The sequence below is a fragment of the Panthera leo genome, chromosome D3 (genome assembly GCF_018350215.1).
Source record: "Panthera leo isolate Ple1 chromosome D3, P.leo_Ple1_pat1.1, whole genome shotgun sequence".
Lineage (NCBI taxonomy): Eukaryota > Metazoa > Chordata > Mammalia > Carnivora > Felidae > Panthera > Panthera leo.
Genome location: NC_056690.1, coordinates 81,423,341 through 81,494,734, shown reverse-complemented (window position 1 = coordinate 81,494,734; position 71,394 = coordinate 81,423,341). Strand labels below are relative to the sequence as shown.

Below are 71,394 nucleotides of genomic sequence, written 5' to 3'. Positions count from 1 at the left end.
CCAGAGCGGAAGTTGGATCCTTAACCGACTGAGCCACCCAGGCATCCTGGTCCAAATGCTTTTAAATAACTGGATCAATGTTCTTTTTAGTTAATCTTTTCTGGTTGTGTTTATCTCTGACTGATGGATGGAAGCTCAATTAAGGCCAAAACAGGTTGAGTAGGATACAGACACTTGATGATCTTCCAAGCTTCATATTATAAAAACTTTTCTCTGGTTCATCCCTATGGTTTCCCAGGGAGGCAGGATGTCGGTACATCCTAGCCCCTTTGGCCTTGTTGTTCGTTCTAGGGTAAGTAAGTTACAAAATGGCCAATCCAAGACGATGGTTGATGGTTAGAGGGGTGGATATCCACCTCGAGTTCCGTGGGGAAAGAAAAGGAAGCTGACACTTAAGAGAAACAACAAAGCCAGAGATGGGGAGTGAGCCTAAGCCAATGGAGTCCACGGTCCTAGTTATTCCTCAGGTACTTTTCTAAGCTTGATATGGGATAATAAATTACTTTTTTCTTAAGTTAGACAGAAATGTGTTTCTGTCATTTGCAAAAGAAAAGCAACAGTATTGAATACTTTATTGATTTCTTGCTGATACTGTGATAAATTATTACAAACTGCAAGATCTGAAACACGAATTCACTATGTCACGGTTTCGCTGGTCGGAAGTCCAAGGCAGGTAGGTCTCAGTGGGCTAGAACCAGGGTACCCGTGGGGCTATGCTCCTCTCTGGAGGCTCTAGGGCAGAATCCATTTCCCTGTCTTCTTCAGCTTCTCCATCTACATTCTTTGGCTCGGTCCCCTTTCCTCCATCTTCAAAACCAAAAACATTGCATGTCTCTGCCTTTCCTCCATGTCCCCACCTCCCTCTGACCTCTAATTCCTATTTTAATTTGCTTTCATTAATGACATTGAGCATCTTTTCATATGTTTATTGACCTTTTCTGTTTTCTCCTTTGTGACTTAGCTCTTCAAGTCTTTACCCATTTTTCCATTGGCTTACCATTTTCTTAGATTCTTTCATGAAAGTATTTTGTTTTTGGATATTTCGCTTTTAATATCTTTTAAATGTGTTACACTATCATCTCCTGGTTTGAGCCTATGTTTTTATAATCTTTACGATGTATTTTAAAGTACATTTTTTTAAGTAGGCTTCACACCTAGTGGAACCCAGTGAGGGGCTTGAACCCACGACCGTGAGATCAAGACCTCAACTTAGATCAAGAGTCGGATGCTTAACCGATTGAACCACCCCGGTGCCCCTAAAGTACATGTTTTAATGTAGCTGATTTTGTCAGTTGTTTGCCTTAATTATTGCTTTTGTGTATTGTTTAAGAAATCTATCCCTTCCTGAGAGTCATAAAATACTCTGCTGCATTTTCTTGAAAAGCTTACAAAATTTGGTTTTCATATTTTGGTATTTAATCACTCAGTAATCAATTTTGTTTTCTTTTATATAAGGAAGTTGTCCCAGCACATTATCTTGGGTTGGCATTTCCCTATTGCCCTCTAATGCCAGTTCTATCCCATTTCCATTTTCATATGTGAATATGCTTTTGAGCTCTATTCTGTACCTTTAATCTGTTTGTCTATCCCCGTGTAAACACCACACCGAATTATTAAAACTTTATCATAAGCTACAATATCTGGTACAGCGGTGCTCTGCAACTTGATCTTTTTCTGCAGGAGGATGCTGGGTATTTTTGGCCCTTTGCTTATTCATATAAATCTTTCAATGTACTCGTCAAGTTCCACAGAAAACATTGCTGTAATTTGGATTAGAATCACATTACATCCACAGGACAAGTGAGGGAAAACTGATGACTTTTCAACTCAAGGTCTTTCTATTCATGGTACGAAATCTCTCCATTTCTTTTGGTCATCTCTGATGACTTTCTATAGCATTTTTTAAAATATTTATTTATTTTTGAGAGAGAGAGAAAGAGAGAGAGAGAGAGAGAAAAGAGAGCACGAGCATGGGAGGGGCAGAGAGAGAGGGAAGTAGGCTCCAGACTCTGAGCTATCAGCACAGAACCTGACACGGGGCTCGAACTCACCGACAGCAATATCATGACCGGAGCCGAAGTCAGATGCTCAACTGACTGAGCCACCCAGGCGCCCCTCTCTAGCATTTCTTAATTTTCATTGTAACAGCCTTACTTATCTCGAATTAATTATTATTACTGAGAACACTATATTTTTTAGTGCAAAATTAACTACATTTCTCATTATTGCTTTTTAGATGCACAAAAATGCAAGTGAGACTTGTCTAATAATGAGTCACCAATTATATGCTGTGTCCAGTATACTATGCCAGGCGTGGTTCCAACCTCTTTACATGCCCAGTAAGTTCTCTCAACAACTCTATGGAGTTGGATCCTGTTCTCATCATCACTTTTCATGTTAGTTCCTGGGTGTTATGCTTGGGACACAGAGGGGCCCTCCGAGGACCTTTGCAGTTTTGAGACCCCATCTGGGCCGGGTTTCAGCTATATGGAACATCAGCTGTATAGAACATTTCCACTTTACTAGAGAGAACTCCCAAGCTAACCCCTGCCCAGAGATTTGAGGCCACTGACCTCTGACCTTGACATCCTGCTTCTGTCCCCTCTGGGGACAGAAGGATCTCAACCTGACCCCTACTCTGCTTTATTTGGAAAGCAAGGAGGTCTGGGTAAAAGTTGGCGAGTCTCCCTAAGTCACCTCCTGGCCCAGTCATAGGGACTGTCAGTGTGGAGACCTTAGAGGACTGCCCGACAGGCCTCCCCTGGCCTGGTACCTGGCCATTTGTTCACTGGTTCGGTTTCATGGGTACCTACATGTGTCAAAACCTATCAACCTGTACATTGTAAATATGTAAAGTTTTTTCTGTGTAAATTGTACCTCAATAAAGATTGCAGATTCTTTTAAATTAGAGGTGGAAATGAGATTAAAACCAAAAGATGCAGGCCTTCTAGTCCCGTGGATTAACTTTCGACCAAGTCTTCTTTGGAAAGTATAGCCCCTAAAATGAATGTGACCTAACAGAGAACATATTCTAGCTTGATGAATCGTTAAGTAAGAACTATAATATGGATGGTTCATATTACAGTAACTGTGAACTGTGAATCCAAAACAGAAGTCAGGAATAACCAATCATTAAAAAAAAAAAGGAAGAGAAAATGGCCATCCACAGCTAGTGGTAGTGTAAATGGTAATGAACGGGGGGTTATAAATCCTTACGGCATTCTGGAGACTAATTTGGAAGAAGTCTCAAGATGTGCCCAACTTTTATCTTGACAGTACTTTTTAGGAACATTTCTTTTAAAATATGAGGGATGTGAGCAAATATTTAGTATGTTCACATAAGAGTACGGTATACAACATAAATCATTTCGGTTATCTAAATTGTCTAAAAGCAGATCCAATAGAAGAAAATAGAGCCTTAGAATAGGACACATGAAATTGATGACAAAATTATCTTGAGGAAAGTTTATACCAAGTAAGGGTAGGAACAGCTACCAAAGTATATGATTAACTGGTGCTAACACGTTTCTAAACTTGCATTTGCATACACAGAATAGGGAAGGATATATGTCACTCATCGTGATTTAACAGTGCTGATTTAACAGTGCTGATTATGGGTGACTCCAGTTTTCTTTGGGACTTTTCAACAGCTTCCAAATTGCTACCATAATACAAATTTATTTTCTGAGTCAAAAGAATACTGCAGGGAGGCCCGTTTGTAAGCTAGATGGGCTGGAGACACATGTGAGCACAGGTGATGAACTAGAGGGACTCTGCTCCTGGCAGGTGCTTCCTGCGAAGGTCCCTGCGGGGCAGGGAGAGGCGGGGACGGTGCTTCAGAACGGAGAGGACCACACGGCACAGTCAGAGCTCTGCCTCCAAGCTCAGGCCTGAAGGGTTATGGCAAGAAGATCTGAAGGTGTTGCCTTCGTGAGGGACTGTGTGAGACGTGAGATACGCAGGGCGGTCCGTGAGACGTTGGGGGAGAGACACTTCATCTCGGCTGCTTATCTGAGACTGGCTGGCTGCAGGGTTTCCCCTGTGGTGTTGGTCCCTGGCTGTGTGTGCAGCGGGGCTGGGCCCTGGCATCTCCACGTGGGCCCGGCAGCGAAGGTGGGCAGAGCTTCGAGGTCACTGAAGGACGGGAAAGCGTACGGAGGGCTGGTTTGGGAATCCTTAACACCCACAAACAGCGAGAGCAGACTGAGAGGAGCGGGCCATCCTCCGATAAGCAGATGTGGGCAGAGTCACTGAGGCAGAGGAGCTCCCCGAACCCTCCAGAATAAGCATGGCCTTCTCATCCCCAAATGTCACACACCTGATGCCTCAGTTTTCCCAGTGCCTGGGGAATATTCGGTAAGAACGTTCACACACTTCCCGGGTGCACGCACTTTATTTTGGCATTCAAAGCACCTTACCAATTGGGTCACAAGGAATCTGCGTTAAAGCCAGGTGGGCAGAAGGGAAGAAGTGTGCACACGGGAACCGCCCCTCCTTACGGAGAAGAGAAGCGGCCGCAGAACAAGATGCTGTTGGTGCCGTGGTGCATGATGAAGAAAAGGAAAGGGTGGTCTGCACAAAATCTTGGTTCGATTCTGCAGCACCGGGCATTCCTGACCACGGCCGTGGCCGCGGCCGCCTCTGTGCCCTCCTCATTGACCTCTACGAAGCACTTGTGCGCGACCTTGGACACAGGCACATTCTTCTTTGCTGACATTCCCGAAAAGTCTGCCTTGGCTTCCTCAAACGCATCGGTCATACCTAAACCTCGAAGAAAAGACTCCAAGTCGTAACTCTCTGCCAGCTTCAATCGGGGAAGGAAAACCTGAACTTTTTCCTCAGTCATCTTTTCTGGATTTGTCCAGGCTCTGAACTTCTCGTATGTAAGTGTTTCTTCCACCTGAAATAATGAGGAGTCAAATCTTCAAATGTAAACACAACAGCCTGGTGCCCACGTCCCCACTCAGTTCCCCTCCCCGATGCCATGAGTTCTGGCCCAAGACAATCGACGGACATTTTCCTCTTGTAAACACACCAAGATTTCCCCTCAAATTCTCATCTTTTTCCCTGTTCTATGGATGTAAGAGGAAAACAGCTAAAACAAAAAAAGAAACACTTGAAACAGGGGAGGTGTGTGGGGTTTTTTTAACTATCCGTACTAAACTCACTTCAAATATTTTTCATTTAGAAAGCTCTCATGACCAATCGATTGTACTCGTGCGATGCACACTACTGTGAATGAGAGAGACAGTTGGACAAAAAAGAGACAGAGCTTGGGTCGGAACTCTGACGGGTCAAAGAGGGGGAAACCGGGGACGATCTGAACAGGAAGGGAGATGTGGCTTCTGGGGAAGGGGAGCGCAGAAACGGAGAATTCAACAAGACCGTTGCTTCTGGCATTCGTGTTTGTCTTCTTGCCTGCCCTGGGGTTCGTTTCCAAACCTCCAGCCTCATCACTCATTCTGTTTGTCCACGATGAAAAAAGAAACAGAGGAGAAGAGAGCGAGACTGGCTGGCTGCAGGGTTTCCTCTGTGGTGTTGGTCCCTGGCTGTGTGTGCAGCGGGGCTGGGCCCTGGCATCTCCACGTGGGCCTGGCAGCGGAGGTGGGCGGAGCTTGTCCCCCTTCTCTTCACCACCTGGAGCCCAGGTGAGTACCCCTCTCCAGTGATGGCTGTTTGGACATCAGCTCTGTTTCCCAGACTCTCCTAATTTTCTTCTTACGCGGCCACGACAGATCTCATCCGTGACGGACGCCACGGGAATCAGCAAGTGTTAGAAAGGAAGCCTTTCCCCAGCCCCGGAGAGCTAGATAACACGCTCACGACTGGTCCCGCACCTCCTTACAAATTGACTTTCTCCCATCCTGAACTGTGTTCCTTTTCTCTCATGGGAAGACGTCCCTCTCCTCCCGGCCAAGGGAAATTCTTCGCCGGTCCTTGAGACGCTTGCTACTCAAAGTGCGGCCCTTGACCAGCAGCATCGGAGACATCAGGAATCTTGTTAGAAATGCAAAATCTCAGGCCATACCCCCCCTGAGTCAAAATCTGCATTTTAGCAAGATCCCCAGGAGATTCCTATGCACATCAATGTTTGAGAAACACTGCCCAGATCAATCCTCCTCCTTTTCTAGTACTTTTGTTCAGTAATTATTGGGACCTCCGGGGCGCCTGGGTGGCTCAGTCAGTTGAGCATCCGACTCGTGGTTTCGGCTCAGGTCATGATCCCAGGGCTGTGGTATCGAGCTCCGCTCTGGGCTCTGCGCTAAGCCCAGAGTCTGCTCGAGATTCTCTCTCTCTCCCTCTGCCCCTCTCCCCTGCTTGCACTCTCTCTCCCTCTAATAAAAAACATTAATTTAAAAAATTAAAAAAAAATTATGGACACCTCAACCAGCCCCTCCCTTCAGAATAGAGAACAGGGCTCTTCTGGAACTCTCTCTTCTTAGCTTCATCAGAATGTGTCCTCACCAACCATTCCATTCCTAGGTAGATACTCAACAGAAATGCCAACACATGTCCACCCAAGACCTGAGATGATGTTCGGCCACTCCTCATAACCCTACACTGGAAATTCCTCAAAAGCTATCTGGTCGACGGACATAAAGACATGAGTGCCGGCTGCCTGCACGGACCCTCAGGCCCACTGGCAAGGGCTTCCTTACCACGGCGAGATCCGTGTTGTCATCTGGCAGCAGAACGACCAGGCACATCTCCTTCCCCGCGTAGGGCAGCTCCAGGACCTGCATGGGCACCTCGTCCACATAGCCCATTCTAAATTTAGCTTGCTTAAACATCATCTGCACGGTCTTTTTCTCCTAATGAAAATAGGAAACTTAAATCCGACTACTGAAAAAAAGGAGCACAGCTTACCAAAATAAGGGAAATCTAATTTGCAGAACCCCTAGGTACGTATAACAGGATTATGATTTCTGTGCATTATGCTGATAGATGGAAGATCTTCTTTATTACATATTAGTATTGAATACAACACGCTATTGTCCCAGCAGGTCAAATATTACCAGGCGAGAGAGGATAAAATTGGCAAATAGAGAGAGAGAAACATAAAACCCTACGTTATTTTTGGAAGAAGCCGTGTTTTTCTCGTCTGGGAAGATGCATTAGAGGAGCACTCCCAGTGACCTTATAATTAAGAATTATTTATCCAAGTTAAGGGGAGGATTAACTAATATTCAGGTTTGGGGGTTGAAGGATGTGGTTAGAAAAGACGTAGAGGCCACAGAGAGTTATATTTTTATTCTGGAAAGTTGCTCACTTATATAATTGGCTTTATGGCTTTGGTTTTCTTGGAGAGGGACCTTGACAAGAGTTTCAGTGTCCACCTCTTCTAAAGCTCGCATCAAACGTATTCCAGACTTTCAAATCTGTGTGCAATGTGCTATCACCAAGTTGATGCACATCAAGTTTTCAGCTAATTGCTCCTGACAGCCAGACATTATCAGGCTCAAAAGGGAATACGGCCAAAAAAATTTCTTAAGTTAGGCTTTCAGTCTGAAGATCTGATGTCCAGCATGATGGCTGCAGTTAATAATACCGTAGGGAATGCTGGAAATTTGCTAAGAGAGTAGATTTCAGGCGCTCTCATCACAAAAATAATACGGTAACCATGTGAGGAAAGTGTATGTTACTTAGCTTGACTGTGGCACTTCTTTCACTATAATGCGTATATCAAAATCGTCTCACACACCGTAAACATATACGATTTTTCTTTTTAAGAAGGTCCAAAAAAATAACAAAGACAAAATTAGCCTGAACATCTGCTAACACTCTTTTTTTCTTGTGTTCGGAATTATATGGCTCTGACTTATAAGGCAACACACAGGCATAGTTCTCACTGATATTGCAAGAAGGTGTCTATGTAAATAGAGACGGTGATGGTACAATACAAACATAACTCCAAGGGTCAGAAGAAATTTTCTTTCAATCCAAATTAATATGACCCAAGACAGAAGAATCAGTCTGACAAAGGAAGCAAACAAACACAAAACTGTCAATATAAAAATGATTTCAGCTTTTCTCTTTCCCTGTCCAATAAAAGATACAAGGGGGCATGAAATTCATTCAGAAATATACTATGAACTACATTATTTTTTTCCATTCAATCACAATCTTTCCCAGCACAGTATTTTAAGTCGTAGTACACCTGAAAATATATTTCCCTACCTGGTTGGTTTTAAAGGGCATTCCCCTTGTGAGCTTTCTGTCAAACTGCTCGTTCCACTTTCCTTTGAAATAGATGGCATTCACGAGAACCAGCTTCGTCAGTCGGTCAACTGTCCCAGGAGCCAGTATCTCTGAAATCTTACCTGCAAAGAATACGAGAGAACTTGATTGCTATTTGGGGGAGAGGGGAGGGGAATAAACATTGTTTCCCACAATCCTCTTGACATACGAAGCCTGGCTTGGTTGACAGCCAGGCTGGAATCCTGTCTTCCTGGCCACCTGAGGAACAGGGCGATGCATTGCAGTGCTGTGCACATACACAGGGTATTGCTTGTCCTTAAACAACAATCTTGAAGCAGGCAGGTCAACTATCGTTTTACCCTCACATTATAGATAGAGAAATTCAGGCCAGAGCATTTGCCTGACATTTGTGCCAAGGACCCATAGGTGGCAAGTGGCTGAGCTGAGAAAATAACCCAAGAGTCTTGAGTCTAACGGTAAGCTTCCCAGCCATGGCGCCATAATTTTTCAACCATGCCGCTACTAGCATGTAAAGCCAGATAATTCTTTGTGGTGGGGAGTGTCCTGTGCATTGTAGGATGTTAAGCCAGATAGCATTAACCCAACTGTAACAACCCAAGTATCTTCAGCCCTTGGCAGATGGTACCCAGGGGCTGATTCTGAGAATCACTGCTCTACGCCAACCTTCAAATCTCATTTAGGTGGGGAGAAGCTTCCAAAGGATGAAGGAATACAGACCTGAAAATGGGTGGAAGCAGTCTTCCTGAAGGCATGCATGGGGTAAAGGAATTAAGGGGTGCAATACAGGGGCCCAAACTGAGTTATCCAATGAGACCAGGGACAAAGTGAACCCCAATGCCCCCTCTGGCTCTGGTATTTGGGGGAAACATATTGATGGTCAATGTGACGAAGAGGAAGTGAGTGGTGTAGTGAGAGTAGTATATGGAGAACCTTCCAGCTTCCCCTCGTGACCCATTACTGCTGGATCAACTGGAGAGCAAGAGACCACTGCACATACAACGTAGGAAAATGTGAAACGCTCTGCCCTTCCGACGGTCATTATTTCATTGGCTTTCAGTGTAATCACGGCTGCTGCCTCACATGCACTGGGCACACACCAGAAAGACTGAGCTCTGTACTCAGAGCTCTGCGGGCTCCGTGGGGACTGCACCTCCAGAGTCTGCAGTAAAGTGGGAAAAGGTCGCGCTCTGAAAGCAAACTCAGCCACAGCCACCTCAGCCAGGGAGGGGAGGACTGCAGAAAAAACGAGCTATGCTCACTACCACAGGGAGATCACGTGAAACGTTGCCCTATCTCAGCTGCCACCTACACTGAATGTCACTCTACCCTCAGGGCAAGGCAAGGGTCTCCCCCTCCCCAGAAGGAAGGTTAACGGGGCCCCAAGGAGGAAGCAATTTTCGGAAATTTTCCAGCACAGTCCAGCGGGGAGAAGGTCTGAGATCCTTACACTAGGTTCACGTATTTTTTAGCAATCACCACTTCGTGATCTCATAAACCCAAGAAAACTATCAGAATTGCATTGCCGGCCTGAAAATCTGGCAAACACACACAAGAAGGTCACTGGTTGCGGGGCCCCCAGGGGGAGGGAGAGGCGGGGCAACACCACGGAGGCCACAACCCCGCCAATCTCGGCTCTCTTTCCTGCAAAATGCCAGGTGCACTGCGGTGAAAATCGCTCACCTTCGGTCTTTTCTGTCACCCAGTCGTTTATGTGTCTCCTGCATTCTTCGGTGTCCTCTGCGAAGGACAACTCCTCCAGTTGTGCCTGGTAGAACTTCTCGCAGGACTCCCTAAAGGCCTGCAAACACAGGACACCGCGTTCACCCTGTTCAGCAAAGTGCCCACGAGTGCGAACGCATTTTTTCCTCTTAGCATATTTCCAGCATAAATTCCTGCACGGGCCGTCCTGCATCTTAAGACTCGTTCACGCAGCTGACAAAAATGTGTGGACCACGGGCTCCGCGCCTCACCCTGTGCCAGCTGGCGGACATCAGGGGAAAGACAAGACATCGGACCTGAGGCGGCTCGCAGTCGTCTGGGAGAAACCACATCCACACACAGACGGTTACAAACGCTTCGAGAACACGGATGGCGGTAGGCATGCACAGAACCGCCGTGAGAGTCCCAGTCGGACACTCCAGCTCCACACTGACTTCCTGTTTGATCATCTGTCTGTCTGCCAGGCACTCTAACTTTCTTTGGCTCGTTTTCGTATCACCAGCACCAACCACAATGTCTGAAATTTGTGAATGACTGGGAGGCTCCATGGTGGAACCAGATCATCCTGAAATCTTTGGGTCCTCCCGGACTGGGATAGTCTAGATGTCAGGTCTAGATGTCAGGTCTAGATCACCGTGGGGCTGTGGGGGTAGGGAGGTGGGGATTAGGGACAACAGTGCCAAGGGCTGAGCCTTGAAATGTAAGGTAAGGTCAGCTCAGGAAGAGCCTGTACCCAGTACATGAAAACCCAAAGATAACTCACCTCACAAAAACTTGGTTTCAGATATAATGTGCCTGCAATTGGCTCCCATCCTCCGCCCATCTCCTGTTCTCAAATATTTTAGCTTCTACAGAAGAAAGAAAACGTAGAGAGAAAGAGAAGCCAAGCAACTGAGGAAAGGGGAAGGCGGCTCCCTGTGTCCCCAGTATTCCCCAACGACAATACTCAAAGATCAGGCCAACATTCAACAATGAACACCAACTAGGAGATTCCTGGGATCATCAGTGCTTGTCCTAGAAGACCCAGAATTCTCTCCAATGATACTCAAGTCCAGAGCAGGCAACTTCCGTGGGGTAGCACCCAACAGCAGCCAGGGCAGGGAGGTATTTGAGTCTCACAGAAGAATCCGTGGAACTGCCAGCCAGTAAGATGGCCAGGTTTGCCTAGATCACTTCATTAATCTGCGGTAGCATCAATCTGCACGGTGCGCGGCATAATTTTTTGGACCTCACTTACCGCATTATGGCAGGCTTTTACTGGACTAAGGAACTTGGGAATTATATGCTTCAGAAAATAGGCACCACACGGATTTAAAAACCTGTTTTATGAACCAATTTTCATTTGAGAAAGACTACTCTGTCAGGAATGTGGAAGAACCCGGTAGGACTTGGGAGAGTTCCATAGGGAAGAATTAAAATAATGGTGCAGAAGATACAGTGAGAGTCTGCACCCAGGCAGTGGTGGTGGTGATTCAGAAGAGGGGACAAATGTAAGAGGCCTTGAGAGACCAGGGGACAGCCTAACAACCAGAGGTGAGACTGGGGATAGCTGTGTAGGCACACAAGACAGTGTGGTCACTGAAGAGAGGAGTCAATGGGGAGAAGCAGGTCTGGATGCAGGAGGATGGACATACTGAGTTTGACATCCGGAAGGAATCTATCAAGAACAACTTTAAAATGGACATAGTTCAGAGGCAAACATAAAATTCAAAATTACAATTACAGAAGTACAATTCTGAGCACATTTATAAGGCAAGAGAATTATACTTTATCTCTGTTCTTTCATAGTTTCTATTTTATTTTCAATTTCTTTAACATCGATGTGCAAGTACAACTTACTGGAAAGAAGTCACACGTCTTCTCTCCAAACAGTCTGTTGGCAGTTTTGAGCACGTACTGAGTGCCAGATTTGTTCACCTCCGTGAGAAGTGCCTGGAAACTTTGGTGAACATCTCCACTTCCGTTCAAACAAAGAGCCTGGTAAGAGAAAACAAGGGCACAAACTTGTAACACTGCCGCCATCTTGGTCCCCCAAAGAGCAATCTCCACACAAACGCCTGCACTGAAAATCACAAAGGATCCTACCTTGAAAGGAGTTTGATTTAATCTCACACAGTCCTTTTTCACCTGGGCACTACTGACTTTTGGGGCCAGATACTTGGTTGCTGTTCTGTGTAAGGTATTTTGCAGCATTTCTGGCCTCTACCCACTAGATGTCAGTAGCACCTCTCATTTAGGACAACCAAGCTGCCCAGACAGTGGTGAAGATCCGCTGGAAGGCAAAATCGGCCCTAGGTGTGACCCACTGCCCTGGTAGATTTCTCCACTTAGAAACGTGGGTGTGATGGGGACCTGGGGGGCTCAGTCAGTTAACCCTCCGACTTTGGCTCCGGTCATGATCTCAAGGTTCGTGAATTCGAGCCCCACGTTGGACTCTATGCTGACAGCCCAGAGCCTGGAGCCTGCTTCGGATTCTGTGTCTCCCTCTCTCTCTGTACCTCCCCTGCTCACGCTCTGTCTCTCTCTCTCAAAAATAAACAAACATTAAAGAAGAAATTTTTTTAATAAAAAAAAATAAATAAGAAAGGCAGGTATGATAACTCAGGAGGGAATCAGAACAGAACAAATAGATAGCTGGAATGAATCCAGCACGACCCAGGGAATACAAGAATGAGCAGAAATCAACAGAAAATACTTCATCAGCAACTGCACAGAAGTTCTCCAGACCAGACTGTGACTTCCAAGTCAAGTCGTTCCTCTGTCTCCCAAGGGCCCGGGTCCAAAGCCCCCCTCCTCCAGTGAGCACTTCCAGAGGGCACCCGCGCACCCCTGCTATTAATGGGAAAGCGGTGTGCATTGGCAATGTTCTGGGACACTCACAAGGTTGTCGAAGAAACGTAAGGTACAAAGAGGTTAAAGACTATTCCCCTCAAGTGTTTGCCACTACTTGGTTTGCAGCGCAGATCCCACAGAACCCAGTTCAGACCAATCAGATTCTATATTCCCTCTAAAAACTTCCGGAGGCAGACGTCCATGTTTGTGTTCCATGTTTGTGTTACTTTCATCTTGCACTTGTGCACACACAATCATACACTTTTAGAAAGAACCCATGTAACAGAAAGTTGATTCACATGGCTACAATTCAATCTGATACAGAACATTAGAAAAAATTTAAAATATAACAAAGTTGAAATCCTCGGACTTCTTGTGGGACAGAATTGTAGCTTATCCTACTTATCAAAGTTTGCTGTAACATATTGATGCCTCTATCCAGTGCAAATGACATAATGACTTGATTTCTCCTGTAAACGCTAAGGGTAGACGGTGGGTCTTAAAAATAATTCCTATTTCTGCCCATGTCTGCTCTCTTTCCCTCACCACGGTGCCCCTCGCCACCGACCAGCCACACTGGTGGTGATCCGCTGTGGTGAGGTATGAAGAAAGCATCAGGAAGCAAAGAAGCAGCCCACCGCTCTTCCTCTGCGACAGGCAGGCATACCTGGGACATCTGGGTGGCAGTGTTTCCTTTGGCCCCCATGAAGACCATGGCCAGGGCAGACGAGATGCTCAGTGGGGAGCAGAACACATTTCGTGAGCTGTCCTCTTTACCCAACATTTTTAATAAGTTGATGGCAAAACTGCCATTGGCTTCACAGAGATCATCCATCAGGAAAGGTCTGCACCAAAAAAAAGCACAACAGGGAGGCACATCAGCCAAGCCCACTGTTAGGTCATCTAGTCACAAGTGCCCGTCAGAGGCCACTGGGTGTGGTCAGCAGAATATCCACGCCCCCACAGCCATCCACATGGAATCTCCCAGCCCTTCGGCATCTTCCATGGCATTAGGGACCTTGCAGATGTGATGGACTGAACCAAGGATCGTGAGATGGGGGGATTTCCTGCATTATCCAGGGGGGCTCGGTGTAACTACAGGGCCTTTACAAGAGGAAGGCAGGAGGTGAGAGCCAGAGAAGGAGATGACACAACAGAAGCAAAGGCCAGAAAGGACACGAGGCCACGGAGCATGGAATGCAGGCAGCCTGTAGGAGCTGCAAGAGGCCAGGAAACAATTCTGCCCTAGAGCCTCCAGGAAAACATGAAGCTCTGCGGACCTATATTGATGTAATTTCTTATGCCTGTCTGTCTGTCTGTTTAGAGCGTGAAAGCACAAGCCAGGAGGGGCACAGAGAGGGAGAGAGACTCCCGAGTAGGCTCCACGCTGTCAGCAAAGAGCCCAACGCGGGCCCCATCTCACCAACCCGTGAGATCATGACCTGAGCCGAAATCAGGACTCAGACACTTAACCGACTGAGTCACCCAGGCGGCCCTCTGTAGGCCTATTATGGACTTGTGACCTCTAGAGCTGTAAAATAATAAATTTTACTGTGTTCAGGCAGTAAATTTAGGGTAAGGCGTTACAGTATTAATAAGAAACTAATACCCTGGTTTATTCACAAAGCAGCCAGTCGCAGGGCTGGAGGATGAATGCCACCCTCAGCAACAGGACCACTGCAGGGGCTCAGAGTCCCTTCGGGACCTGACGACTCCCTCCCTTCGTGTCACAAAGGCCAATGCGTCTCAGTGCCAGGTTCTCAGGTTTTACGGGAATCTCTTAATCCCCACAACAATACATGAGGTCACCACAGTTGACCCACCCTAGAGACAGGGAGCCTGGGCGAGGACCATGAGCCTCTTCCAGATCCCACAGACGGTCATCAAGGAATCTGGGTCGGAACCTGCGATCTCAACCCAGAGCCTGAATTCATCATTACACAAACCCCTCACTGCTTGCAAGTTCTCCCTCAGTTTGGCCTCTCTATATAATCTATAAACAGTGTTCTGTTATAAATAAGTCTTGGTAGGAGCCTGGGGGGCTCAGTCAGTGAAGCCTTTGACTCTGGATTTCGGCTCAGGTCACGATCTCACAGTTTGTGAGTTCAAGCCCCGTGCAGGGCTTTGCGCTGACAGCATGGAGCCCTACTGGGATTCTCTCCCTCTCTCGCTGCCTCTCCCTCTCTCTCTCTCTCTCCATCAGAATACATTTTAAAAAATAAAAATAAATAAATCTTTGTAAATAAATACATTTCTGTCACCATGTTGTGTGAAATCAACTGGATGGATTTCTTTCTATTTTTTTTTTAACGTTTATTTATTTTTGAGAGACAGAGAGAGACAGAGTGTGAGCAGGGGAGGGGCAGAGAGAAAGACACAGAATCTGAAGAGGCTCCAGGCTCTGAGCCGTCAGCACAGAGCCCGATGCGGGGCTTGAACTCACGGACCGTGAGATCATGACCTGAGCCAAAGTCGGACACAACCGACTGAGCCACCCAGGTGCCCCCTTTTTTTTAATTAAAAAAAATTTTTTTTTACATTTATTTATTTTTTAGAGACAGATAGAGACAGAGCATGAGGAGGGAGGGGCAGAGAGAGAGGGAGACACAGAATCAGAAGCAGGCTCCAGGCTCCGAGCTGTCAGCACAGAGCCTGATGCGGGGCTCGAACTCAAGGACCGTGAGATCATGACCTGAGCCAAAGTCGGACACAACCGACTGAGCCACCCAGGTGCCCCCTTTTTTTTGTAATAAAAAAAAATTTTTTTTTTACATTTATTTATTTTTTAGAGACAGATAGAGACAGAGCATGAGGAGGGAGGGGCAGAGAGAGAGGGAGACACAGAATCAGAAGCAGGCTCCAGGCTCCGAGCTGTCAGCACAGAGCCTGATGCGGGGCTCGAACTCAAGGACCGTGAGATCATGACCTGAGCCAAAGTCGGACACAACCGACTGAGCCACCCAGGTGCCCCCTTTTTTTTGTAATAAAAAAAAATTTTTTTTTTACATTTATTTATTTTTTAGAGACAGATAGAGACAGAGCATGAGGAGGGAGGGGCAGAGAGAGAGGGAGACACAGAATCAGAAGCAGGCTCCAGGCTCCGAGCTGTCAGCACAGAGCCTGATGCGGGGCTCGAACTCAAGGACCGTGAGATCATGACCTGAGCCAAAGTCGGACACAACCGACTGAGCCACCCAGGTGCCCCCTTTTTTTTGTAATAAAAAAAAATTTTTTTTTTACATTTATTTATTTTTTAGAGACAGATAGAGACAGAGCATGAGGAGGGAGGGGCAGAGAGAGAGGGAGACACAGAATCAGAAGCAGGCTCCAGGCTCCGAGCTGTCAGCACAGAGCCTGACGCGGGGCTCGAACCCACAAACTGTGAGATCATGACCTGATCTGAAGTCGGATGCTTAACCAACTGAGCCACCCAGGTGCCCCCCATTTTTTAAAATTTTTTTTAACGTTTATTTATTTTTGAGACAGAGAGAGACAGAGTGTGAGCAGGGGAGGGGCAGAGAGAGAAAGAGAGAGAGAGAAAGACACAGATCAACTGGATGGATTTCAACACATTTTAAAGGTGGGTTTAGGATGATCTGACCTAAAATAGGAGCTCCTGGGAAGACAGAAAATTCACTTTGAATCAGGAAGACTCCAAAAGACACACTATTTTCCATGGACCATATCTGGTTTGAAATTGGGGGGAGTGGCAAGCACCCAGCAACAGAGCCCATAAGCAGGGAAACAAAATATGAATGTAAATCTCAAGTCATTGGGTGAACACTCTGAGTCAGAGGCACCAAATCTGAGTCCAACCTGACCAAGCCAGCCTTGACCTTCATCTCAGCTTATTCCTTCCTGCCTTCCTGACCTCTCTCCCTTTCCTTAGAGCATTTACTTTAAACAATGTGTCACTGTAAATTGTTTCCCTGCTCTGTTGAGATAAAAATACAGTAAAACCTTGGATTGGGAGGAACTTGTTCTGCGAGTGTTGTGCAAGATGAGCAAACATTTCCAGTACATTTCAACTCGATAAATGAGTGATGTCTTGCAATTCGAGTAGTACGTGATGCTGAATGTCACATGATCACACTGAGCCAATGGTTCCTCTCTCTCTCTCTCTCTCTGCAGGATTCTGGGTGATCATCTCCCATGCTCAGGCAACGGCATTTGGCAGAAATCAGTGATTTCTCAGAAGTTGGGAGGTGCCCACCACAGGCACTAGTATATTTTTTGTCACTTCAAAGCACCCATGGACAGTCCTTTGCTTTTCTATACAAGCTTTAGGAATGCTTTCCTTCATTCTAGGTCACGCTGCCTGCAGATACAGACCCGTTCCTCTGCTGCCTTATTGCCAGTTACGTTAAATACAGTATATGGCAAGAGTTTATTGAAAGTCATCCTACGCAATAACCCTCCTTTCTCTTGCTTTCCTCACACCAGCCATGTAGGTTTTCAAAGGTAAGTGCAGGTTAATTTGTTCATTTTTCTTTCTATTTTCTATTCTCTTTATGGTTTAATATTATATTACAGCATTATAATAATTTTTATATGAATATTTTTGGGTTGTGCAATGAATCATCTGACTTTCCGTTATTTCTCCTGAGGAAATTCACTTTGATATACAAATGCTTTGGATTACATGCATGTTTCCAGAATGAATTATGCTCACAAACCAAGGTTTTATTGTATTTTTTAAAAGCCTCTTTCCTGTTTTAAACCCTTTAATGTTTAAAGACATTCAGTCTTTCTCAATCCCTAGAAGGCATTCCTTTAAAAATGGAATTATCAAGGGGCTCCTGGGTGGCTCAGTTGGTTAAGTGTCCGACTTCAGTTCAGATCATAATCTCACAGTTCATGAGTTTGAGCCCCATGTCAGGCACTGTGCTGACTGCTCAGAACCTGGAGCCTGCTTTGGATTCTGTGTCTCCCTCTTTGTCTGCCCTTCCCCTGTTCATTCTCTCTTCTCTCTCTCTCTCTCAAAAATAAATAAATATTTAAAAAATGGAATTAGCAGGGTGCCTGGGTAGCTCAGTTGGTTAGGCATCCAACTCTTGATTTCAGCTCAGGTCATGATCTCACAATTTTGTGAGTTCCAACCCTGCATGAGGCTCTGTGCTGACAGTGCAGAGCCTGCTTGGGATTCTCTCTCTCTCTCTCTCTCTCTCAAAATAATTAAATAAATTAAAAAAAAAAGAAAGACATTTTTAAAACATCAACCAAGAGAATACAATAATAACACAGCTTGCACGGCAGTATGCTATACTTAACAGGTCATTAGAGGACAGAAGTGAAAGCTTCCTTCCTCTGGAAGCCTCTCCAGACCCTTCAGCTGCACAGCTTGAACCCCAGGGCTGCAGACTTGGGGAAACCGACGTGTCTGCAGCAGGCGAGTCCCACAACAGATCAGGGCCCAGCCTCCCTGCAGGCCACTCCTGGCCCACCTTCCCTCACCTCAAATTTGAGGACTTTTCAGAAAATAAACAGCTAGAAGCCAAAGGGATAGGCGACCTTCACAGCACTGGGCCGCCAAAGAAGGTGGCACTGAAGAGACCCAAAGGAGGAGAGCCTTTGGTAAACAGGAATGTGGATGTGATCCTACCTGAGCATAAGTGTAGGTTGGTGAGTGTGCATGCGTGTGTGTGGTCCGGCCTGAACAGGCAAAGGAGTGAACTGGGATATCACAGCAATCCCAACTTTATGTTTTAACTGCACTTAATGGCAAATGCCTGCTTCTGGTTTCTTGCACCTTTCCTCTTCCTTCACTTGCATGCCATCAGGTGCTGGTCACTAGCAGAGTATTCACCATCAGTGTCTGCCCCACAGCAATGACTCACTGGGTGCACACTCACCGCAAAAGCACCTCCGGGGCGGGTCCCAGGTCACAGCGGTGAAGAGGCAGGAGCTGGAACAGGAGAACCGAATGATTCTTTCCCCCGCTGGCTCTCGGTGCCCCAACCTCAGGTGTCTATTAAGCCTTTGAGAGGGCTGGACTTCAACCAAAGTGGAACCTGCCCAATAAACATGAAAAGGACTGAATTTCAATACAACATGCAACGACACCTCTGGGTACCAGTGCCACCACGGAGTTCAGTGTTGTGTCACAAAAACACAACAATGTGGAAAGATTTCCAGGTTGTAACATAAGTCGGCATTAAGCTAGTTTTTCTTTGATGAACAGGGTCAGGGCAATTAAAGACTGTCCTCAAGGCTCACAGTAAGAGTAGCAGATTGGGCAGCAAGTACGAGGCGTCGCTCTCCCCGCCCCCCCCCCCCCCGCCCGGAGGGACCCTGAATGCCTGTGATCCCCTCGCTCCCTCCACCTCCCCACAGACACGTCCAAAAGTGGATTGAGCCAAACAGCATTTATGCAGAACTTTCCTTATGTGGTTTAGAGAGGAGAACGAGCAGTAGATGCCATAATTCCTGACTGGGAGCTCCCACCCTAGAGACACACACACACACACACACACACACACACAGAAACGTGTGGTCTCAAGCCAACTGTGTGCTCTGAAACCGGATATTTTACAAAGTGTAAGGAAGCCCACGGAGAAGCGGAATGAATTCTCTTTAGAAGCTCAGGAGAAGGTGCGGAGTAGCTGGCTCTAAGGGGCTGGGCAGGGGTCTCTGTGAGGCGGTGACCGCTGAGGCCGCAGCCGGGGGTGGGGCTGGCTGGGGGAAAGACGGCAGCAGGTGCACGGTTCGTGCACGTGGGGCCCAGGGAGGGGGGTCTTGGGTGACAGGCAAGGTGTGCTGAGACAAGAGGTTTGCACTGGAAAAGCCAGGTATGGTATTTCAACGAATGTCGTACAGGCGTGCCCTGGGTTTTAGGAAACTGCAGTGGCCCGCCGCTGAGCCTGGGGAAGCCGCCCGCCCACCCCGGCCACAGACCAGCCGCTGCCAACCACCGAGGAAACGCGAGCCCCAGAGAGCGGAAGGTGGCATTGCCGGGCTGGGTGACTCATCATACGAGGGACAGGGAGCAGGAAGGGTCAGGGCCTACGCCCAGGCTGGTTAGAAACAAGAGCACAGGCCCCACGTGGAGTTGCTTATGCTCAGCCCCAGATCCAGAGACTTAACCTAATTACATTCTGGCTCTCCCAGAATCGGAATCTTAAACCAGTCAGTCGGGAGCTGCCTGACCACCTCCAGCGAGGTCATCGACCTGACAGACCCCTGCCATCCCCTAGGGGAAAGGGGCTTTTGCGATACGTCTTCCCCGTGTAACTTCCTCGTTCCCAATCCCTTCTGCTTATAAATCTTTGCTTTTGCACAGCTCCTCAGAGCTCCTTTCCGCCTGCTACATTGGATGCTGCCCCATCCAAATTAATCTTGCTCAAATACACTTTTTTTTTTTTTTAGAAAATGCTTATTTACTTATTTTGAGAGAGAGAGAGAGAGAGAGAGAGAGAGAGGGTGCACGCACATACTGGAGCAGGGGAGGGGCAGAGAGAGAGGGAGAGAGAACCCCAAGCATGTTCCACAATGTCAGCGTAGAGCCGGACATGGGGCTTGAACACACGACACGAGATCACGACTTGAACCGAAATCAAGAGTGGGACCTTCAACCGTCTGAGCCACCCAGGCACCCCTAAACGTAACTTTTTAATACGTCTCAGTTTATCTTTTAACAGACTTGCAGCTAATTTACGCTTAGGGGGAACCACGAACCATCGGAAATTTGTATGAGGAGCCAGATGGAATGAAAAAGGCGATCCATCCCGAGCCGGATGTGTGGAACGCACCATACTGAAGACGGGCACACGTCCCAGAGCGAGAGACTGGAGCCATCAGCGCTCAGACCGCCCAAGATTCTAGGCGAATGGGAAGAAATTACTTAGAACATACAGAGAAGGCATAGGAGAAGAAACTCACCCAGTTTTTAAGAATTGCCAGCGTTTGCAGGTAGAAAAAGGAGTCAGACAGGAGGACGACAACAGTCAGGGATGCCCTGGGAGACCTGGGAGGGTGTGACTGGGGGGCCCAGGGAAACAGGACAGGAAGGCAGCACAGGGGAGGGAGGCAAGGAGTGGGAAGGGCAGCTGGGGAGCACCTGGGAAGTGGGGAGTCCATTAAATTAAGTACTGTGGCTGCAGATGAGGTGGAAACAGGCAAGGAAGCATTTTCTCAAGTTGAGGAAAAGCAGCCAAAGAACAGATGAAAGATGTGAAAGGGGGCGCCTGGGTGGTTCAGTTGGCTGAGCCTCAGACTTCAGCTCAGGTCATGATCTCACAGGTCCCTGGGTTCCAGACTCGCAGTTGGGCTCTGTGCTGACAGCTGGGGTCCTGGAGCCTACTGGAACTGTGTCTCCCCCTGTCTCCTCTGCCTCTCTCTCTCTCAAAAATAAATAAACATTTAAAAAATTTTTAATAGAAAAAGAAAGATGTGGAAGAAAGAAAGACAAAGAATATGGAAGAAAAACAGATAACAAGAAAGACAAAGACTACGGCAGAAAACCAGAAAACAAGAAGGAAGGAGGGAAGCCCGGCAGGAGCGAGGAGGCAGAGAGGAGGCGGGAGGGACCGCGGAGCCCGCAGGCATTCCCCCGGGAGGTGGCGCTGACCCAGCACCTCCCCGGAGCTGGCCCCAGGCTCCAGGAAACTCCAGGCCCGGCTGCCCCGGGCGCCCGGGTGTCCCTGCTGCACCCCTGCGGCGGTTCCCACGCACCCTCGCAGGGGCTCCCGCCTCGCCTTCTCCCGCAACAGCACCCCAGGCTTGGGGCACCGGCCTCCCCCTCCTGCTGGCAAATCGCGGCGCGGTGGCGTCAGCCGGCCCGGAGTCACTCCCACCCCGGGGACCCCCTCCTACCCCGGGCGCGTCTGCGCGCCGCGCTCCCGCGCTGGTGCCACCGCCCGCCTCGCCGACGCTCACCTTAGCGCCCCACGCGGCGACCCCGCGGCCGTCCGGTGCGATCGGGCCGCGCCGGCAGCGCCCCCTCCCCCGTCCTCTCCTCCCCCTTCTCCTGCCCGCCCGCCTCCCTCCCTCCCCGCCCGGGTCCCGCGCCGCCGCGCTCCAGTCGGGGGACCCCCGCCGGGGGGGGCGGGGGGGGGGACCGGGGCCCCGCGCGCGCCTCCCAGCCCCGGTACCTGGGCCGTTCCTGCTCCTGCTGCGGCTGCTCCTCTGGCCGGCTGCGCGCTTCCCGGCCGCTGAGATCTCGGGCGAGGCTTCCGGCGGGTGACTCAGAGCCGACCCGGATTGCAGGGCTCCGCGTATTGTCCGCGGGAGGAGCCCCAGCCTCCCCCGCGGTCCTCGGGCCCGGGCCGGAGCGCACTTGGCCTCGCGGGGGAGGCTGGCGCCGGGGCTGGTGAAGGTGTTTGCAGAACGCGTCCTCGATTGAGGCTCGGTTCGTTCGCCTGGGTTGGTTGGCGCAGTATTCGTGGTGGGTGGGTGGGTGTGTGTGTGTGTGTGTGTGTGTGTGTGTGTGTGTGTTCGCGCGCGCGCCCAAGAGCAGTTTCAAATTTGGGACGTCGCCTTGGAAATTGACTAAAAGCAAGACCAGAGGTTAAAGGTTCTTAAAGCCGGTGGTTTCCAAACCTTTTCGGTAGGACACCCATCAAGAGAGTTTTTGAGCGTGCGTCTCTGGTATCCATATGAAGTCATATGTGCCAATGTGCTAAATAGTAACATAAACGCTATAGAACATAAAAATTTCAAAAACTAAAAAAAGAAATTTTAGAATCTGAAGCAGGCTCTAGGCTCTGAGCTGTCAGCACAGAGTCCCAGGGATTGTGAGATCATGACCTGAGCTGAAACCCAGTGCTTAACCTACTAAGCACCCCAAGTTCAGTTTATTTCTAAATTGGGGTTGATAGCTATCATAAGGAAATGCTTCTCAGGAAATGGGTTGATTAAAATAGATCAAGTCATCATTGTTTGTATTGACTAAACCTTGACACTTGGTTTTCATTCACATACTAACTGTGCAAATTCCTGGTTGAAGTCTAAATGTTAAAAATCTGTTTATCCTCTTGAAAATCGTTTGCTTTTGCAAACCAAAATTTTGCAACATTATACTTTCAATATGTGAACAGGTAGAAGCCCATCAAATCTTTTCTTTTGGGAAGATTTTTACGAAGTTCACAAATTATATTTGCAAGTTTTTTTAAGTGCCCATATTTGAAAGTTTTAACATTATTTTAGTAATAAAATCAGATATCAATGGAAAAACATCCCAATAGATGTTCTCAAAATGATCACTCAAAAGCAGTTGATTTCACATTCATAGATAAAACATGCCTTTACCTAAAGGCAGCTGTCAATCAGCAGTGTTTTTTAAAAAAAATACTTCCTAGATGTTTTACTAGTAACAGCCACTTATCACAGAAAAAGTCAGCACATTTGGAACACTAGACTTTTTTTAAAAAATGCAAATAATTAATTAACCTCACACCAATGCCGTGTGTTGTGGAGAGCCCTTAAGTCTAAATAAGAGGTGAATCGAAAGGCCCAATTGGTCAGAAAGTCTGTAAATGCAGAGAAAAATCCAGGTAGGTAAGTAGGTGAGCTCCGTGGGGAGCAGTACCTGTCTGCTCTGATATCTTTTATAAATATTTACAAAACTGAGATTTTACTGTGGTAGGGTCCCCTCCCTAAGGAAAGAAATCTCAAGGCCGCTTGAAAACACCCCTCACAACCTTGTAACATGAGACCACTTAATCAGACCGCCCCCCCCCCCACTCCCATGGGGGACTCCCGTGGGGGACTCCCGTGGGGGACTCAGTTGTTTGGGTATGAAACCAACTGAGCCTGGGTGCCCGCAGGAATATGCCAGCAGGACTATGCCTGCAGGAATAAAGTTGCTTCCTGGAAAGAAAAGCCTCGGGGTCACGACCCTCGACCCTCCCTCCGTGCAGAATCCTGCTACATTGTCAGTGAGGATTGTAACACATTCACAATGAGTCATCACAAAAGGTCAATACCTGTGACAAAAAGTATTTGATTTCCACGTCAAAAAGATGCCATAAAACTAAAAGGTGAATAAGAGGATAAGAAAATATTTTAAAAACTCTTTAAATGTCACTTAAATAGCTCAAGAGAAAAGCTGATTTAAAAAAAAAAAAGACAACAGACCCTAGTAGAAATCATGTGCCAAGGACATTAGAAACTTGTGGCTCTTTTACACCTGGAACTAATGTAACATAGTTTGCCAACTACACTCAAATTAAATTAAAAAGGAAATAAAAAGAAAGCAATGGCTAATCATACAAAAAAGGGCTAACCTCGAAGAAAATAATAAATAATTTTTGAGTACATACTATGTGCTAGACCCTATACTAGAGCTTTTCTCGCAAGACTTCATTTAATCTGGACAACTCTGGGAGGTCAGTGCCATGAACGTCTGAGCAGAGCATCGAGCCTTAACTCTTTAAGTTTCTGGTCCCTGAAGTCACACGGCTCCAAGCAACCAAGGTTTCCACCTGGTTTCCAGGTCTGTGTGACTCTGGAGTTCACTGTTTCAATCAACTGCTACATGATGGCCTTCCAAAAAGAAAGAAGTAGGGGAGAGCAGATGAAGGTTGCCTTTTTAAAACATAAAAATTTGCAAGTATAATAACCATACACTTCCAATGCTGGTAAGATAAGATGGGCGTGACTTTTTATTTAAAAAAAAAGTTTATTTATTATGAGAGGGAGAGAGAGAGAGAGAAGGAGCACGTGTGAGGGAGAGGCCAAGAGAGACGGAGAGAGAGAATCCCAAGCAGGCTCCCCATGGTCAGCACAGAGCCCGAAGCAGGGCTCGATCTCACGAACCGTGAGATCATGACCTGAGCCAAAATCAAGAGTCAGATGGGTAACCAACCGAGCCACCCAGGCATCCCATATGTGCATGACTTCTTAGTCTCCATCAGCAATGCTGTAAATTGGATACCAGTTACTGATTTAGAATTTAGAATTGAATTTTTAAAAAAGAAAGAAAAGAAAAGAAGGATGGGTGAAATAAGAAAGAAGAAACTGCCATGAAAACATTTATACCTTCTGAATCAAAACTGGCATTTCAAGGAATTTCACTGAAAGTAAAACTCACAGATATGGAGTAGAATATTGTGCAGAATGATGACCACTTCATCTTTGACTTTTCACGCACAGAAAACCTCCAAATGCCCAACAGAGAACAGATTAGATTCTATCACATCCATGGTAGGATACTACCGTATCTTGTAGAAAAAACCAGTATTGCCACGGGAGTGATCTTAAGTGTAAATTAGGAATACGGTTACATGTGAGCATAATTCTATAGACAGACTAGAAAGAAAGAAATTCTGTACATCACCTGTTTCTGGGCAATGGGGAAATTTTATGTTATTTATGTTTATCTTAGGGTTTCTTAATTTTTTTTACGGATTAATGTGCATACACTTAGCTGAAAAAGCACAGTGCTGGAGGAGATATTTGTAAAGACAATAAGTTCCTAGCCACCCCTCCCAACTCCCCAGAAGCAGTCACTCTCAAGTTGTTTGTTCTTTCTCCTGGTATCTGCCTCCATAATTCCAAATAATATGGATATATGACCATTGTTACCTAACAACTTTGGATATCTGCTGCCTTCCTAATTTAGGGGGTGAGATTCAGTCCTCTTACACCACTCACACTATCTCGCTTTCCCTGTTTATTTTATCACAACTAAATAGTATTCATCGCTAAGTTAAACAGTGTCCTATGAATGCATTCCTTTTTCATATAACACCATTTTTCCTTATTTTCATATTGCCTTCTTCCCCATTTCTTTAGTTTTCTAGGTTTTCTAGTTTTCTAGTTTTCTACGGCAAATGTGCCCCTCCTAAATGTTCTACAGATCAGGCAAATCTTGTGGATGTTTTCTCACATGCTCACTCCCATTTGGGAAACTCATGAACTCCAGTTTTCCTCTCCTGGTCTGCTACCTTGCTGGTGAGGAAGTCGTTCCTTAAAGTTTGTGGGATTTTCATTGGCAAGGTGTAATTTCAGAAGCAGGGAACAACTTTCCCTACCTTTATACCTAAGTTAACGGGCGACATATTTTTTGTCGATCGAGTAAAAAAAATTTTTTTCTCAAACATTAAGGCATACTACCTACACAGGAAATAAATCATTTTTTCTTAATGTTTAAGGATTGATTACATAATCTGTCAGATTTTTTTAAAACACCTTTAAAAATAAACTTACAAAGTTTCACAAACACACTTTTTAAAAATATTTATTTATTTTGAGAAAGAGACAGAGAGCAGGGAGGGGCACAGAGAGAGGGAAAGAGAGAATCCCAAGCAGCCTCCATACTCAGCATGGAGCCCCATGAGGAGTCAATCTTATGACTTCGAGATCAGGACCTGAGCCAATATCAAGAGTTGGACACTTAACCTACTGAGCCACCCAGGCACCCCACAAACACACTTTTACAAACATTTGAACTTCCGTAAATCTAATCAATCAGGACTTACAAATCTAGCGAACTAGACTTTTCCAAGATTCAAACATGTTTAAAAAACACACAAAATGGGGGCGCCTGCGTGGCTCAGTCGGTTACGCGACCGACTCTGGCTCAGGTCATGATCTCACGGTTTGTGAGTTCGAGCCCTGCGTCGGGCTCACTGCTGTTAACACAGAGCCTGCTTCGGATTCTCTGACCACCCCTCTCTCTACACCCCCCCCCCAACTCTCACCTGCTCTATCTCTCTCTCAAAAATAAACATTTAAAAAATTAAGTAAATTTTAAAAAATACACAAAATAGTACAGTGATTGCAAAACTTATCCTACTAATCTCGTGGTCACTCATCTGAAGTTTCTAGTATCATCCTTTTTTCCTTGTTGTTTGTTTGAAAAACATTGTGTTCAATAGTCTCTGATTGTCAGTCTCTGAGAGTGTTATGACGGTCTCCCTTTATGATGTTTAAGGACTTTCGATTTACTAGAACACAGACACAAAGGCTTTGTTTTGCTGCTACTTATCCATCTCACACGATGGATAGAGGCACAATGTTTCATAGACATATGATAAAATGTCATATATATTACAAATTCCTGTCTTTGGAGCTATGGCTTTTTTTTTTTTTAATCCTATAATACTGAACCAGGATTTTATATCAGAAAACACATTTTCTTATACTAATGTACAGAGCTGTTCATGACAGCTCTAGTCTTTCATTTTATTAGATGAATATAAGAAAGAAACCTGGAGTATATAATCACTCTCTAAAATGAAAATAACAGCTAATATACTGTCCACAAACAGTTGTGTGAATGGCTTTTGACGACATTGGAAAAACACGGCCAATTTTATGAAGATTTAGTGTGACTAAGAACATCTTCTTATAACTTACAATACATATTATATCAATTAGAAATTTGTTCTGCTTCATAAAAATGTTAAAAGCAGGGATGTTAGCATGACGACACTTTTACACATGATAATTATTCTTCATGAAATGTTTATTTTTGAACACTTTTCCATTCACAGAAAGTTGCAAAGATAATACAGGGAATTCTGTATACTACTAACACATTTTCCCCAGTACTAACACCTAACATTATCATTATACATTTGTTCAAACTAAGACGGCAATTAATTGTTAATAACTAATCTCCATATTTCATTTGGATTTCACTGGCTTTTCCATTAATGTCAACATAAGTATTTTTTTCTTAAACACTCTGCAGAAAGGGTGGGAGCTTCATTTTACAGCGGTAGTTTCTGAACTATCAAAATTACACTCCTGAGAAAATTCTGGCTTATCCATATATCACCTTTGTGAAGATTTTTCTTCACTCAATGAGGCATGTGAACCATAAGTGACACTGATAATACAGTGACCAAGGAGTTCCGAAATGGTAAGACGCTCAATTGAATAACATAGCACTTCTGAAATGTAAATAAAAGTCACATCAAGACAAAATGTTAAGTGGTAAAAATGGCTGTATAGGTATGAAAAAATCACTAGAATGCATTATTTCAAGGCTTATCGGCTAACATTTGACTGTGAAAAAGATATGAGCTATAAGCTGATTTTTATTATAATTGTGTTTTTTCCTCTTTTGGTGCACTTTCTACACTGTAAAATGGTCTCATTTGGTGAGAGAGATACATGGTTTAGGGGGAGCAGAATCTCCCGTAAAAGAGAATGCTATTGGTTCTGTTGTGCCTGATGAAGAAGAGGAATGGGTGATTCGCATTAAATTCAATGGAGGGGAGTCTGCTTCGAAAACTCACCTCACTCCCGGTGCCGGCTGAAGCCTCTGTACCTTGTTCATTTATTTCTACAAAAGACTTGTGGAAAACATTGGACAGAAATAAGTTTCTGTCCATAGACATTCCTGAGAAATCAGCTTTGCCCTGGTTAAAGGCGTCGCTCATGCCCATACTGCTCAGGGTCGACTTGAGGTCATAGGTCTCTTGGAGCATGAACTTGGGGAGATACAGCTGCACTTCACAGAGCTCCATTATGTCTGCGCTGGTCCACCCACTCAGCTTCTCATAGGTGATGGCCTTTTCCAGCTGCGGGTGTGGAACAAGAAGGAGGGAGTCAAAGTAGAGGGAGGAATATTGGTTGGGCGAGGCCTCGGGATAGAACATAGATGAATTACCATCACTCCCGTTACCCCGGGTAGCAGAGCACACACTTTCGAAAATTATTTCTGTAATGAAATGCTTCACACTGTTGACCTACAGAATCTTTGTTTTGCAACTTAGTAGTTCTCAGGATACAGGGGAACTAGACTTTGATTCAAAATGGCAGTACTTTTGCATCACCTGGGTGGCTTAGTAGGTTAAGCATCCGTCTCCTGATTTAGGCTCAGGTCATGATCTCACAGTTCGTGAGCTTGAGCCCCACATCAGGTTTAGTACTGACAGCATGGATCCTGCTTGGGATTCATTCTCTCTCTCTCTCTCTCTCTCTCTCTCTCTCTCTCTCTCTCAAAATAAATAAATAAACATTTAAAACAATGGCAGCACTTCTATAACAGTAATGCAAGACATCAACTACACATGGAAATGCAGTAGCAATATTCATTTAGATTCTGTCTACGCAAAAGCATAACCTTTGGAAGAAATTGTGTGCCAGGGTACAAAAAAAAAAAACCATATTTGTTACATTAACATGGGAGACAGTTCTTTGAAAACAAAATCTGAGATGAGATAAAATGTCACAACAATATGAAATTAGTCACTATAAGCTATGCAAAAAAGAAGTGAAGGAAAAGTAAAGAAAGGAAACTCTCCAAATCTTAAGAGTGATGCCTTTTTTAGCATAGTTTTGAGAGTGTTTATCTCCTCTTTATATTAAAAAATTTTTAAATGATAAATACATATACCTCCATATGCATAAGGATATATCTAAAAAATGTGCTTTTTAAAAAAATGTTAAGTGTATTTATTTATTTATTTAGAGAGACAGCACACAAGCAGAGGAGGAGCAGAGAGAGGGACAGAGAGAATCCCAAGCAGGCTCTACCCTGCCAGCGCAGAGCCCAGTTCAGGGCTTGAGTTCACAAACTGTGAGAACGTGACCTGAGCCGAGATCAGGAGTTGGATGTTTAACCGACTGCACCACATTTTTAAAAAATAGCATGTTTGTTTCAAAACCCTTGCTTTTGCTGCTCTGAGAGTTTTCTACACCCAAGCATTGCTGTCAATTACATACTCGTAGATGGTGTACATTGTTAATCTGACAGCATATTCAGCTCAGGAACCTGCACTCTTAGGAGGAAAGGCTTATCTTACAAGCGTGTGACCCTAATGGCTTAGTGTCCACACTCGGTCTTATTTTTACCATCCTCTCTGGCTTCACAAATCTTATGATACAATTTGGAAATCTTTTCTACCTTCTTGCAGGACTGTGGAAACGTTTAAGTATAAAGGATCTGGCACACATGAGATGTTACGCACTGGGCAAAGAAAGCCAGGCCACTCATTGCATGAGAGACTGACGTTCAATTTAAATTTACAAATGGCTCAGAAACATGGTCTGACCAAAGTGCTGTCCACCATAACAGAAATTTGGCTGATAAACAACTTAAATAATGCTTGAAGGTGGTCTGATACAGACTATTTCTCCTGAAGACTATTTACATGATTAAAAAAAATTTTTTTTTAAGTCTTGGCAGTCAGTATCTTGTTTAAAAATGTATATCCAAAGCTAGATTGATGCAAGGGTTAGCCTCCAGTTAGGTGGGCTTTACCAGAGGGAGAAGAAAGACCCAGACTGATTGAAAGATGGATCAATGCACACAGCTTTGTGACAGGCACTCCGTTGCTCGTGTGGCTGTTTGTTTACCCAATGCTAGAGCCTGTAGATTCCTAGCCTTTCTGAGGATAGTAATACCAAACTGACAGCCTTTTAGAAAGCTTAAATGACACTGTGAAGGTGAAGTCCCTAGGGCTCCGATGTGTTGGTTGCCTTCCTCTACAGGAATCAGAGAACAAGGAGATTATGTCTTATATTTACCCCCAGAGCAGTGAACACTGAAACCACCTTCACATCAGACAGACTGTACCTGATCCAGTCCTTCGATATCTTCTGGCAGCAGGATGAGCAGGCTAAGGTCACGGCTGTTATAGTAGAGTTGGAGGCCCGTGGCCTGTGGCTCTTCAATGTGAAAAGCTTGGAGTTTTGTTTTCATGGACATCATTTGCACTGGTTTGCTTATACTCTATGGGAAGTAAGTAGCAAAGATTGGTGTTCCACCAAATCTTTAAATTATTTTTATCATAATTGGTGCCCAGTAGTCTGAGATACTGGTAAAACGTGATTCTCTGCAAAACGCTGAATAAAGTTATTCAGACCTTGCTTTCTGGAAATATGTGTCCCAGTGGAAACCATTATCCATAAGTGATGTGGAAGTTTCTTTTATAACACTATTGTGGCAACCTCTGTAAATCATAGCAAGATAGATCTTACTGAACACCTAAAAAACTATATAATCTTATGTAAACTATGTAAATGTCAACGATTCAGAAACTGAATAAGGTGTATTTCACATGCAAGCCATTTGAGAAAGTAGTTTAGTGTCATAAACACTGCAATTTACTAAGGGAATAAAAAGATAATAGACTAGGAGGAAATATTTGCAAAACACATATCTGATAAAGAGCTGGTATCAAAACATACAAAGAACTCTTATAAAGTCGATGATAAAACAACCCAATTTTACAATATAGGCAAAAGATATGAACAGATACCTCACCAAAGGAAGACACATAGTATTTGAAAAGATGCTCAACCATATGTCATTAGGTAATTGCAAATTAGAACGAGACACCACTACAGACCTTTTAGGATGGCTAAAAGTCCAAAACACTGATAATATCAACTGCTGGCAAGAATGTGGAGCAACATGAAATGTCTTTCTCTATCAGTGGGAATGCAAAGAGCAAACCCCTTCAGAAGACAGTTCTTTTGGTAGGTTCTTACAAAACTAAATGTAGTATTACTGTATGATCCAGGTGTGCTAATATGAGTGAAAAACTTATATCCACAAAGTCTTGTGCACAAATATTTATAGCAGCTTTATTTATAATTGCCAAAAACTTAAAGCAACCAAGATGTCCCTCAGAGGGCGAATGGCTAAGCAAACTGCAATACCTCCAGTCAGTGGAATACCATTCAACAATAAAGTGAAATGATCTATCAAGCCGTGGAAAGACAGGGAGAAAACTTAAATACATATCGCTTAGTGGAAGAAGCCAGTCTGAAAAGGCTACATACTATACAATTCCAACGATATGACACTCCAGAAAAAGTAAACCTGTAGAGACAGTAAGAAGATCAGTGGTTGCCAGGTATTTAGGAGGAGGGATGAGTAGGTGGAGTACAGGGCATTTTTAGGGCAGTTAAACTATTCCATATGATACTATAATGACAGATCCATGACAAAAAGCATTAGTCAAAACCCATGGAACTGTACTAGACCGAGTGAACCCTAAATGTAAACTATGGACTTCAGTTAATGAAAAGGTATCAATATTGGCTCATTAATTGTGACAAATGCACCACACTAAGGCAAAATGCTAATAATAAGAGAAATTATGTGAGTGGGGGGGGTGTAAGGGAACACTACTTTGCTCTCAATTTTGCTATAAACCTAAAAATGCTCTTGAAAGTGTCCATTTTTAGTAAAGACAATGGTAAAAAAACAAAACAAAACCCTGCAATTCAGATATTGGGAAATATGTCATTTATCCATTCTATATGGAGCTAAATGGCAATCACAAAGCCCCACCCTTCTGCTAATGTAGTGGCCATATGACCAGAGCTGTTCGTTCAGGATACTACATGATACGGTGATTGTTTCGGGGATGAGCACATGAATGGCACAAAATAGAGTCTTCCCTGGGAGCCTTCTGTTAGAGCTAGCAGCAGACTTTATCTACCAGGGTTTCGAAGCTAGAAGACTGACAAAGGGGCAACCATATTCCCAGGTCGTGTGGATAAATTGTATCTTCAGTATTAGATTCCCTGGAGCTCTCAATTCCTCTCAGTTACACGAACTAATGCTAATACAATTCCCATTTCACCGGAGCTAGTTTGGAATGCTATTTTTATCACTTGCAACTGAAAATTCCTTGTGGATATACTAAGCCAGGTAACTATCCAGCTCATTTCTGGCTAGTCTATTTGATTACATGTTCAGTTCCTTCCCCATCTTTATCCCACTGATTATGTAAGAACCATCTATTGTACACATCCACGTGATTGCTGCAGTAGGTCCCTGGCAACACTGTTTATGTGAGATGAGCCACTCCAGGACCAAACAGCTCCAAACAAATGTTGGATAATCAATTCCTTTCCTGGGAATTTAAAATGAGATCTATCAGAACGGTCTCTAAAACAGAGACAGTGTTGTGAGTAGACAGATTGTGCCATTGTGGATGGGGAAGAAGAGAAAGTTAGACTTTAGCATGGTGTAAGAATGATGGGAGAAACAGAGTTGAAAAGGTAGAGGCTGAGTCTTGTTTCCACTCAAGTTCCAAGGCCCAGCCACATCCCAGCCCTTGGATTCTATGAGATCTATCTGTCACCTTATATTAGTCTCCCTTTTTGTTGCCATCGGTTCCTATCACAAAAATAAGCATGATGCATCCTAACGCTAGGAGAAAACTCAATGAAAGAGATGAGATTTTAAATTTGTGTTTCTTTTACTTTTGGAAGTGTAAGAGTTTGGTAGAAGAGAGTATTTCTCTGGTAGAACAAGAACAGAACTTATAGTGAAGAGTTGGGGTTACAGTTCTGGTAGGTTTCTGACTTAACATAACTCCAGTCATGTGACTCCAGCCACTTAGCCACCTGGGAAATAAATATAATAACTACCTTATGTACTCTATCATAGCCGTAGCAAGGACTGAGTGATAAATCTGTGAATAGTCTATTTTAAGAGAAAAAAAAAAAAAACAATGAAAGGGGAAATCCCAAGTGTGATGGATTTGGGAGCTTTTAGTTCAGCCATCCCTGTCCTGGTAAGAAGCAGTTATAGGAACACATATTCAGAAAGAAGAGTGAATTTACACTAGAATCTCCTTCACAATGTCGTGTAAAAGCTCATGCTGATTATTAAGAGATTTCTACCTTGTTTATTCTGAAAGGCTTTTCTGTAGTATTTTGGACTAAGAATTGATCTTCCCAGATTCCTTTAAAGTAAAGGGCGTTCACCAGAACCATTCTGGTTGCAGAATTCACAGCATCATCAGGTAGGAGATTCACAATTTTTCCTAAAAGAGCAAGAGGACAGATTATAAATACTATCATTGCATCCTGGCAATATGCCACACTTATAAAAATAATAATTATGGGATACTGTTAAGTGATAATATCTCATATCCACCAATGATCGAAACTGGGATGTTACACTGATATAATATTACTAACAGAGCCTATTTAAATTTCATCTATTTTTCGAAGAAAGTCCTTCTTCTGGACCAAAAATCAATCCAAGATCTCAAGTTGTGTTTAAGTGTCATTTCATCTTAATCCCTTTGAATCTGGGACAGTTCTCATTCATTCTTTGTCTTTCATGACTTTAACATTTTTGAAAAAAGTTTGGTAGCATGTCCCTCAATTCTAGTTCAGATTTGTCTGATGTTTCGTCAATTGTTTCCACCGAGAAAGATACGTTAGTTCCTAACAGCCAATGCCTGTAAATGCAATCTTATTTGGAAACAGGGTCTTGACAGATCAAATCAAGTTAAAATGAGGTCATACTGGATTAGGATAGCTCCAATCCAATGACGGACATCCTCACAAGAGGAGGAAAATTTGGACATAGACACAAAGAAAGGACAAGGCTTTGTGAAAACACAGACACGGGACAGACATAAAGAAAAAATTATGTGCCAACAGAGGCAGAAATTGGAGTGAAGTGTCCATAAACCAAGAAACTTTCAAGGATTGCCAGCAACCACCAGAAGCTAGGAGAGAGACATGGAACAATGCCTTCCCTACTCATTTAGAGGAAGCATGACCCTGCTAACACCTTGATTTCGGACTTGCAGCCTCCAGAGTTACGGGAGAACACCCTTCTATTGTTTGAAATGAACCAGTGTGTCGTAATTTGTTATGGCAGCCCTGGGAAACCATCACAACCACGGAAGTGATGTTGTGTCTTTCTCAATGAATCATACCAGGAAATATATGATGTTCATATGTCCCATTAGTAGTGATATTAACCTTGATGATTTGATTTCTACAGGTTTCTCAGTGTAAAATTATGACATCTTCCCTTTGTAATTAATAAGTATCATGTGGGGAGATACTTTGAGACCATAGAAATTTCCTGTATTCACCAAACTTTTGCTCACTGATTTTAGCATTTATTGATGATCTTGACTGAAACAATTATTACTGCAGTTTTTGCCAAATGGTGATTTTCAATTTCCACTATTCCTTCTACATTTATTAATTGGAATTCTACTACAAGGAAGAACTTTCCCATCTCCTTCTTTTACTTAGGTATTCAATAATTTATATCCCTATAGACGCATGCATATTTGTTTTACTCTGTGTCTTATAATTTATTACTATCATTATTTATTTTGTTTCTCAAACTCTCCCAGATTTGGCTATTGGGAACTTCCTCAGCTTGGCTCCTATGTCCATTTGACATGTTCCCAAATATTTTGAGCACTTCCTTACATTCTGGTACCACAGTATATCCTACGGTTTGTCTGGTGCTTTCTAGGAACCCTGGTTACTTTTTTGAAAGGATGGCTTTTAGAAATCAAGATGTGAATGTTAGCTATGCTGATTACTACTGGGGTATCATTGCTCAGCAGGGAAAGCTAGGAAATTCATATATTATACACACATCTGTAAGTATTTTCATATCTATATAATTCTCTTTCTTCTGATCTGTTAAAGATGAGGAAATCATATTGATATCACCTGTTTCAATCCAACACTGTGGGGTTTATGCTCACCTTTGCTTTTCCTTATTTGTAGTTCCTTTCTCTGTCAACTAGAAACCTGGGCCTTATTATTCCCAATATATTTACTTATTTGCTCAATCCTAGAATATACGTAAAATAGGTTCAGAATGGCTAATCCATTCTCCTATGGAAAACAAATTTGATAACTAGGGTACAAGATTTGTATACGGTTCCCTTTTTTAAGCCTTAGATTAATTACGTAATGAAAATATTGTTTTACTAGAGCAAAGATTTGTTCAAAAGAATAATTCTGAAATGGGATTGTAAGCCAAGAAAAGATGCTATTGAAGGACCGGAAGTTTTGAAGAGAAAATACAGATGGATTAGACTGATAGGTGAAGCCACAGTGTGTATGCGCATACACACACACACACACACACACACACACACATACACACGAGGACTACTGAGGAAGTCCAAGTATTATCCAGGGAGTTGGAATCTCAAAGGCCACGAGCAATGGAGCTTGTTGGGAAAAGGGGAATGTCAATAAGATTGAGGGAATTATTTCATTCACAGCAATTTTTCTTAGCCTTGACTGTGAATTAGAATCACCTGAGGATTTAGAAATACTGATGCTTGAGCCTCACTTCCAGAGACCTGAATTAATTCACCTGGAGTTGGGCTTAGGAATTATTAGATGTAGTTTCAGTAAATTTAGTTTCACCTATAGTGAGGACTGAGAGCCACCGGTTTGAAGACTTTTGGTCTATTGGCCTTTTATACCTCCCTGCGTGCCAGCAATGGGTAGCAAATATGTTAGCTTGCAGGTTAGTGCAGTGAGTAAGGACGCTCCCATCACAGTAGGGTTAGGACATAGAGGGATTGCTGAATTGCATTTTTAAAAAATAAGGATTATATGTAACACTTGTAATAAAACTTTTAAAAGTAAAGAATAACTAAAATTAGGGGCGCCTGGGTGGCTCAGTCAGTTAGGCGTCTGACTCTTGATCTGAGCTCAGGTCATGATCTAACAGTTCTCGAGTTCGAGCCCTGCGTTGGGCTCTGTGCTGTACAATGCAGAGCCTGCTTGGGATTCTCTCCCTCTCCCTCTCTCTCCCTGCTCCCGTCCCTCAAAATAAATAAATAAACTTCTAAAAATGTTTATGAAAGAACAACTAAAATTAGGTCTACTAAACTTCTCAGTTTCCCTTTACTTTTACAGATGTAAAGTAGGTCTGGAAAATGATAGTAGGTGAGTGAAATTTAACAAAGCAGCGGTGAAACAAAATCCAGAGCTCTGGTCTTCCATTTCGAGTGGCTTGCTGGTCAACTGACTCCAGGTAGGGGTGGGAGAGGAGACACCCGATTTGTAGCTCGTGTCTGTAGTGTCAATATTCTCACCATATTGATTTCAAGCTACCAACGTGAAGTCACTGAAAGAGGGATTGGGAAGAGATGGGTACAGACAGCCAACGGGCTCCGCGAGCCTGCACTATGCCACATGCACCGCCTGCTGCAGTCCTCACAGGGGGCACATCAGAAGCACCTGTGTGGCTTTTTAAAAAACTTCTAGAGATGCCAGTAGATCTGAGGTACGACTTGGACATGTCTTTTCAAAACAAGACAAAACAACATCTCCCTCATCTATGAAACAGACATTTCGATTTTAATAATTAAATTTGAATTCGATTTTAAATGATAATGTCAAAACTTAAACACGTTAGCATCTGTTTTTCTATCTTATGAAACACAGCATATTAAACTTAATTTAAAATGTCTTTGATGGTTCAGCATGGGGAGGCCATCTACATCCTTTTTTTTAATCTTCATTTTTGCACAGAAGCTTTACATTTGAAAAGTTCTGGGTCATTTTTAACCAATTACTCTATCATGTGATAGAGCCGCGGGTGCAAATAAGGAACGTATCGAGGACTGGGTTTGCACAGACTTATCTCAAGTTGACCAAGATCCAGATGATGTAAGCTTTATTGCATTGTTCCCTGGGTTCATACGCTTTCAAGGAAACTAGCCTCTTGAAACTTCTAACCACATGTTAGAACATGTACAATATAATTATTTTACAAAGGATGTAAAAAATGTAGTTAAATGCAACTTTAAAGTAACACACAGAGCCAAATTTGACCAGGATTTTCCTACACTCTTGAGAACTAACGTCCACCTACTGGCTGGCTCATTGCACGCGTCCTTGGTAGTTTTAGGTATTGGGAAGGACAATCTTCGAAGATTTTCAGGGTTAAGTCCTGCTGGGCACCGAGTTATTAATGTGACACTAGAGTGCCCCATGTGCCAAGCAGATGATAGATTTTGAGATTACAAACACGGAGACAAACATGGATTACCAACCCCCACTTTTAAGGAGTTTATAGACTATAGGGAAGACAAATCAGAAAACAATTGCAACATTTAACAACACTATCATGGAGTGATATGTGTGTGTCCAGTGTATGTCCCAGTGATATGTGTGTGCTGTGTATGGCCCAGTAGTCCATATGACTACTTGAAAGATGACCTATTTGAAAGCAGAAGGAAAGAAGCTTCCTTCAGGTGGCTCAGAGGGAACGCAGTCATGCCAGAGTTTCTAGCAACTTTCCTTTACGGATGTGCAGAACTCTGCCTCAACAAAGTTCCTGCCTAGCTGGTTAATTCCTTACCTTATCTGATGTTGAATAGCCCTCAAATAGCAGATGTTTGTGTTCAATATGTAAAGAGAAAATATAGAAAGATTACAGCTTTCTTCCTCTTTAGAAGAGTCTGCTTCCCCTCTCCCTACCAGACCACATAATAGGCACTGGGTTAGGAATTTGAGACCTCAGATTTAGTTCAGCCTCAGACTATCCTTAGGCCTTAGGCTCACTTCTGTCATATTGAATGCTTTTGCCTGTATAATCCCATGTGGTCCTCCTGCTAACTGAAACAGTGCACGTATTCAGTAAAGACTAGCTGACCTAGTCTTTACTAGGCTTACTTTTGAATGAATCCAAACCAGATGTAAGTTAAGTAAAATGGTCACTCTTGCCTCACCGTGGCTTTTGAGTCACTAATACAATGAAAAAGGAACTGAGAATTCAGGGCTGCCAACTTCCTCAGTTTAGTTCAACAAACAGTAACGTTCCGAACAACTGCTATGGGTGGGCCTGCCGTGTGTTAGTTGATTCACCTCGAATCAGGCAGCATCATTGCACTTGGGTCCTTCAGTCTAGTAGGGGAGGCCTCAGCAGTTAACTTCAATAACAATATGGCGCCCGTCAAGGTAAACTTTCGCACTGAGTACGATGCGAACAAAGAGGAAGACGCTTAGCCAGGCCTGGGAGCCAGCAGCTTCTTGGAGGACATTACACCTGAGGGAAGCCTGAGGGGTTATCCCATGCCAACAGAGGGGCTGGGAGTGGCAGGGCAGGGCAGGATGTTTCAGATAGAGGGAAGAGCTTACGCAAATGCACGGGGTCATGAGGTGGCACAGGGAGTTCTGGAGACTCTGTGGCACTTGGAATTCCTAAAGTACAAATTCTGAGTCAGAGAATGACAAAGGTTGAAGTGGGGAGACAAGCAGAGCTCTAGGGGCCTGCTGGGCCTTTTATGTCAGTTTAGGGAGCTTGAACTCATCCTGTGGGTCATGGGGCACCATGATGGTATTGGGTTCAAGAGTCACATTATCTCCCTGGTCTAATTCACATTATAGGTACATCATCTGGGTGGCTGACAGGAGATGGGATTTGAGGGAAGCAAGAATAGAGGCAGATTATTGTATTAGCACAGATAAATGATAACCAAAGCCAAAAGCAGGGGAGGAAGAAATTGGAAGGGAAGGTGAACTGAGAAACATGTAGGAGAAGGCAAAGGAAAGGGGAGAGCTGAGAGCATCTGTCAGATTTCTGGTGTGAGCAAGAGTGTGCATGCCATCACTGAGATGGAGAACGAACACACGAGGTAGATGAGGTGTGGCAAAACCATTCTGAGGTGTGACTTCAGGTCCGTTGAGTTTGAAATATGTGGGGCCCTCAGCAGGCATGTCTGGCAGGTATATATAACGAGCACCGAAGTTCCAGGGGTACGCCTAAACATTCCACATACCTGGATGCCATGCTAAGGCTTAATTATTAGTATTCATTAATAATTACATCTTTTGCATTTCTTTGTGAGATATAATGGACCGTCAACAGTTATATCGATTTAAAAGGCAGCTTGGTCTGTTGAAATGAGTTCAGACTTTGGAGCGAAACTGACTTAGATTGGAATCTTATCTTGCTCTTATCTCTGAAGATTTAAACTCTGTGATCTTGGACGAATTAATTTCTCTAAAGCCTCAGCTTCCTAATTTCTAAGATAAGGATTACAGTAAAAGACTGCTAGGTTGTCTACGAGAGTCTTTCTACTATTTCCTTTTAGAAATAGAACGCTTGTGTTGTTAATTTTAGCCATGCTGACAGGTGTGAGGTGATATCTCATTGTAGTTTTCATTTGTATTTCCTTGATGATGAGTGATGTTGAGCATCTTTTCATGTGTCTGTTAGCCATCTGGAGGTCTTCTTTAAAAGAATGTCTGCTCTCGTCTTCTGCCCGTATTTAACTGGATTATTCATTGTTTGGGTGCTAAGTTTGATAAGTTCTTTATATATTTTGGATACTAACCCTTTCTCAGATAGGTCATTTGCAAATATCTTCTCCCATCCCGTAGGCTGCCTTTTAGTTTTGTTGGTTGTTTCCTTCTCTGTGCAGAAGTATTTTGTTTTGATGAAGTCCCAATGGTTTATTTTTGCATTTGTTTCCCTTGCCTCAGGAGACATACCTAGTAAGAAGTTGCCACATCCAATGTCAAACAGGTTACTGCTTGTAGGATTTTAATAGTTTCCTGTCTCACTTCACACCAGTCAGAATGACTAAAAAATTAACGACACAGGAAACAACAGATTTGGGGGAGGAGGTGGAGAAAGGGGAACCTCTTGCACTGCTGGTGGGAATGCAAACTGGTGCAGCCACTCTGGACAACAGTATGAAGATTCCTCAAAAAGTTAAAAAACAGAACTACCCTACAGTCCAGCAGTTGCATTACTGGGTACTTACCCTAGTAAATTTTTGAATAGAAAAATATAATTTGAAGGGATACATACACCCCAATGTTTATAGCAGCATTCTCAACAACAGCCAAATTATGGAAAGAGCCCACATGTCCATCAACTGATGAATGGATAAGGAAGTGACGGTATATATACACAACGGAATATTACTCAGCCATTAAAAAGAATGAAATCTTGCTGTCTGCAACGAGTTGGAAAGAGCTAGAGAGTATGCTGAGTGAACTAAGGATCAGAGAAAGACAAATACCATATGATTTCACTCAGATGTGGAATTTAAGAAGCAAATGACAATAGGGGAAAAGATGAGAGAGGAAAACCAAGAAACAGACTCTTAACTATAGAGAACAAACCAATGGTGACAGAGGGGAGTTGGATGGGGGGTGAGTTAATGGGTGATGTGGATTAAGGAGAGCACTTGTTGTGGTGAGCACCGTGTGTTGAATGGAAGTGACCAATCGCTAAATTTTACACCTGAAACTAATATTACACTATATGTTAGGTAACTGGGATTTAAATAAAAACTCAAAGTATTTAAAATTAAAATTAAAAAAGAAATAGAACGCTCAAATTTTAGGTGAGCATGCGGCTACGCATCTAAAAACGACATCTTAGGGGCGCCTGGGTGGTTCAGTCGGTAAAGCGTCTGGCTTCGGCTCAGGTCATGATCTCACGGTTTGTGAGTTCGAGCCCCGCTTCGGGCTCTGTGCTGATGGCTCAGAGCCTGGAGCCTGCTTCAGATTCTGTGTCTCCCTCTGTCTCTGCCCCTCCCCCACTCATGCTGTCTCTCTCTCTCTCTCAAATATAAATAAACATTAAAAAAATTTTTTTGTAAAGTTTATAAAAACGACATTTTATAGGGGCACCTGGGTGGCTCAGTTGGTTAAGCATCCTACTGGCTCACATCATGATTACGCGGTTTGTGAGTTCGAGCACCACATCAGGCTCTCTGCTGACGTTTTTTAAAATGACATCTTATAGATCTTTATTACAGCAAGTCTAGGGGGCCAACTATCCCAGTTCGCCTGGGACTGAGAGACCTTTAGGTGCTAAATCCAGGAAAATCTCAGGCAAATCAGCACAGGTTGGTTACCGAAGCATAAAGTACGCCGTGTGACTGACTTTGGGATATGAGTGAAACTGTTGTGTGAAACTCTCAGGTCATGTCCTTAAGAGCAAAGAGGCTTTCTTCTCTCCATTTCCTACTGACTATAAAATGACAAACATAAGAATCATCTTAGACGTAAATATGAAAGCCATGTTTTCAGCATGGCAGAGCTGACCCACTAGTCTGGGTCTCCGGATGGCCTCATGGAACAGACTGCTTATCTCCCTTTTGACTATTATGTGAAAGAAAAATGAGCTTCTATCCTATCATTAAGCTACTGTATTTCAGGTCTCTTTGTCACAGCAGCATAGCCCTCACTCTAACACATGGCCTTATTTTGAAAATTACTTAAAATCACATGACATTTTTAAGGCCACAATTTTGTTATTAACTACTAGCTATTTTTCTTTAGAAATCACAAATGTAGCAGTGTCCTAAATTTCCTTTTTGCATTTTTCTACTTTTTACCCCTGGACTTCTCTTTAGATTTACTGGGATATAAGAATTCCTTGTCCACTTAGTAAAGGGGGTATCTTGACTTTTAAGTTTTGGAAAAGACTAATTGAGAAAGCTGTGGATCTCAAAATCATGGGCATGAATAGAAAGACATGTTCTGAATACCTAGAACGTGACCACAGTTCTACTTACGAAATACACATACTTACACTCAATGCAAACTCAAAAAAAAATACAACAATGCTTGGAGAAAGTGCTCTGTCAAGCACCCCGGTGAAAGCTTACCCTCAGTCTGGCTTTCAACCCAAGAGTTGATCTCCTTTCGGATTTGTCCAGAAGCTCCCACAAAGTCAACAGACCGTGGCTCCGCACCAAAGTATGTTTTCATGTCTTCTAAATATTTCTGGAAGATATAGGTAATATCTCCGTCTGTAGAGTTTATCCGAAACTGAGAAATCAAGTCTACTGATGGGCAGGTGCAAACCCCCACCTCGTTGCCCCTTTCTGTCTTTCCATACTCCCATTTTGGTCAAAAACTAAATACCTCCTCTCTAAAACTGGATGGGCACTGACTCGCCAAGCAGAAGCCCAGATGGGGAGGGAGGCCTGCCCATGTATCCATGCCCTGTATTTATTCATGCCTATGAAATGGGGCTGGAATGAAAAGAGACAGGATTCTAGGAATCCCAGGACTGACCCCAGTGAGCAAGAGTTTTTCGCGGTTGCACTTGGCTTTCTGTAGCAGAGGTGGAGCCTAAGTGAAGCCTGAAGGGTCTGGCAGCTGGCCCCTGGGACTCTGAGTGCCCATGAGCCCGTGATGGGCCCCTGAGGAAAACTCTACACTGCCGTGCAAATTGATCGGTAGGCATGGCCGGAGGTTCAGCGGGCTTTCTGAGGGAAGAAAGCTGGCCTTTCGGCCTTTGATGTCCACCTTGATGGCAGTCATATAAGTGGGCTGTAGGGTTGCTGCTTGTGGGAGCACCTGCCTCGGGAACACAACTTACTCCTCAGGACAGCTGTCATACTTCTTATTTTTATTACTTTATGTAGGAATCGTGTGCAGTAAAAAAAAAATGAGTTAACTCAGCTTCCAGAAATCTAAATTCTGTAGAATTTATAATCTGGTTAAAAAAAAAAAAAATTGAAGAGTCACAAGGCACCATTCTTTGTCTTGCCTCATGGCTTCTGATCAACCTGTGTGAGCACATCCAGGGCTGGTGGACACTTTAAAAGATGTATCATTTTGTATCTCTGTGTCCTTCTCATCTCTCAGGGCCCACCGGACTCAAATACCTCCTGCTTCTGGATCAAACCCGAATGCACACGACTACCAGTAGCAAATGTCTTTAAGACCTTGTTTGGATGCTTTCATGCCTTTCGTAAGCATAACAAAGCCCAAGTCCTGAACTTCCCAGAATTCACTGACTATGGTCAGGGATAGCACTACCGGGTACCACAAGGTACTTCATCTCTTACATTGTTATCCCTCTACCCTATCTGATCTCCTTCCTGTTTGCCCACTGGGCACCCGCTCTCTTATGAGATGGGCTCTGAGGAGCCTTTGAATCTGAAGCAAGGAAGAAATCATGGTCTGCGTTGAGGGGTCTTGACCATCAGAGAAGGAGAGAAGCTGGTATTATTCTATATTAAGGGTGTTTCCTGAAGTCTCAAAAGTCATGTTGTGAAATGACTTGTCTGATCCCGAAGTCAGCTTTGCTCTTGAGGCCGCAGTCTGCAGTCATACGTCCAGGACGAGTACCTCCTTTGGTGTCTGCAGATTAAACCTCCTGAGTTACTCCACTTGTTTGTTCCACTTCCTGTGAAACAAATGCTAACCCAGAGATTAGACAAACCACGTTTCATGTTCACAGGCTGTTCCTCGAGTGTACCCCTTTATTCGAGACGTAAAGATCTGATCGCTAGATCTGGTTTGAGACTGATTATTGGTTTCTGTTAGACACTTACGGGTGCTCCAAATGGTTGTTTACCAGAAATACTGACCACATTTGTTAACTTTGTCCCTGGGATCTCTAGAGAAACGTACAAAGAGTTTACTGATTGGTCTCGCGTGGCTCTTTCTTTCCCACCAGCTTAAAACATGTTTGCACTTACGGTGTGAAATGGGTAAGTTTGCTCTCCATATATCGCATTGGCTGTTTTAAGAGTGTAAGCATTGCTGGGATTGTTGATTTCCGAGATGAGTGCCTGGAAGTGAGAGTGTATTTCTTCAACCTTGCCCAAACCGAATTCCTTTAAAACAAAAGGGATTAGTCAAATAAAAATGTCCAACAAAAACTGTCTATATATGAACAACCTGTATTGAACTGAAATGATTTGGTGCACTGCATACAAAGGTTGAAATTGATTGCATGATGGACAAAAAATGTCTTCTTTAACGTTATCAGTGCAAGAATTTAAAAGTTTTTGGGGCTTTGTTTTCTTCGCATTTAGTTTGGAAAGGCAAGAACAAGTTTGAATATGGGGCAGTTTTGAAAGGGAAGAAAATTTTGGTGGAGAGAGAAAAAGGGAAAGAATATGACCCTTCCAAAAAGTGTACACATTTTTGTATTTTGGAAATTTTTCTATAATTTTCTGATATCTAAAAATTTTTAATATTTATTTATTTTTGAGAAAGAGAGAGAGAGTGAGAGAAACATGAGTGGGGGAGGGGCAGAAAGAGAGGGAGACAGAGAATCAAAAGCAGTCTTTGCACTGTCAGCGTGAAGCCTGATGTGGGGCTCAAACCCATCAACGGTGAGTGAGATCATGATCTGAGCCAAAACCAAGAGTCAGATGCTTAACTAACTGAGCCATGCAGGCGCCCCTATGCTACTTTCCTAAGAAAAATTACCTATCAAAGGGTGCCGAAATTTGCCACAAAAAGACACGTGCTTCAAGTGTTTTCTCCTTGATCATAAAATAGATATTAAAAATAAGACATACCATCTTTCTTTTCTTTTCACTTTCAGGACAAGATTTGTTGTCCTGGTCTCTGAATTGAAGCACCTGTCATTTGAACAAAAAGGCAATATGTGAACACACTTTGCAAAGATGTAATCCTATGAAATACTTATCAGTAAATACAAGTCAGTCATTCCCACCCATACAGAACATATAATTAATTAACCCGGGGAGGGGAGGGCTCTGATTTCAGTTAAATAATGTGAATGGATGAAGTCATCAGCGACTTTTAAATAGATTTTTGAAACTCCAGTTTAAGTAGCTAGTCTCTTTCTTCCAATACTCTTTATAGGACATTGGAGATGATGTTGGGAATACCCTTAGAGGTAACATTCCCTCGTATTCCATGTTTTATTTTTTTTATCTATGGCTGTTTTGAAAACTAGGTGTTCTGTTGAGAGCGTCATTTAGACAATTTCAGCAAAAGCAACCATTGCTCTAGTTATCTAGAAAACTGAGGGATTTTAGTTGTTTATTCTAGTTCAGTGTTTCGGTTCTCATTGTGTAACCCCCCCCCCCTTTGACATTTATAGACACATTCTTTGTGTTCACCACAGCATTTCCTTTGGAAGTTAACAAGGAGGAGGTGCACATCCTTGTTTCCTCTGAAGTGTGCAACAGTGGAAAACAAGGTGATAATTCCATCTCTCACATCCTGGACCCAGCTTACACTAAGAAATAAAGTCTAGTTTACCAAAGGTTATGCTGACACAAAATAACAGACAGGGGTACATGAACAATTCCATCTCCATTGCAAACTGAAGCTGTTGATATTTAACTAACATTTAAGTAAAGCAAGGGTGAGACACAATAATATATTTTTTTGAAATGGATCCAAATTGGAGTCCACCTAAGATTGCCTATCACATTAATGGTTAAACCTTTTAACAATTACTAATGATCAACAAGACGTGAACGAGGATTTTGTTGTTGTGTTTAAACTATGCAATATCATGTGAACCAAAAGAATAAGAATGATATCCTTGGCTGAAACTGACAGAATATATATTCTGCCTATTTTACTCAGGATTACTGGCTGTGCCCTTTTCCATATTTGGCACAGAGAAAACTACCTTGAGTGGAAATTCTGTCACTTGTCCTTTTGATTATTGCATGATTTAGGGCTGGATTTACTATTTTATATTTTTTTGTTTTAAAACACACACATATATTTGTATGTTTACACATTTGCACACATAAACACTTATGTGGATTTTTAATTATATTTTTGCAATCTATGGCTATACTCACGGGTATACACACACACACACACACACACACACACACTATGCCTGAAGATGCTTACAGCAAATCAATAATTGTTTATATGGTAATATTGTTTCATTATTTTAATGCTCTCAATAAGCTGTTTAGGATCATTCAGACAATGAGGGATTGAATGAAGACACAACCAAACAAATCACAAAGAATAGAATTCACTTGATTTTTCTATTTTTGTCTTCAAGAAAATCCTTCTGAGATCGGAAAGATGACGACAATATTTAAAATATGAGCCATTCAAATACCATATGATTTCGCTCATCTGTAGAATTTAAGCAGCAAAAAAAGGAACAAAGAAAAAAGAAGACAAAACAAAACAAAGAAACAAACAAACAAAAAACCAGTTCTCTTAACTATAGAGAACAAACTCGTGGCTGCCAGAGGGGAGGTGAGTGGAGGGATGGGTGAAATAAATAAAAGAGATTAAGAGCTCATTTTGATGAGCACTGAGTGATGTGTAGAATTGTTGATTCTGAAACTAATATAATACCATATGTTAACTTCGCTGGAACTAAAATTTTAAAATAAAATAAAATGAAGTATGAGCCATAACTTCTTGAAATCTGTTAATAATCAAAATTAAATTGTTTTTGATGTTGAACCAAATTTGATAATGTTATTGTTTCTGTCTGATCTTGCTAAAAAACACAGGCTCTTACATGGTTTCTCAAGCAGCGGTTTTCTAAGTGATTCTCTTTCCAAGACTTCTTTTTATGGTCTAAGGAAATGTTTAAGTGTCTCTTTTGTTTTGAAGGATATGGCCGTACAATGGAAGCTATTTGGATTTCAGGAGGCAAATGATGATGAAAGTCAAAGAAACCATTTGGTTTGAGGGCCACAGAGGATGGTCTCCCCTACTCACCTGGGCTATCTGGGCTGCAGTGGTACCCTGGGTGCCGAAATACACCATGGCCAAGGAGGTTGAGATGCCCCAAGGAGAAAAGAAAATATTTTTGCCCTCAGCAGATTCAGCTATCTTTTTGCTAAAATCCAGGGCAAATCGGTTGATTGATTTCACTAGAGAGTCCATTGGGAAAACCTAAGAAAAATAAAGTAGGGATGGAAAACTTGTTAATCGTCTCCACTTTACTTCTGAAAAAAGGATTTGTTGGCAAACACAAATATCTCCCTTTAATCACCCCTTCCTGCAATGACAAAAAATAAATATTATCGAATTCGATTTTATATAGTATATAGAATGCATATATTTCTATCCATTATGTACACATATGTTTCCATTCATCCTTATATGTGTACCTATTCATGACAGCTGAATGAACTGTAGGAAAATTCCACACCAACACTATCCGTTTACATACTAGAAAACTGAAGTCCAGGGGCACCTGGGTGGCTCAGTGGGTTAAGGTCAGGTCACGATCTTGTGGTTCGTGAGTTCAAGCCCCGCGTTGGGCTCTACATTGACAGCAGGGAGCCTTGGGATTCTCTCTCTCTCCCTCTCTCTCTACCCTTTCCCCACTCATGCTCTAAATAAATAAATAAATAAATAAACTTAAAAAAAACAACAACAAAGAAAACTGAAGTCCAGAGAGTTTAAGAGAATTGCTCAAATTTTAGCATGAAGGCATAACAGAGAACAATAGGATGCTGTCAGTTGGCGGCTCTGTGTTAAGAAAACCACAACGAAAGAGGTAGTGGAACCAGGTCTCCGGCGCTGTTAGCCTTGTCCTTCTTTTCAATGCACCACGTGACTGCTGACTTTCCGCAGTAGATGAGAAATCACCATACACCGTTCCAAGACACTTTATGCTTTTTATCACTTACCTATCGCCCATATTTGTACACGTTTTAACCCTATTTACTCACTCACGCCGTTACGTGTGACATTCCCAGTTCCTGGAATGCCTTGACCCTCCTTGACTCTATTAAAATCCAATTCTGTTCGAAGTTTCTCTTTTTCTTCAGAAGCTTTAAGGGTATGTCCCACAACCTCATTTTTTGCCCCTTGCTTGACATTTCTCACACCACTAGCTCTGTCTTCGTGTGTTCAGAGCTTTCCAACTCCAGAGGAAGTTCCTTGAGAGTGAAATTTTCTGTATGTCCAATGACACCTTGCTCCGGACTTCACACAAAATGGATGCTGACAAATACCTGTTTATTACTTCTTTACAATGTTCGTTGTTTGGCCTCCAGCCACCATACTTTCTTCATTTAAACTTGAAACCACACACAATTTAGTGGGAAATGCTCTTAGAGAAGTAAGGAACTCCAGGCTCTTTGCCTTTACTCCCACTCACTTGAGAGTCTCTGAAACTGGTCTTTTTGAACAAAAGAGCTCAGGTTTTCTCATTTTTTTTTTTAAATTACATTCAACCTCTAAATTTCACCTCGAATTACGCTGACACTGTAAGTCTTTTAAGACTTGGGTTCTATCAAAGAAATAACTACTTCAATCTGTTGTCATTTTATAGCCAAATAATTTCTCAAACTGGTTAAGTGATGAAACATAAATCAAATTCCTAGACCTAGAAATTCCCAGTAGTGCCAATGACTGTATAGAACTTCATCTTACACTAATATCACCTAGCCCTCAGAACTTTAGAAAGGCCAGGAGTTCTCGCTGGTCAAACAGCTGAATCAAGGGAGAGGCATGTGTAGGCAAAGTTTTGGTTTCATCATGAATTGGATTAACGGTGATCCCATTGAAATCCCTCCTAACCGTAGGCTTACATCTAATTCCAGACTCTGACTCCTGCCTCAGTTGTAGCTTCCGCTTACTGCTGAAGATGATGATAATCCTAGGCTAATATTACTTGACTAAAGAAAAAAACCACAACCTTGGGGTTGCAGTAATTCGAAACTTGCCAATGTCTATTTTTTTCTTGATAGATCCATTGCCATCTTGGAAATAACCTCCTTAGTCTCTTTACAGCTGTGTTCATTCAAATGATGCTCTGTTTACTGCCTCTATATCAAGCTTTATCTCTTCAAATCTCATGAATTACGTTCATATGAAAAATGCTTGAGTCTTCCAAAACGTACTGACCATGAAGACAGGAGAGAGTAATATCTTTGGGCCTGAGATCTTTGTCTTTCTACCAATGGTTTACAGTTATTCTAGAGTTTAATTCTTTGTAACGAATTCCTGAAAACAATAATTTTATCTAATGAAAGAGCTAATTTCTCGTGCAAAGTTAATATCTAGTTATCTTCAGCTTCATTAATTCTCTTGTTAATATCATCATTAATATACGAGGTATAGCCCAGAACATAAAAGAACAATTCCTGCCATTTTTTTTAACAAAAAAACTTGTAGAAGTGGTAATCCATTAATGAAATTTGACCCAAGAGTAGAAAGTACCTTCTGAAGGAGGCAGAATTTTAGGATGATATTTTACAGGAAATAATTGATCCATACAAGGGTAGACAATGATTTTTTTCAGGGAAGAGTATAAACGTGTAGGTCGGAATCCTACTATGCTATTTTCAGAATAAATTATTCTTCTGCAGTTTTCAAGAGTTATAGCTGTATCAGCTTACATGTATATAAATATAGAAAAATGTAACACACACATTATATATGTTAAATATGTAAATTTCAACCTGTCAAGGGCTTAGAGAAGAAGCTGGAGAACTATGAAAATAATAAAAGGACAGTGTCATTCATCAAAATATCACATCATAGATACCCACAGTCCCAAAGAACCTCCCAGTCCCCTCTAATCCAATTGTCTTGTTTTATCTGCTAGGCAACTAAGGCCCAGAGAGGTTCAATGTGCTGCCCTGTATGCACAGCCAGCTAAGAGCAAAGCTATCACTGCAACCCCATTCTCTGGACTCTGAATGCCATTGCTTTTGTCATCTCATTGTCTTTAAGATTTTAATGGTAAGGGGCACCTGGATGGTTCAGCGTCTGACTCTTGATTTCTGCTCAGGTCATGATCTCATAGTTCATGGGATCAAGCCCTTCGTCAGGCTCTGCTCTGATGGCGTTGAGCCTTCTTGGGGTTCTCTCTCTCCCTCTGTCTCTCTCTCTCTCTGTTCCTCCCCTGCTGTGCCTCTCTCTCTCTCTCTCTCTCTCAAAATAAATAAACATTAAAAAAAATTTTAATGGTAAAAGGGAGAGATTGTGTGATGAAAGAAGGTGAACAGGAGAAATAAAGGAGAGAAGATGGTGTGAAGGAGGACAGTGTGGGAGAGATCCTCGCCCTGTTTTCCATAAGAGGATACTCAACGCTCCTTGCCTTCCCGGTGATACTGATGATACTGCCTACTTTGTGGGGCTGTGTCTACCAGAAGATAACATGTCCCTCCACCACTTCTATATTCACCCAAAGCCATTTTCTAGGGGAAGCAATAGTTTGGGGTGTTTCATGATGAGTGCGTAGTGGAAGATTGGGGCTTAGACTCTCCACGGAAGAGAAGGAAGCTAACAGTCCCTAGCGTGTGGTGATCAGGACAGGATGTCGGCTGGGAGATCAGGGACGAAAGCCAGACCGTTAGTTCCATACATTAATGAGTGACCTCAAATACATGTTGCCAGGCCTCTCTTCTAGAAGGGTTAGAAGGGTTAGAAGGGTTAGAAGGGTTGGGGCTCAATTATTCTAACAGTACTCTATTTCTCTTTGCCTAGGTTGACGGATACGGAGGTCATCCATCTAGAAATGTGACTAAAGGAGATTCCGTTTAGTTTCACCGTTCCTGGTAAAACAGTAACTCCTTTGAAATGAATGCTCTCTCTCCCCCTTTGCCCTCTTTCCCCTACAAACTTTGAAGCAGATTGGGGTTAAATCTGTCTGACTCGCACAGAATTCTTGAGGGGATGAAGCTTTCTTTACTTATTATTTCTGTCTGAGGGAGCTCTTGATCATTTGTTACTTACCTAGGCACTTCAGCAAAGAAGGGGAAAATAAATAAACACTTTAAAACAAAGAAAGTTTTACCATACCTTGTTTTCTTCCACACGAGCAGAACTGGCAAGTGGCTCCTTCTGTAAGCGATTGTGGCTGAGTTAAGTAACTTATAACTGTAGAAATCTTCTTTAAAAATTCTAGCACCTCCCTTTTCTTAGCCCCACCCTCTGATTCACTCTCAGAAACCCAGACACTCTTCCTTTCAAGTTTATCTTGGCCTAGAGCTCAAATAAAAAGACAGAGCTAGATGATTATGGTTTTGCCTGAATTACTTAATTAGCCACATTTTCCACGTCTGTCCGCATGTAGAGACCTGAACGCTGACAAATTGTAACCCACACTTTCCTTGCTTAATCTCTTCTCTAGGCTGCCAATTGGCAGCAATTATAGTGGTTTTCCCCAGTAGTCTTCTTAATTAAAAAAAAAAAAAATAGAAGGGCACCTGGGTGGCTCAGTCCATTAAAAATCCGACTTCAGCTCAGGTCATGATCTCGCGGTCACGAGTTTGAGCCCCACATCAGGTTCTCTGCTGTCAGCATGGAGTCCGCTTCAGATGCTCTGTCTCCCTCTCTCTCTCCCTGCCCCTCCCCGCTCACTCTCTCTCTCTCTCTCTCAAAAATAAATAAACATTTAAAAAATTGCAAGAATTAAAATTTTTTTAAATAGAAAACTCCAAATTAGTGGAATGGTAATGGGCAGTAAAACAGAAAATATTATGGGCGAAATATTTGCTGTTAAATCGTCAAAGCTGCTTTTTTTTTAAGGTGCCGTGTGTGAGAGGCAGCCAAGGAACATTGGTCCTCTTCTCCTTTGGTGTGTTGGTGTGGAACCCGGGCATAACTCCAACACGTTGGATGTCCATTCTCCCACCCCAGGGACAAGGGAACTGGATTAATGTTTTAGACACCGTCACCGAGTCAGATGCTGGTTCATCATTTTTTGATTATCTTTTACTTCTTCCTATGAATGTCCCCTCACTCCTCCGTATTTATTCCACAGGGAAAACAATAGTTGTTGTTTCATTTTCTACTGCTGTATGCCTGTGCTTGGCAAGGTGGTGAGAGGAACGGAGAGCAGGAAGGACAGGGGGAACATTCCAAAGGGATCGAAGGAGAGAAGGAGCCTCTCTACTTATGGCAGATTTGGAGCGTCCTTCATGCACTTTGCATCTGTATCTCCATGGGACACACGTCTCGTGGGAACCTGGCTCAGCGTGTAACATTTGAATGTTAGTGGGGAACCCAGCACCGAGTTTTTCTCTGGACTTCACTAGAGAATGTGACTTGCGGCGGGAAATTCCGTGGTGCCTGCCTGACGTGTGCTGAGCAGATAGTATTATCCACTGGTGCCTCCAGACTATTTTCAGCTGAAAGTATCACATGGAGGCTGGAGGTTAAGGGGGCTTCTTTATCTTGTAAATGCAAGAGGTAAGAACCCTTAATTTTCTTTTTTTTTTTAAACGTTTATTTATTTTTTTGAGACAGAGAGAGACAGAGCATGAATGGGAGAGGGTCAGAGAGAGAGGGAGACACAGACTCCAAAACGGGCTCCAGGCTCTGAGCTGTCCGCACAGAGCCCGACACGGGGCTCGAACTCAAGGACCGCGAGATCTTGACCTGAGCTGAAGTCGCTCAACCGACTGAGCCACCCAGGTGCCCCAAGAACCCTTAATTTTCAATAATGTCTGATTTAGAGGAAGTAAACTACTGTTCAAGACTTTAAAACTTAATTTTTTATAATTTTCTGGGATTCTACATTTTTAAAATTATTTTACTGTATTTAAGTAATCTCCACACCCAACATGGGGCTCAAACTCAAGACCCCAAAATCAAGAGTTACACGTTCTACTGACTGAGCCAGCCAAGCGCCCCTGGGATTCTACTTCTGACAAGCTGACAGTGTAACAGTTTTATTTCTGACAAAGGTAATGATCACCAACACTAGTATTTATTAAACACTGTATGCGATCTACATTATTTTAATTGCTTATGATGTATGAATTCATTTAACCATCATGGCAACCTTATGGGAAAGCCTTACTTTTTCTAGTTGACAAGGAAAGAAAACCAAAGTATATAGAAGCACCATTCCAGGCCCATGGTTAGATGAGTCATAAGTGCCAACACTGAGAGTTTAGGTGTGGACAGTCAAGGGCCTGAGGTAACCTGTTTAGCCACCATGTTCCAGTGGGTCATCGGTCCCTGTCTTCCAATACAAGCAGGGGGCTGCCTGGGAAACATTCCCAGGATCCAACCATGCTCCTGCAGCCAGACTCTGCCACCAAGTCAGACTCCCCAAACTAGACCTGCCTTAGTTCTCAGGACTTAGAATACATTCTGCTCTGAGTAAGACCCACTCAAAAGCTTTCAGGGCTATTTTGAAACAAACACCCCTAAAAGAAGCCATTTGTATTTCTCCTCCAGCCCATTTCCCCTCCTCCGAACTCTCAGCTCAATGACCTTGACCTTGGTTCTATGTCTGAACCACTGGACTTGGTGTTTATTCCTGATATCCTTGAGTTTAAATGTGAGTATCCCCTAAGCACCAAGCCTCAAACTCTTCTGAATCACTGTGCCTTTGACTGCTATGAGAAGGCATCTCAAAACCATTTTTCACACGATCCCACCCCATTCCCAACAGTGGGGCTCCTTGCAGGATCAATTCTCCCCTTGTCTCCTTTATTGTGTGGGGTTTTTTGGTCCCCCAAAATGAGACATGATGCTTGATTCCTGGGAATTGAGGTATAACGGTCTTATGGTCTAAAAACCTAGTGGAAGGACAACAAACAAATGGTTGTGTGGAGACATGTTTATTTTTTATATATTTGCCATTTCACATAAGTTATAGACACAACCATGTGATACATTAAGGCCGGAAATGCACATAACATACATTTTCCTGTCGTTCACTGCTTTCTTCTGGGTATTTGTTATAAAGGGCATGGAAGGACTACTACTCATTCTTCATTATACAAATGAGCAAATCCATTTTTTTAGGTAGAAAAGTAACTGATCACCTGCTTCTCTAACTATATCAGCTTCAGCAACTGGCGGTGAACAATAACAAAAGCCATTATATAAAATAATAAATAATACAGTAAAAGTCAATGTTACAAAATAAACTAAATAGTAAGGAAGAACTAAATGGAACATCCTTCCACTTAGAGACCAAATGGTTAACAGGGTTGCAGAGTTATGGTTGACAGTGGTCTAGTTATTTCTGTACTTATCATTAGCGTGTAGTAGAAGTTGTTCAGAGGGGGAAAAAAAACCAGAAATAGGTAGAAAAAGTCTCTAAATGTTTGGCAACTAACAGCAATTCCGAGGCTTATAGTTCATACTACAAAATCCTGTGCAGAAACAGAACTTTTCCACTTTAGGGTGAGACAAACCTGCCAAAAAAGAGAATGTTCTTAGTGATTTTGTGCAGGATAAAGAAGAGAAAAGGATGATCCGCCACAAACTGTGGGCCACCGTGGCCAGTTCTGCCTGACATCGTGGCCCCGGTGCCAGCGGCTGCCTCAGTGCCCTCCTCGTTCACATCCACAGTGGCCTGATGGAACACTTTGGACAGAAACAGGTCATTCCTTTCAGACATTCCAGAGAAATCGGCCTGGCTCTTGCTGAAGGCATCCTCTAGGCCCATGCTTCTGAGAATGGATTGGAGCTCATAACGCTCTTCTAATTTGAACTGGGGCAGGTACACTTCCACATCATCTTCGGCCATCGTGTCTTTGCTGGTCCACTTAATGAATTTATCATAGGTTATTTCCCTTTCGAGCTACAAATCCACACATTAAAAAAAAAAAGTCAGTAAGTGCTCGCAAAAGAAGGAAAACAACTTAAAAGTCTAATGTTAAAAATCAATGACTTTAGGGCACCTGGGTGGCTCATTGGTTAAGAGTCTGACTTTGGCTCAGGTCATGATCTCGTGGTTCATGAGTTCAAGCCACACTTTGGGCTCAGCTCAGAGCCTGGAGCCTGCTTGGGATTCTGTGTCTCCCTCTCTCTCTGCCACCCCCCCCCCCACCTCCGGCTCATGCTCTGTCTCTGTCTGTCTGTCTGTCTCTCTCTCTCTCTCAAAAATAAACAAACATTTAAAAAAAATCAATGACTTTAACTTTACCACATTGTGGGTGATATAAAAATTCAATACACTGGTAAAATTTTTGCAGGAAGTTAGCCTGTGTGACATATTTTAATGCTCTGAATGAAAGTTTGTGACGTGCACATTTATTACTAACCAATTTATGTGTCTGTGAGAAACTGTATACCACTTTCTAAGGTGCAGACATGTTTATCAGGGAAAGTAAGTTTAGCTCCAGAGGTTTAAACCAATACAAGCTGGAACAGCTTACCAACTCCAAGCCAGTAGACATATTCCCAATTTCATCTGGAAGCAACAGGAACATGCTAACATCTCCAGCGTATGGGAGTTCTAGAATCTGAGTCTTTAGGTCCCCTATGTATCCAATGTTCAGGTCTTCACGCAGGTACATCATCTGAACAGGTGTGCGCTGAGTCTAAAATTATTAAAAAGCAAAATAAGGAAGTTGATATTAAGATGTCAAGAGTTTTACAATTAGACATAAAAGAGAATAGATTCGGCTTAGGTGTTGAGGAGATATATTCTTAAAAGTCAACAAAACAAATTATTTGTATGCCCTTATAGTTATTTTTAAGATGGACAATAATAATAATTATAATAACACTAAAATATTTGTTTAGTACCTGCCATGGGCCAAGAATTCCTTGAAATCTCATTGAAACCTTACGACGGCCAAGTGTTATTGATCACAAAAATGGAACACATGGAAGATAAATAAGGTCTTGTCTGGTCAGTGGTAGAACCCTCGCGGCGGAGCCTACATCTACATCCACGATTGTATAATTACAAAGCCCATGGTCTCCACCACTATTCATATGGCCTCTCAGAAAATTACTGAGTGATACTCAGTAGTTTGAAAGAGTCAACCCACTGTCCAATGTGCATAATGTATGACGAGCAAGTCAGTGTCATGTGACCAGCTTCCAAACGTCCACTCAATATATCCCCCAGGCATCACCGTTCTTGGCCACTACTGAAAACTGCCAAGGCTTCACTTAACTTTGTGACATAAGTGACAGAATGAATGTGGTCATTAACAAATAAACAGAGAATTCCCTCAAATTATTATAAAATTGGGTAAAAAAAAAAAAATCAGCCCGAAGGATGGCTTGGCACTGTGACAACATAATTCCTAGATTCACAGCCACTGAAGGCAATACTTGAAGAGAAACAGTTTATGCAGACTGTTCAGTTGATGCATGGTCTTTAACTTTTCTTCCTCTGTCTTGGATAAGATCCTAAAACATATTTCAGGAAAATTCATAATTCATCTTGTCTCATACCGCATTCACACGGAAAGGATAAAGCCTGTTTAATTTCTTCTCAAACGGAGTTTTCCACTTTCCTTTGAAGTAGACAGCATTCACCAGGACCATCTTGGTGTCCCTGTCTACAGAACCTTCAGGTAACAAGTCTGGGATTTTGCCTATGGAAAACATGACACATGTTAGGTTTCATGACCAAGAAGCGTGACCTTACTATGATTTGAAATCCTTGGAGTCACCATCAAACTCGTCATCTACAATTGTCAAACTCTGCAGAGGTGATGGCCTCAAGCTCAAGTTTTTCTCCCAATTTATTCAAAGCATAAATAAAGCAGACCACATTTCTCAGAAGGTTTGCAAATTCCAAGAGAAAATGGAGGAGTAATGCATCGAAAATTTAGAATGACCATCAAACTTGGAAAGACTTTCACCTCCTTTGTTCTCTCAAAGTCTCTCAAAGTTTGGTGCTCCTTCTAGATCTGGTCCAGACAATCAATGGGTCTGATCCATGGATCCATTCAAAAACTTTTTTTTTTTAAAGTCCTGCTAGACCTTCACTAGGAGTCATACAGAAACAAGAGGAGAAAAAAGGAAATACTGCCCTGGTGGGGCTGAGAATATTGGAAGAGGCATTCAAAACCAGCTGTCAAACAATGTGTAAGAAACTATGAGATTGCAAAGTCCCATGGCAATGCAGAGAAGGGAATACAAGAGTGTGCCCGGGAAGGAAGGTTCTCAGAAATTGGAACATCCAAGGATGGCTTGGCATTGTGACAATGTAATTCCTAGATTCACAGCCACTGAAGGCAATACTTGAAGAGAAACGGTTCGTGCTCTTCCAAAAAAGCAAAACTTCCACATGTCTCCTGAATTCTGCAGTTTTTACTTTCATTTCTGTTAATCTTCACGTTCTCTGCTTCCTGTGTGTCCCCAGTTCATCACTATTTTAGAATAGTAATTTCAAAATCCACAATAGAAATGAATAACAGAAGTAGATGGACTATTTTCAGAGAAACAAAAATATTTTTGAAATTCTACAGGGCTTAATTCATATGCTTTTTCCCAGTATGGGAGCCGGGAAAGCCAGCCACGCCAAACTATTGCCAGAAACAATGTTTTACACACAAGAGTCACATGAAAAGTTGTTTTTTGCCTAAGTTACCAAACAAACTCTTTAAACATCCAAATGAAGAATTCCAGAATGAGACTAGGGATCAAAGAAGAGGAACCCCCAGCTTCACCACTCACTGATAGTGAAATCTTGAATGAGTTGATTAACATCTCAGGGGCCTGGAGTCTACAACCCTAAAGGGGTAAATTTGGATAAGTTATCTCCAAGGACCTTTCCAGTCCTAACAGCTCATTAATCTATGAAATACCAAAACAGCTCTGCCTTCATAATAATCTCTGTTTTTCTTCTTAGAAATCCATCTATATGTTGCTATTCAGTAATTATTTGTTTAAGACCTATAATTCTACGTGGAAATTTGGAAGAATGAAGTCTTTCCATTATCAGCCAAAGACTGTGCTAATTTTTGCGAGGACACGGGAGAGGTGGACATATTGGCCCTCCCCGCGAGTATGGTGGTCTATGTGGGATGGCAAAGTTAACAAAATCAAATCCATTCGGTAACAGTTCAAGGCTGTACAAGGCAAACCTTAACAGGCATCATGAAGCTGACAAAGCACCAAAGGAGTGGAGAAGAGGGGGAGATGAGAACGTGGCTGGGAGATGCCTCTAGGCAAGGCTAGGACTTTGGTTTGCCACTTAAACTCTGAAGTTAAGGAACGCATAAAAAGTAAGCATGGCGGTAGGAATGAGCTCGAGAGCCAAGAGTGGTGAAGCACAGGCTGTTGGATTAAACTAGAGTCTGGGTTCTGTTTCATTTGCCATTTTCAGCCTCCTTCGCATGTTCAGCGCCTGGCACATAATATGTGATGGATAAATACCATTGTTGACTGAAGGATTGAATTCAGGAACAACGGACGGAAGGTTTAATTAAGTTTGAGTCCTTGTGACGAATACAAAGTGAGGCAGGAGCCTTCACAAAGAATTGGGGGCTTGAGCTGCAACAGCAGAAGTGGTTTATCAGGGACCAAAGGAACTTCACGGCAGATGGACTCTGAATGGTGAAAAACAGTTAAAATAGTTTTCTGGCCCCTCTCTTTCTACTGCCGATGGTCTCACACCGGTTACTCACTGGAGGGTCACGTCTCTTTTCTTTGTTTTTGTCCACAGTGGACACAGAGCACAACGATTTCAGTTCTGATTATTTCCTACATTGGAAAACATGTCTGTCTGCAGTCACAGTCCATCCCAAGGTCACATCCAAAATCAGATTATTTAAGTACCGAACTTACATCTTCCATTAGTTAGACCTCAACTATTTTTCTCACTTAAAATGCCACTCAGCTAAACAAGAAAAAGATTACATTAAGCAAATAACTAAGATTGGGTGAATTTTAAGGGAGTTAGGGCTAAGTATAGGAATGATTTTTTTTTTTTTTTTTTTTTGTAAATAGATCAGAGTTTTATAAGAGAAGAACAGAAAATAATTGCTTTGGTTTTACCTTTGGTTTGAGTCTTGACCCAGGAATTAATCTCTTTTCTGGCTTCTTCTGCACATTCTAGGAAGTCAAGCGCCTGGGGTTCCGTAGAGTAGTATTTATTGGACAGTTGTATATATTCCTTTAAAACAAGAAATGGGCCAAAGGTTACATCGACTATATACCGAACAAGTCTTAGTATAATTGTAAATCACGAGCTCTCCTATCAAGACTCAGGGGCCTGAGTAGGTAGGGGTAGGGGTGGAGGGGGATGGGGGGGTTGGGGGGCTGGAAGAGGAAATGGTGTGGATTATAAGTGCTCTGTTGACCCTCTTCCCCACACTCATTTGCCCTCCTGCACTGTGTGTTATAGACACTAGGAAGGAGGGAAAGGCTGGGCTTGTGGTAGCAGCTCTGGAAATCACTGTCCCTCTATATTTAGGACTCATTCTGCACACGAGGCTTTTGCAGCCATGGGAGGGGTCATCCAACAAGGGGAGCCTGCCACGACCAAGGGCGTTCAGGAGCCTTAGGGAGCTTGCGTGGAACTCTGATTCTCTCCACGACTACAGATTCTCTCAGACTACAGCTTTGAAAGTGACCTCATGGCACGTTGGGGGCCCTGCAATTTCAATTACAGGTTTCACTTACTTCCTTGAATCTCGCAGACTTCTCTCCAAACAGCTTATTGACAGTCTCCAATAAATACCCCCCTGTGGATGCGTTGATTGCAGAGCTGAGCGAATGGAAAGATGAATGGATTTTATCTCCAGCTTGTGCCTTAAACAGAAAAGAGGGACTCTATTTATATAACACAGGACGACTAAACAAGTTATTTCTTAAGCAAACATTTTTTTTTTCAATGCAACAATAAAATGCTGTATTAAGGTATACTTTTTTCTGACGCTTTAGAGGAATCTCTGAGGAAATACTTTTGATGCAGTGCATTAAAACTAATGAGGTAATGTTTCAGTTGTTTCAAATTTTGCTGCGCCTACAGGTTGTACTTAACCGTGAAGTGACCGACATCTTAAAGAAAGTGAGGCTTCTTTTATGATTTCCTAAACTTCCAGGTCTCTAAGGAATTTTATTACATTAACATTTAAAATCTAGAGGGGATCTAGAAAAAGTTCATATAATGCCTGAAAGTACCCATTTTACAATTAAAGGGCAGTTTGTGCAGTGGAAAATCTGGGTTTTCGGAAGTCTTGAAAACAAAGAGGAATTCTGATCCTCAACCCCGAGTTTGTAAGCATGATGGTAGACAATGGGGCTTAGTCACTGCAGCAGCCAAGCTCGGAACCCTGCAGATGGACTGTCCCAGGTGTCACGGGAGACCTGGCTGAGTCTCCATATTGAAGGGGGTCTCTCCACTGCCTCTAGCCCATAATTCCTTGGGCAGTGGACAGATGGAGTACCATTCCCAAGAAGGAAGCTATGGGAGGTATCTCCCCCGCCTAACTCACAAGCGTGATTATGGAAGTTGTTTATTCAATAGGAGCACATCTATGCCCAGTTCTTGTAAGTTAGCTGGATAGCTTGTGTTTAAGGAAATAGAGTACTGAGAAAAGATATTAGTCTGAGATAGACAGATGATAAATAGATACATACACACACACACACACACACACACACACATTACACACATGGACAGATGATAGATAGAGGGGTCTGGAGGGAGATCTAAGTGTCGATGGTCTCTCACAAAATCACTGGGCACGACCTACCCCACTCCTCAAGTTTTGGTCACTCCTTACCTTCTCCTACCTGGAACTCTGCATCCGTGCATGTGTATTCTAGGAGTTGCTACCACAGTTTCAGAATAAATTACACATGCCCAGCTCCGGGTGTGATCAAATTTAGACTCAGTCTTGGCCTGAAAGTCATAAAGTATAGCTTCTACCCCGGCCCTGCCCGTGCTTCGCGGTGTGCCCGTAGGATATTTATTAAGGGTTCTGAGTCTCAGTTTTCTTTCGATGAACAGGGGAAGTTGTACTAGTTTCTTTCCTTGTCTAACATTGTGACTTTAAGACAAGAAGATTCCAGAAATAAAATACAAAAGAAATTAGGAACCAGTGAGTCAGATACCTGCAAAATTGCCTCAGGATAAGGGCCCTTCTGGATCTGCTGCATGAGTTCACAGCCCGTGAACTTCTCCGGGGTCACTGCAGGGACGTCATGGGCTCCAACTTTGTTAAACTGAAACACCTACAATTGGAATTAGAGGGAATAGATTTATGAGTATATTTTCCTGCTAGATTACTTGACCTGTAAACCAGTGGCAATCAAGTACCTCTTAGTGGTCCTGTCTGTTTCCCTGCCTTTGCGTCGGGGAACGAGCACAGATACTCTTTATACAAAATATACTAGAATATATATTGTATTATAATATAAAAATAATATATATTTTTACATAATATATAAGAAATTTCCCTCATAGAAAACAGCCTGAGTTATTTTATATTAATCCATATGCTGGCCATTTTGACAACAATTTGTTATTATGGAGATGATTCATAACCTCTTCAAGAAATCATCTAAATTATCATCCAGCCCATAAGTTGCCTTGATAAAAAAATGCCAGTATTTTGAAGAAAGTAATAAAGTTAATTCGTGACCTCCCTTTTCAACGGCCTTATGTACTACATACTTTTAATCTGTCAAAAACTACAAGACAAAGTCAGTTTGAGCATAAAAACAGCTAATCTTAACAGGTATCGCCTAAAATACTTGCACATACCATATTACACATAGAAATGAACATCCAGGTGGGGGGCAGGTGACAGGGGTCAGTTGACATTATGAACCTCTTTATGTTGTAGGTGGCAGATCCAGATATCACAGTGAAGCTGGCAGGTGCAGACTGGCCCTCTATGAAGCTGCCTCAGACTCCTTCCCAGCATTACAACTTCCCAGCCTGGCCTCTCCAGTCTCAGCACCCCCAGGCTGGCCCTGTACCCAGGCCTCCCGCCAGCCTCCAACAGCCCTTGGGTCCCACTGGTCCTGCGGTACATCCCTTGTGGGGCCCACGGTGAGGAGGAACTCATCTGGTAAACAGACTGATGGCGGGGACTCGGCTACCAAAGGAAAGGCAGGCTTATCCAGCCAGGGGGTGAGTGTCTGGGTTGGAAGGAAAGGTGGCAGGGGTTGTGGGATCTTTCTCTGCTCCTCAGATTCTACACCATAAGTCCTAGCTGACCTTCTGAAGAGAAGTGGTCCTACTCTGTCCCTGAAACAGCATTTCTGGTTTTCATCCCTCCTAGGGAGGTTGATGCTTAAATCAGGAGTCTCCTGGGTAACACTAAAGCCTTCCTGAGACACTGCAAAGCCTTCCTGAATCATTGCAAAAGCCCCTGTAGAAACTGGGAAATGGGAGGGGGGACCCTGGGCCGTGCTGAGTCATGGAGTAAATAGGGAGGCAGGCACACTACCCAGATAGGCAGCTGAGCCGGGGCGGGCCTGTGGCCTTATCCTGAACAGAAGAGCTGGAAGAGAGGCACCTGGGTGGCTCAGTCAGTAGAGCGTTCCAACTTCAGCTCAGGTCATGATCTCACAGTTCATGGGTTTGAGCCCCGTGTCGGGCTCTGTGCTGACAGCTCAGAGCCCAGAGCCTGCTTCCGATTCTGTGTCTCCCTCTCTCTCTGCTCCTCCCCCACTCATGCTCTATGGCTCTTTCTCTCAAAAATAAATAAACATTACAAAAAAAGTAAAAAATAAAAAGAGCTAGAAGAAACACTCCTTGCTTGCATGCCGGTCTCACATAGATGTGTGCTACCAGAGTTCATCCTTTCGATGTCTTCCTTTCTTCCCACTACAACACCACTGTCTTTACCAGCCGCACCGATTTTCAACAATGCAGCCTCTTCCTGCCCCTGCTTCCTTATCTGCAAAATGAGTATGGTGATCATAGCCTCTGCCTCATAGGATTGTGTAGCATGGGGGCAAATTCATAAAACGCTCTTAGAAAGGTGCCTCGCTAAGGCACTAATAAAGCATTAGCTGTTAGATCAAGGACTGCCAGCAGCTGCTTTTCATGTTATCTCTAATCTGCACAACTGTCTTGCAGGCTGGGTATTTCCATTCTCATACTGTAGATGAGAAAACTGAGGTGCAGGGACTTTCAATGCCTTTCCTCACACACCTCATAAAGAGTGGCAAAGCCACCGCTCAAACCCAACCTGGCCTGTCCCCCAAGTCCTTGCTTCCTCCTCCAAGCCAACCAGCCTATTTTTCTTTTTAGTAGAGAATTAACCAAATTTGCCTTTAAAGTTTAAAATCCGTACATGCAGCGGAGTTACAGGAAAACAGCACAAAATCCTTGCATAGACCCACGAGCTTAAAGCTCTTTCCCAATACGGAAAAGCTGTACTGTGCCCAGAGTGACCAGCAAGTTCATTTGCCTTTGGGATCAAAATCTATGTTTCCATTTTAACAACGTAGAGTACTTACTTCACTTATCATTTTCCCTCAAAACATATTGCTTCTGATCCCTTCTTCATTAAAAAAAAATTGAGACCCAGGGCACCTAGGTGGCTCAGTCAGTTAAGCGTCCGACTTCAGCTCAGGTCATGATATCGGGGTCCATGAGTTCAAGCCCCGCGTCGGGCTCTGGGCTGACAGCTCAGAGCCTGGAGCCTGCTTCGGATTCTGTGTGTGTCTCCCTCTCTCTCTCTGTCCTCCCCAACTCGTGCTCTGTCTCTCAAAAATAAATAGACATTAAAAATTTTTTTTTAGTTAAGACCCCGCCATTTTCTAAAGTTTGCAACGCAGCTCACGGTTTTTCTTTTTTCAAGGGGAAGAAAATTAAGAGGAAGAGGTGTTGCCAAATGTTGCTGGTATCAGAGTTGAGCAACCGAATTTTGTTGAAAGTCTTGATGGCTAAACTACCAAACACACACAGGGAGTGATGGTTTTTTTCTTCCTTTCCTCCTGCAGTGAGATTGGCTAACACTCTTTCTGTGAACCACCTCAACCAAGGCCCAAGGTAAATGGGTCACTGTGCACCTGAGGACGCATCTGCACTCAGCCACGGTTCTCATGGGAAACGCAAACATGGCCAGGGGCACTTTGGTGTGACTCAAACACAGTCCGTGCTTGTGAGAAAGTGGAGCCTGGATTTCAAGCACACAATGTCAAGGTTTGTGTGTCTGTGAATCTGAAAGAATCTTAATTGCGTGATGACCGTATCTGGCTCATGGACCGAGGATGTCTCAGGAACATGTGCCTTTTAAATGTACCGAATTCATCCCGTGGGAGCGCCGTGGTGCGGGGTTCAATGTATTTCCAAGGCCCTTGACTCAGCGAAAGTGTCCCCTGACTGAGCTTATGTCCCTTCACCAAGGACTGAAGCCAGTGGCCTTGACGTAAATACCTCACAATGCTGCTGCACACCCTGCGGACCTCGATTTGGAAAACGGGGCCGTCGTGCCACACCCCATTTTGTTGACATGACCCCACGGGGTGGATAACGTGGCCGAGGCCCTGTGATGTCACACGCTCCCCTTGTCTCTCCAGCAGTGTGGTGACCAACTCTTCATGACACTCTCTTAAAACCACTGGAGGGATTCTTTGATTGTGTGAGGAGGGACACATCACAGCGGTAGAGCCATTGAAAGAGCCTGATCTAGGGGCGCTTGGGCGGCTCAGTCAGTTAAGCCTCCGAATCTCGTTTTCAGCTCTGGTCACCGTCTCATGGTTTCATCAGTTCGAGCCCCGCATCGGGCCGTGGGCTGACAGCGTGGAGTCTGCTCGGGATTCTCTCTCTCTCCCTCTCGCTCCCTGCCCCTCCCCCGCTCGCACTGTCTCTGTCTGTCGTGAAACAAATGAACAAACTTAAAAACAAAACAAAAACCAGAGCCTGATCTAGGAGTGAAGAAACCGCAGGAGACCCTGGGAGCTGCTGGGCTCACACTGCCTTGTCTTCCAACTGTAAAATGACACTTGTCTTAAAGCCAAATGAGATAAAGCACGCAAGATGCTTTGGAAAGTATAAACATTATGTTATAAGACACCGGATGTTGTCACTGTTTCCAGCCTTGCACGAGCAGAAACTCTGGTGCGCCCTCTGCACTCGACTCGACGGTTGTGGGTTTCTGTGGTTTAGCGGTTCTGCAGATTTGAATCTAGGCCACTTGTGTCGTAAGGGCACGTTACGATTGTTGCAGTCAAGCTACCTCCGAACCATGATATTGCGATTCTATCATTCCACTCAGGAATGACCCAGTCCTGGTTTGGGGCTTTCACAAACACTTACCCTGGCCATCTGGTCTGCAGTGTTGCCCCTGGCACCCAGGTAGACCATGGCCATGGTGGATGAGATACTCCAGGGGGAGAAGAAGAGATTCGGGGTGGAGCTGGTGTTTGCCAGATGCTTGAAAAAATTGAGGGCGAATATCGTGTTTGCCACATAAAGGTCTTCCATTATTTCAGCCTAGAAGGAAAGTGAGGAAAGAAAAAAAAAAAAACAGCTCTAAAATGTGACTCAATATTTTGGGTGATATCAGCAGAGTAGCACAGGGTGTACCCTGCACGGGACAGGGGCTCCCTCTCTGCTCTTCCTTTATGGAACCACATGAAGTAGAGGCCGGAGGGCGTCATGCTCATGTGACCTGTGCAGCCACAAAGGGCTCCATGCTTGGTGAGATGCTCTGCTCTCACCAGCTTGAGTAACTTACTCATAAAATAATGAAACTTAGTCATTTTAAACAGGGGGTTCTGCATTTTCTTTTTGCATTGGATCCTGGGGATGATGTGGCCGATCCTGAGATGTAGTGAACAGCTAAAAGATGAGTAGTGATACTCCACACAATAATAATAACAATAATAACAATAAACAGCGTCCATTAGATTCTTACTATACAACCGATGCTGTCCTAAACATTTTACCAACTATTTAATTCTTGCCAAACCCCGTTGAGAAAGGCATTGCTATTCATGTTTTACAATGGAAGAAACTGCTGCCCAGAGCATCAGAGAAGTGACCAGCGTCCCTCACCTGGGAGGGGCAGGACTAGGCATTGAAGCCAGGTGGGGTGGCCTCCACGGTCATGCTCTCAAGCTCTGAGCTGCATCCACAAATATACAGCACGCACAGAAGCAAACACACACATATTCAAACGTGTGCCACATGCACACTTATTCTTGTTGGCCCCGGGTTGAGACTGTCAATCTTCTTTCAGATTCCCTGCTTCTAGAAGCGGCTTAGAGTCATTGTTTGAGGGTTGGTATTTTCACCCAGCTCCTACCTCCCGTCCCCCCGACCCCCACCACACACACACCTTCATCTGCAGCCGGCTATGAAACAGCTCCCTCTGCTAGGGAGTTCAGTATGGGGGTGCTGGAAAGGCCACCTGCTTCTCCCGACACCCTCTAGCAGGAAAAACCATTGTAGGCAAAACCATAGAGATTATCCTGGGAGCATGAAACACGCACGTGCACGCGCGCACACGCACACACACACACACACACCCTATCACCACCTGAGGATAAAGGACAGACACACCTTCCGTGACCCAAGACTCCGTGTGCAGAGGAATGCATGGACACACCCGAGGTGTGTAGGTATCTGTTAGTACTGGCCAGTGATCATTTCTCGACTGCGTATTATGCTCTCACGGTGGCTTAAAACACACCCTATAATTAACCAAAATATATAAATCTACCACATGACGCTGACACTCACGATCCCACAGGAAATCTTCTTGTGACCGTGGCTTCTCAGAGATGAGGAGGGGCTGAGGGTAGGCCCCAAGGTGAAGGACATGCTGCATCTGTAGGCTTGGCTCATTCAGCAGGCTTCCGAACAAGGGCCAGCACTCACTTTCCTCCCAAACAAGGGCCAGCACTCACCTTCCTCCCCATCCGTGGCTGTCTTAGGTGACCACTTGGGTCATGAACCCTTCTTTTTAAGAAAAGTATTGCCATTTTGTTTCAAGGTTTCTCATTTGTATTTTATCAGGACACAGTTGTAAATTAAGCAAAAGTTGTCCCTGAAACTGTCACCTCTTCTCATTCAATCCTCACAGGATCTGCAAAAGGTAGATACTTTGCCTTATAGGTTACCTCCTGATGCTGAGAGAGGCTAAGAAACTTGCATAAGGTACTTGCAATGGTGCAGGGGTTCAAGCCTAGGTCTGCTTCAGAAACCCACTCGAGCCAATGCCCCCCACTGCCTGTCCTGCTGGTGATGAACTGCACTGTTGTGTGTAAGAGTTTGGGCAAGTTACTAGCTTGAGAAATGCTAGAAAGAGGAAATGAAAATAGGAAAGTAGTGAGTCTGTTATGCTCCTAGAAGGAGTATTAAGTTAAAAAAAGAAAGAAAGAAAGAAAGAAAGAAAGAAAGAGAAAGAAAGAAAGAAGAAAGAAAGAAAGAAAGAAAGAAAGAAAGAAAGAAAGAAAGAAGGAAGGAAAGAAAAAGAAAAGAAAAACAAAACAAAAAACCTCACTTTTGTTTTTTCTTGCTTCATCACTGAGATTAGATTAATTTGGGTGACTCAGAAATTTGTTTCCTCTTCCTTCTACTGATGTAAAACCATCTGTAAGTTAATTAGGCTTATTGGGCAGATGATTTTTGTAAATTATATCAATAATATTTTGGAAACAAACTGAGAATTAGCATAATAAATAAAATATTTCTCTAACCTCATATGAAAAATGTAAATAAGGCCCCAGAGCCAGAAAAACGAACTGTAGGCTTCTCCTATATCGAAATCTTCATAGTCTCCTGTGTAGTAGGTCACTTTGACACTAACAAAACTTAAGTGTAGGTTTAAGTGTCAAGACAAGCTATTGGGGAGGCTTTTAATGCCAAGTTAGATTTCTGGCGACTGTATAAAGAAAAAAAAAAGTAAATAAGGACAAAATTCAATTGTCCCATACGCATTTGCTTCTTTTAAAAAGTCTAGCTTTTATTTTTTAGATAAAGTGCAATTAACCGCACGTAACATAAAACAGTAATATGTCACGTCTATACTGCCGTTACTAAATTCCTTCAGAAGCATTGTTTTGTTTAATTTATGTAATCACTTGCCCAGGAGAATCTAGTAATATCTAGTTACCAAAGGATAAACATGCAGTTTGCCCAGCTAGTGAGCTCCGAAGCCACGAATCTCAGTCTTCTGATTCCGAGCCTGGTGCTTTTCAAATGGGGTTTGAGAAGCTTTTAGCCTTCCGAATCTATCAAGGCTTACGGAGAGTGCGTTTCCTCTCAGACAAGTCCACGGCTCACATTTGGGAGGGAATCTGCCCAAGACAATGTCAAACTGACATCCCAGAATGACATCAAATAGCATAATTGCCCCAAACAGGTAACACCTGTTGGGATTTCTTAACTCCCACAATTTACAGTTTCATTACCTTCCAAATATCATGCCGCTAATTAAGGTTTAATATTATCACGGAGAAGAATAAATGGAGAGCATATGTGGGGCTGGGCTCCGTGACAGCTGTGTCACTTCCTGCAACACACGTTGACAAGTGTGCACTGGGACTCGGCACACGAACCAAGAGGTGGGGAGGGGCCCCCAGGCACACCATCACAGCCCTCTTCCCATGGACACTGGATGCCAGATCTGAGTTTGCTGTGGCTTGTGAAACAGTTTTGCGACTACGGGGTGGGAGTACTTAGAAATTGACCACAAACATCAATGCAAACAAAGAGAAAACAGTAACTTTCAGGAAACCTCCCACCCAAACTTATACATTCCCTTCCCAACAAAATCAAAAGCAATTCCTGTTGTTCGGTGACTTTCATAATGAATGTCTGTTTATGGTTATTAAATTATTTATGAAACTATTACTTCCACCAATCCAACAACTAGTTTGGCTAATTCTTCTCTTTCACTAAATTGACCAATTATAAACTAAACTTCAATAGATAACACTCTGGTGTTAAACTGACCCAACCCAGTTTGCTTCATTTCTGGTTTCTGATCGTTATAAAGACCGTCATCTTTTTAAAAAAATTTTTTATGATATTGATATACAATTTATAGTTTACCTTCCCTGCCTAAATGAATATATGTTAATCAACCTAACTCTTTCCATCAAATTCAGTGCCAAAACCCTACTTAGTAAAGAACATCCATATTCTAACCTGTTCGATGAATTTGGCATCATCACCTGCGTGTGCACTTTGGTTCGGTTAATGCTACACAGGCATTTGCTGGCTCCTGAGATTCAAGATTAAGTCTTAATTTAGTGCCATATTAAATGTCAATTTGGTTCAATATTAAATGTAAATTTACTTCAAATCTTAAGTGACAATATTTTCACTTAAAAAAATCTAAACGAGAGACATGCCCCTACATTTTTACTCTTTTTCTAAAGACATCCCACACTTTAATTTTCATTATATTAGTAATAGCAGCAGGAAAGAAGAAGAAATGAAACCATATTTCATGGAGATGGCCATGAAAATCAGTGAGATACCTGGTTATTCCCGGAGGCACTCCCGACAGGAAACAGTCCTCAGCGAGCTGTCTGAGTACACACATGGAGAAGGCTGGTTTTATAAAGCTCTGCCCCTCCCACGGAACATTTTTTTTTCCCTCTCTCTCCCTTTCTAATCTGTATCCTTTGAGTGATTCAACATTTTACTCAGAAAGACATCACTATTATAAAAATGCTTGTTTGCTAAGGCACCCTTTAAGAAATTTGTTCTAGAGGATGACGTCATCCAGAAACTTAAGAATTTTGCAATACCTACACATGCCTGTTAAAATTAGCTGAAGTCTGTCAGCCTCAGGTTCAAGTGTCCCCCTCTACACGTGCGCCCAAGGACAGTGCCGAATTCTACAACGTCCCTCTTATCTTTGTGCAGGAAAGGCTGGTGGGTCTTTGCAATATTTAAAGACAATGCAATCCTTTTTCTCTCTCGAGTGTAAGCAGCCCCCAAGCGACTCCTGGGCATGGAAAGGAAAAGAAAAACCACTATTTTTCCTCCTTGGAGCTTATTTTAAACTGTCTTAAATTTCTCCAACTGTAATTTCCTAAATGATTCTGGTTCCAGCCTAGTCCCCTGTCACCAGCCACACCCAAAGAACTTTCTATTTGCCCATCTTTCCAATGCAGATCTTATCTTCTATTATACAGATAAAATCCACTGTGTACTTGAAATTGACTTTTAACTGTAGAATCACGATGTTGAAAACTTGATTGAAGAAAATCACTAGGTGTTTCGATACAGCCAAAGGAATTTGAGGAACAGAAACAGATAAAAGACACAGTGAAAGATAATTTGGGTCTAAAACTGTTCGTAGTGCTGTAGCTTTTTGAAAAGTGCAGCACACTGTGAAGGTGGCTTCTCTTCTCTTTGCTTTCCTGTTACGTATGGAAATCCCCAAGAAGGGATGAGTGGAAGTAAAATCATATCTCTTCTCCGCTGCTATGGGGAGCTCCATGGCCATGCGTGGGAGCTGGGTTGACAACCTGCATGTCGATGAAACCAAGACTATGGATTTGAGCCCCGTGTGAGCTGCTTATCTTGGCTGTGGTTCACAGAACCAGATCGACCCTCACCTCATCTTGCTCGGTTGAGTCTCTGGCCATAATGAGTGGAGGTGCCTTAACCCAAACCCCTCGTTATTATCAGAGGGACAATGGGATAGGCGTGTTCTTCAGAATCTGTGTCTGGCAGCCAAAAGCCAAATTATGTGATTTTTTTTTTTTTTTAATTGCTGGAAGATCTCAGGTCACATGAAAAAAAAGCTGGAATCCCACACTCAACAATGAGCTTTCAACTCCTAAGTGCTCCCATTACATCAAATGAAATTTTCGGGTAGCCGTTGACACTTTTCCAAGTTATTCTTCTCAACAGGAATGCCTCCTCCCTTCTCCCCACTGACCCACATCTGTGAGGTTCTACTCACATCCCAGAGATCCCATGAAATCCAGTTTGATTTCTACAATCTTCAGTGAACTCATGCTATGCAGAACTGTACCTCTCAGAGCTACAACATGAAAATGTATTATTCATTGATTCACCATCTAATCGTGTGTGTTCTAAGTATTTTATTTGAGTGAACTTCTATTCCTCAGTAGATTCCACACTGGATTCCCCTTTAGCAGCAAGAACAGTGCTGAGCATCAAGTCGGTACTTACAAAATATCTTTTGACTGAGTGAAATGTCAAAATTTTCGAGAAAAGCCCTTTAGTGTGGTGAACAATGATAGGGATCCTGAGAGACTCAGAAAGCTCTAATTTGAATGTTCTTTCTGCCACTTATTAGTTGTATAATCTTGCACAAATTTCTTTCTCAACCTCTGTGAGCTTCAATTTCCTAATAATGCTGGTACTGTTCATTGCCTACACAGAAGCAATCCTCTTTGCTATTCTTCTCCCTGATTTTGTTTAGGTGTCAAGGGATTCCTTTATCTCGGGGACTAGTTGTTGGCCAAGGGGGGTAGATATATAACCACATTCTGGTCAGTGAGGCTTGGGAGAAATCTGCTGGGGAATGTCTAGGCACATTTTTCCTTCCTGATAAGAAGGAGGCATGCAAAGAGATTTTCCCTATCCTATCCCATCCCCTTCTACCTGACTTTGAGCCTGACTGTACGAGGATGTGATGCCAGGAGATGCTCCCGCCATACATCAGC

The 71,394-nt window shown here is 43.2% G+C and overlaps 3 protein-coding genes across 3 annotated transcripts; all 3 read right to left on the bottom strand.

Moving 5' to 3' along the window:
• Positions 1–2,098: 2,098 nt before the first annotated feature.
• SERPINB8 (serpin family B member 8) lies at positions 2,099–21,959 on the bottom strand. Its single transcript, XM_042910722.1, has 8 exons — positions 21,861–21,959; positions 18,624–18,782; positions 13,439–13,616; positions 11,779–11,916; positions 9,901–10,018; positions 8,179–8,321; positions 6,660–6,812; positions 2,099–4,900 (listed from the first exon to the last, which is right to left on the bottom strand). Exons 3-8 carry the CDS (start codon positions 13,604–13,606, stop codon positions 4,496–4,498), a joined length of 1,125 nt encoding a protein of 374 aa, XP_042766656.1. The 5' UTR covers positions 13,607–13,616; positions 18,624–18,782; positions 21,861–21,959; the 3' UTR covers positions 2,099–4,495.
• Positions 21,960–27,328: 5,369 nt separating this feature from the next.
• On the bottom strand, positions 27,329–50,985 carry SERPINB10 (serpin family B member 10). The gene is made up of 8 exons (XM_042911199.1): positions 50,914–50,985; positions 46,870–47,046; positions 44,709–44,771; positions 43,878–44,015; positions 42,051–42,168; positions 33,310–33,452; positions 30,242–30,397; positions 27,329–28,241 (listed from the first exon to the last, which is right to left on the bottom strand). The coding sequence occupies exons 2-8, from the start codon at positions 47,035–47,037 to the stop codon at positions 27,837–27,839; spliced, it is 1,191 nt and encodes a 396-aa protein (XP_042767133.1). The 5' UTR covers positions 47,038–47,046; positions 50,914–50,985; the 3' UTR covers positions 27,329–27,836.
• A 2,693-nt stretch (positions 50,986–53,678) lies between these two features.
• Positions 53,679–69,264, bottom strand: SERPINB2 (serpin family B member 2). The gene is made up of 8 exons (XM_042910440.1): positions 69,226–69,264; positions 65,051–65,227; positions 60,886–61,005; positions 59,449–59,577; positions 58,822–58,939; positions 56,269–56,411; positions 55,236–55,400; positions 53,679–54,658 (listed from the first exon to the last, which is right to left on the bottom strand). The coding sequence occupies exons 2-8, from the start codon at positions 65,216–65,218 to the stop codon at positions 54,254–54,256; spliced, it is 1,248 nt and encodes a 415-aa protein (XP_042766374.1). The 5' UTR covers positions 65,219–65,227; positions 69,226–69,264; the 3' UTR covers positions 53,679–54,253.
• Positions 69,265–71,394: the final 2,130 nt, after the last annotated feature.

Coding starts and splice junctions, on each gene's coding strand:
- SERPINB8 (XM_042910722.1), bottom strand. CDS start 13,606: ATGGATGATCTCTGTGAAGCCAATGGCAGTTTTGCCATCAACTTATTA. Junction 11,917..13,438: donor CTGCCACCCAGATGTCCCAG/GTATGCCTGCCT, acceptor TTCTCTTACCAG/GCTCTTTGTTTGAACGGAAG. Junction 10,019..11,778: donor AGACGTGTGACTTCTTTCCA/GTAAGTTGTACT, acceptor CTGTGTTTGCAG/GCCTTTAGGGAGTCCTGCGA.
- SERPINB10 (XM_042911199.1), bottom strand. CDS start 47,037: ATGGACTCTCTAGTGAAATCAATCAACCGATTTGCCCTGGATTTTAGC. Junction 44,016..44,708: donor GTGAAAAGAAAAGAAAGATG/GTATGTCTTATT, acceptor TTTGTTTTAAAG/GAATTCGGTTTGGGCAAGGT. Junction 42,169..43,877: donor AAACTTACCCATTTCACACC/GTAAGTGCAAAC, acceptor TATATCTTCCAG/AAATATTTAGAAGACATGAA.
- SERPINB2 (XM_042910440.1), bottom strand. CDS start 65,218: ATGGAAGACCTTTATGTGGCAAACACGATATTCGCCCTCAATTTTTTC. Junction 59,578..60,885: donor ATCCTGAGGCAATTTTGCAG/GTATCTGACTCA, acceptor TTTCTGTTTAAG/GCACAAGCTGGAGATAAAAT. Junction 54,659..55,235: donor TGTCTACTGGCTTGGAGTTG/GTAAGCTGTTCC, acceptor GTGGATTTGTAG/CTCGAAAGGGAAATAACCTA.